This window comes from Mus musculus, chromosome 6 (genome assembly GCF_000001635.26).
Source record: "Mus musculus strain C57BL/6J chromosome 6, GRCm38.p6 C57BL/6J".
Taxonomy (NCBI): Eukaryota; Metazoa; Chordata; class Mammalia; order Rodentia; family Muridae; genus Mus; species Mus musculus.
In genome coordinates this window covers 123950961-124023049 of record NC_000072.6, presented here as the reverse complement: position 1 = coordinate 124023049, position 72089 = coordinate 123950961, and the positions used below count along the sequence as shown (strand labels likewise).

The following is a 72089-nucleotide window of genomic DNA, read 5'->3' as shown; positions in this document are numbered from 1 at the left end:
ACCTCATTCAAGATGATATTTTCTACTTACATCTATTTGCGCACAAATTTTGGGCCATTCTTTTTAGCAGATGAGTAATATTCCATTGTGTAAATGTACCATATTTGTTTTATCCATTCTTCAGCTGAGGGACATTTATGTTGTTGTTTCTTTGACCAATGTAATCAATTTCTGTCATATCTTCTATATTTCAGATTCCCTCTTCTGCTTCTTGAACTCTATTAGTGATGCTTACATCTGTAATTCTTGTTCACTTATGTATTATTTCCATTTTCAGGATTACTTCAGTTTGGGGTTTTCTTTATTGGTTTTATTTCCATTTCACATTTTGAACAGATTTATTAATTTCCTTCACCCATTTGTTTGTATTTTGCTGGATATATTTAAGCGATTTAATATTTTCCTGTTAAGGGGAATAAGAAAAATCGTGTGTGGGGACGGCCGAGGGAGAATGTAAAAGGAAGAGTAAAAGGAAATAGGAGGGCTATCTCTGAGAGAAACTAGAAATCAAGGACACTAGAAAATCACCAGATTCAATGAGGATACTCCTAGCTAAGATTCCCAGCAATGAGAGATATGGAGCCTGAACTGGACATCTCCTGGAACTAGGCATGACTTCCAGGGGAAGGGATTGGGACACCAACATAGCCACAAGTCTTTCAGATTTTGTAGAGGAAGCCATGGACCCAGATGGTAATGAATTAATCAAAAGTAAGGCTTTTCCACATCTCAGACTTCACTTTCCTACCTCTGGAGCAGTGTCTTGGCATTTCCCTGTGGCCCAGAAGCCTCCTCAGGAGGCAACATGGTATATGCACAGTCAAACTCCCAGAATTCTGCCTTCCCAAGTGAACTTATCCAGTGGCTGAGCAGATGCAGCCCAATAATTCTACAGGAGCACCCTCTCAGAAGCAAAGGGGAGGAGGGAGGAGCTGAAGGAATCTTGGAGGAGGTGCCTGGAAGGGGGTTAACATACAGTTGGAATATAAATAAATAGAACAATTAAGAAAATAATGCTATGAATTTTATAAACTACGCTAAATAACTAAAAGAAGACAACAATTTACTCCAAAACAATAAAAACAAAAAAGCTAAAAAGAGTAAGGAAGTCAATAAAAATGTGAAAATAGAGTTCAATAAAGAAATACAATTGCTGGAAAAAAAGTCAAGCTGAAATGAGGCTGGAAAAAATATACTCTGTATATCTTGTATAAAACTTCATTGAAATAATGGATTGTGTTGAAGGGAGAATATCAGGACTGGAAGACAAGGTAGAGAAATTTGATAATTCAATAATGGTCAAATATATATATATATATATATATATATATATATATATATATATATATGTATATATATATATGCATATATATACATATCTATCTATCTATATATCTATATCTATATCTATATCTATATCTATATCTATATCTATATCTATATCTATATCTATATCTATATCTATATATATATATATGGCAGGAAATATAAAAAAGCAATAAATGTTATCACTGGCAAGGCACCAGCCTCTTCTCATCTCCAGGAGACTCTGATCTGGAGCTACAAAATCTCTCCACCCAGCTTGCTAAATTCCCACTGTTGGGTTGCTACCACACCAGCCCTACACTTAAAATTTCCCACTACCTTTTGGGGTACACTTTATCTCTGTACCTTTCTGTCTGGAACTCAGTCCAGTCTTTACATGTAGGAAAACACCACACAAACTTAGCTCAGAATCAACAAGTAACTCAATCAACTTGGGCACAGCAACAAACATTCTAATTTATAAGCCATTCTAAGTTAAATCCACCAGTAAAGGATCCAAACAGATCTGTCACCCGAAATGGGAGCCTCAGCTACCAACATTTTCACCTCCTGGCTCCTATCCAAAAGCATACTCTCTTCTTTTCTTCCCCTGTCCTTCAGTCCCAACCTGGAAATCTCACCTACTTACCCAAAGATTGCTTTCCTTCAAATCCTTATTCATTAGAAGGGTCACAAGAAGTCAACAGGATTCTCTCCTCCTCCCACTCCTCTTGGGGAAGCTGAATTAGCATCAGAATACAAACAGCAGCAGGGCTATCCACAACAAGTGTAGAAAGGGGAGAGCTTTGTAACACCAAAAAAATACCCAATCCTCACATTTTACTCACAAAGAAGAATATTCCATAACAAAAGCATAGAAAATATTTACAATAAAGTCATAGTAGAAAAGCCCCCAAATCTACACAAAGAGATGATCAATTGGGTACAAAAGCCCTACAGAAAACGAATAGACAGGAACAGAAAAGAAATTTCACATGACATACCACAGTTAAAATACTGGAAATACAAAATAAAGGGCAATAAAAGCTGTGACAGACACAGGCAAAGTCACTTACAAAGACATGCTCCTCAGAAAAGCAGTGTTACACACATTAAGTAGAAATATTTAAAACAGAAGAGTTGGGAAGGATGCATTCCAAATTCTAAGAGACCATACCTGCCAACCTGAATATTATGCATAGTAATCTTATGCCCTATATTTGAAGGAGAAATATAAACTTTCCATGATAAAAATGCACAGGAATTGATGACATCTAAGCATCTCTGTAGAGGATTCTAGAAGTAATGCTTAAGTCTGAAAAGAATGATTAGCACACACACTTGGCTCCCCGAGATAAATAAACACTATCAGGAAAGTTAATAAAAAGAAGATAAATAAACACTATCAGGAAAGTTAATAAAAAGAGGTCTAAGAAAACAATACAAAAATCATCAAATTACAGGAATATAAACACATCATCAACAAATTCCATTGATTATTAATGAACTCAAAAACGAACAAAACCAAAGATAGTTACTACCTTACAATAAAAGGATGGAAAATTCTTTTCTAAGAAAATGGAATTAGCCTTCCGGCCCACTGCATCACCAGGGTCCCTGGCCCAGGAAGTCTCTGAACACCCGCAAGGACCCACACAGGATCCGCCACGGGATCCTAAGACCTCTGGTGAGTGGAACACAGCACCTACTCCAATCCACACGTAGGACCTGAGACTGCATTAATTAAGGAAGTAGATAACCTGGCCTGATCCGGGGCACAAGTCCCTTCCGGCCCACTGCAGCACCAGGGTCCCTGTCCCAAGGACCCACACAGGATCCGCCTATGGTGAGTGGAACACAACTTCTGCCAGGAGGCAGGTTCAAACACCAGATATCTGGGCACCTTCCCTGCAAGAGGAGAGCGTGCCTGCAGAGAATACTCTGACCACTGAAACTAAGGATAGATCTAGTCTCCCAGGTCTGCTGATAGAGGCTAACATAATCACCTGAGGAACAAGCTCTAACCAGAGACAACTATAACAACTAGCTCCAGAGAATACCAGATGGCGAAAGGCAAATGTAAGAATCCTACTAACAGAAATCAAGACCACTCACCATCATCAAAACGCAGCACTCCCACCCCACCTAGTCCTGAGCACCCCAACACAACCGAAAAGCTAGACCCGGATTTAAAAGCATATCTCATGATGATTGTAGAGGACATCAAGAAGAACTTTAATAACTCACTTAAAGAAATACAGGAGAACACTGCTAAAGAGTTACAAGTCCTTAAAGACAAACAGGAAAACACAACCAAACAGGTAGAAGTCCTTATAGAAAAACAGAAAAACACATCCAAACAGGTGATGGAAATGAACAAAATCATACTAGACCTAAAAAGAGAAGTAAACACAATAAAGAAAACCCAAAGTAAGGCAACGCTAGAGATAGAAACCCTAGGAAAGACATCTGGAACCATAGATGTGAGCATCAGCAACAGAATACAAGAGATGGAAGAGAGAATCTCAGGTGCAGAAGATTCCATAGAGAACATCGGCACAACAATTAAAGAAAATACAAAACGCAAAAAGATCCTGACTCAAAACATCCAGGAAATACAGACACAATGAGAAGACCAAACCTACAGATAAGATAATAGGAGTTGATGAGAATGAAGATTTTCAACTTAAAGGGCCAGCAAATATCTTCAACAAAATTATAGAAGAAAACTTCCCAAACCTAAAGAAAGAGATGCCCATGAACATACAAGAAGCCTACAGAACTCCAAATAGACTGGACCAGAAAAGAAATTCCTCCTGACACATAATAATCAGAACAACAAATGCACTAAATAAAGAGAGAATATTAAAATCAGTAAGGGAGAAAGGTCAAGTAACCTATAAAGCAGGCCTTTCAGAATTACACCAGACTTTTCACCAGAGACTATGAAAGCCAGAAGATCCTGGACAGATGTTATACAGACACTAAGAGAACACAAATGCTAGCCCAGGCTACTATACCCGGCCAAACAATCAATCACCATAGATGGAGAAACCAAAGTATTTCTCAACAAAACCAAATTCACACATTATCTTTCCACGAATTCAGCCCTTCAAAGGATAATAACAGAAAAAAACCAATACAAGGATGGAAATCACGCCATAGAAAAAGCAAGAAAGTAATCCCTCATCAAACCAAAAAGATGACAGCCATAAGAAGAGAATGCCAATTCTAACAACAAAAATAAAAGGAAGCAACAATTACTTTTCCTTAATATCTCTTATATCAATGGACTCAATTCCCCAATAAAAAGACATAGACTAACAGACTGGCTACACAAAAAGGACCCAACATTCTGCTGCTTACAGGAAACCCATCTCAGGGAAAAAGACAGACACTACCTCAGAGTGAAAGGATGGAAAACAATTTTCCAAGCAAATGGTCTGAAGAAACAAGGTGGAGTAGCCATTCTAATATCGGATAAAATCGACTTCCAACCCAAAGTTATCAAAAAAGACAAGGAGGGACACTTCATACTCATCAAAGGTAAAATCCTCCAAGAGGAACTCTCAATTCTGAATATCTACGCTCCAAATGCAAGGGCAGCCACATTCATTAAAGACACTTTAGTAAAGCTCAAAGCACACATTGCACCTCACACAATAATAGTGGGAGACTTCAACACACCACTTTCATCAATGGATAGATCGTGGAAACAGAAACTAAACAGGGACACAGTGAAACTAACAGAAATTATGAAACAAATGGATTTAACAGATATCTACAGAACATTTTATCCTAAAACAAAAGGATATACCTTCTTCTCAGCACCTCACTAAATTTACTATATAATTGGTTACAAAACAGGCCTCAACAGATACAAAAATATTGAAATTGTCCCATGCATCCTATCAGACCATCATGGCCTAAGGCTGAACTTCATAACAACTTAAATAATGGAAGGAAACATTCATATGGAAGTTGAACAACACTCTTCTCAATGATACCTCAGTCAAGGAAGGAATAAAGAAAGAAATTAAAGACTTTTTAGAGTTTTATAACAATGAAGCCACAACATACCCAAACCTATGTGACACAATGAAAGCATTTCTAAGAGGGAAACTCATAGCTCTGAGTGCCTCCAAGAAGAAACTGGAGAGAGCACACATTAGCAGCTTGACAACACATCTAAAAGCTCTAGAAAAAAAGGAAAAAATTCACCCAAGAGGAGTAGACGGCAGGAAATAATCAAACTCAGTGGTGAAATCAACTAAGTGGAAACAGGAAGAACTATTCAAAGAATTAACCTAAGCAGGAGTTGGTTCTTTGAGAAAATCAAAAAGATAGATAAACCCTTAGCTAGACACACTAGAGGGCACAAGAAAAACCTCCTAATTAACAAAATCCGAAATGAAAAGGGAGACATAACAACAGATCCTGAAGAAATCCAAAATACCATCAGATACTTCTACAAAAGGCTATACTCAAAAAAACTGGAAAACCTGGACGAAATAGACAAATTTCTAGACAGATACCAGGTACCAAAGTTAAATCAGGATCAAGTTAAAGATCTAAACAGTCCCATATCCCCTAAAGAAATAGAAGCAGTCATTAATAGTCTCCCACCCAAAAAACCAAGGACCCGATGGGTTTAGTGCAGAGTTCTATCAGACCTTCAAAGAAGATCTAATTCCAGTTCTGCACAAACTCTTCTACAAAATAGAAGTAGAGCAAACTCTACCCAACTCATTCTATGAAGCCACAATTACTCTAATACCTAAACCACAGAAAGATCCAACAAAGATAGAGAACTTCAGACCAATTTCCCTTATGAATATCGATGCAAAAATACTCAATAAAATTCTCGCTAACCGAATCCAAGAATACATTAAAGCAATCATCCATCCTGACCAAGTATGTTTTATTCCAAGGATGCAGGGATGGTTTAATATACGAAAATCCATCAATGTAATCCGTTATATAAACAAACTCAAAGACAAAAACCACATGATCATTTAGCAAGATTTGGAAAAAGCATTCGACAAGATCCAACACCCATTCATGATAAAAGTCTTGGAAAGATCAGGAATTCAAGGCCCATATCTAAACATGATAAAAGCAATCTACAGCAAACCAGTAGTCAACATCAAAGTAAATGGTAAGAAGCTTGAAGCAATCCCACTAAAATCAGGGACTAGAAAAGGCTACCCACTTTCTCCCTACCCATTCAACATAGTACTTGAAGTCCTAGCCAGAGCAATTCAACAACAAAAGGAGATCAAGGGGATACAAATTGGAACAGATGAAATCAAAATATCACTTTTTGCAGATGATATGATAGTATATATAAGTGACCCTAAAAATTCCACCAGAGAACTCCTAAACCTGATAAACAGCTTCGGTGAAGTAGCTGGATATAAAATTAACTCAAACGAGTCAATGGCCTTTCTCTACACAAAGAATAAACAGGCTGAGAAAGAAATTAGGGAAACAACACCCTGCTCAATAGTCACAAATAATATAAAATATCTTGGCATGACTCTAACTAAGGAAGTGAAAGATCTGTATGACAAAAACTTCAAGTCTCTGAAGAAAGAAATTAAAGAAGGTCTCTGAAGATGGAAAGATCTCCCATGCTCATGGATTGGCAGGATCAATATAGTAAAAATGGCTATCTTGCCAAAAGCAATCTACAGATTCAATGCAATCCCCACAAAATTCCAACTCAATTCTTCAATAAATTAGAAAGGGCAATCTGCAAATTCATCTGGATTAACAAAAAAACTAGGATAGCAAAAACTCTTCTCAAGGATAAAAGAACCTCTGGTGGAATCACCATGCCTGACCTAAAGCTTTACTACAGAGCAATTGTGATAAAAACTGCATGGTACTGGTATAGTGACAGGCAAGAGACCAATGGAATAGAATTGAAGACCCAGAAATGAACCCACTCACCTACGGTCACTTGATCTTTGACAAGGGAGCTAAACCATCCAGTGGAAGAAAGACAGCATTTTCAACAAATGGTGCTGGCACAACTGGTTGTTATCATGTAGAATAATGTGAATCTATCCATTCCTATGTCCTTGTATTAAGGTCAAATCTAAGTGGATTAAGGAACTTCAAATAAAAGCAGAGACACTGAAACTTATAGAGGAGAAAATGGGGAAAATCCTCGAAGATATGGGCACAGGGGAAAAATTCCTGAATAGAACAGCAATGGCTTGTGCTGTAAGATTGAAGATTGACAAATGGGACCTCATGAAACTGCAAAGCAAGCCGAAAGACACCGTCAATAAGACAAAAAGACCACCAACAGATTGGGAAAGGACCTTTACCTATCTTAAATCAGATAGGGGACTAATATCCAATATATATAAAGAACTCAAGAGGGTGGACTCCAGAAAATCAAATAACCCCATTAAAAGATGGGGCTCAGAGCTAAACAAAGATTTCTCACCCGAGGAATACTGAATGGCTGAGAAACACCTGAAAAAATGTTCAACATCCTTAATCTGAGAGAAATGCAAATCAAAACAACCCTGAGATTCCATCTCATACCAGTCAGAATGGCTAAGATCAAAAATTCAGGTGACAGCAGATGCTGGCAAGGATGTGGAGAAAGATGAACACTCCTCCATTGTTGGTGGAATTGCAAGCTTGTACATCCACTCTGGAAATCAGTCTGGCAGTTCCTCAGAAAATTGGACATTGTACTACCAGAGGATCCCGCAATACCTCTCCTGGGGATATATCCAGAAGATGTTCCAACTGGTAAAAGACACATGCTCTACTATGTTCATAGCAGCCTTATTTATAATAGCCAGAAGGTGGAAAAAACCCAGATGCCCCTCAACAGAGGAATGGATACAAAAAATTGTGGTACATTTACACAATGGAGTACTACTCAGCTATTAAAAAGAATGAATTTATGAAATTCCTAGGCAAATGGTTGGACCTGAAGGGCATCATCCTGATTGGGGTAACACAATCACAAAAGAACTCAAGTGACATGTACTTACTGATAAGTGGATATTAGCTCAGAAACTTAGTATAGTGAGATATAAGGTACAATTTGCAAAACACATGAAACTGAAGAAGAACGAAGACCAAAGTGTGGACACTTTGCCCCTTCTTAGAATTGGTAACAATCACCCATGGAAGGAGTTACAGAGACAAAGTTTGGAGCTGAGACTAAAGGATGGACCATCTAGAGACTGCCATATCCACGGATCCATCACATAATTAGCCTCCAAACGATGACACCATTGCATACACTAGCAAGTGTTTGTTGTAAGGAGTGTGATATAGCTGTCTCTTGTGAGACTAGGCCGGGGCCTAGCCAACACAGAAGTGGATGCTCACAGTCAACTATTGGATTGATCACAGGGCCCCAAAAGGAGGAGCTAGAGAAAGTATCCAAGCAGCTAAAGAGATCTGCAACCCTGTAGGTGCAACATTATGAACTAACCAGTACCCCGGAGCTGTTGACTCTAGCTGCATATGTATCAAAAGATGGCCTAGTCGGCCATCACTGGAAAGAGAGGCCCATTGGACAGGCAAAGTTTATATGCCCCAGTACAGGGGAACGCCAGGGCCAAAATATGGGAATGGGTGGGTAGGGGAGTGGTGGGGGGGAGGATGTGGGGGACTTTTGGGATAGCATTGGAAATGTAATTGAGGAAAATACATAATAAAAAAAAGAAAATGGAATTAAGAATTAATCAAGCATGGCTAATAAAATATCCAATAATACAGACTTTAAACCAAACTTCTCAGAACAGGTAAGAATGGCCTCTTCATATTCCTTAAAGGAAGAGTCCATGATGAGGCTATTACAAGTTTAGGACATTTCCACCAAGCACAAGTACTGCCAATTTCATAAAATAACAACCATACAACCACAGATTAATCATAATTCAACAATAGTAGATAAATTTAAAACCCTACTCTAAACAATAGATCACTTATCTAGAAAAAAACTGTAAACAAGGAAACATAGAAGTTAAATTATACCAGAATAACATGAATTTAGCAGAAATCTACAGAACATCTCTCCAAATGTTAAAGAGCATAGGATCTCAGCAGCTCACTGAATGTTCTCCAAAAATGATCACATATTAGAAGATAAAGCAGGCCTCAATAAATACATGAAAATTGAACTTGCATCTTGTCATTTATCAGACAAAAATATGTAGGCATAAAGTTATTGTGCCCTGTACAAAAATTATCCTTGTATTATTCAAATACTGATTTCTGTGTCCCCATATCTGCTTTCAATACTTATTCTGAGACTATTCTGTCTCAATGTTCTGTAAATATTGCTCCCCAATTATTTGCTAATTTGTCAATAAGTCTAGTTGATCAATCAGCCAGTGATTGATCATGGGAGAGAATAGGGCTGGAATTCCTCTTAGCCAGGGTAGGTGGAAGACAGTGAGGTGGGGGGTGGGGGGAACTGGAGATTTACCACAGCTAGAAAATACAGGAGACACCATGAGAAAACACCTAGACCCTGGAAGACCAGATCAGTACTAAAATGTAAGTAACACTGGGATTTTGACTTGGAGATAACCATAGTAGCTTCTAGGATTAAAATAGAATAATGCTGCACAGTTGTGAACTTACAGCTTGTTAAATAAATACAATAATTTAGTCCCAATTAACTGGGAGCTAGCAGGGCTAATAAGACAACTGATACACACTTATAAAATCCACTAACAACAATATAATCATGCTAGATAACGAGAGCAATAGAAACTGAGACTATAAAAACTCAAGAGTGATAAATGGCAAAACTTTGAATACAGGATGGGCCACTGATGAAACTAGAAGGAAATAATAAAATTTCTAGAACTGGGGCTGAAGAGAGGACTCAGCAGTTAATAGCACTTTTTGCTCTTTCAGAGGACCTGGATGTGCTTCCTGGCACCCAGAGATTGGCTCACCGTCATTCAGTTCCGGGCTATCTGAAACCCTTTCTGACTCCTGCGGACAACAGGCATAAAAATAGTGAATAGATATACATGAAGTTGAAACACTCATACATGTAAAATAAAGAAAATTAATGTTTAAAAACTCCCAGAATGGATTAAAACAGAACACATATCAAAATTCTGTGAGAAACAAAGAGGGCAGTACAAAAGGAAGCTTGTACCACAAAACATTCATATCAAGATATTTGAGAGAACTCAATGAACAAATTAATGAAAATCATTAAGTCCTTGGAAAAGCAACAACAAACATGAGTCCAAATAATTAGGTTGGATAATAATTAGTGAAAAATAAGTAAAAATAGTTATCATAGAAAAAAAGTGTTCATTGAAGAGAAAATTAGGATTGACAAAGGAGTCTCAAATGAACAACATTAGTGAGAAGAAGGTAGACATTGTGATAGACACCAATGAAATTCAGAAAACCAAAACTTTATGCCACTAAATTGAATAACCAAAAAGAAATAGATAAATTTTGAGATGTATATGACATATTCAAATTAAACCAAGAAGTAGATAAACAACTCTTTAATCAGAAGCAAAATTGAAACAATAATAACAATGGCTGCTATTTCCTTAGGGGTTTTGGGACTGCTAAAATGGTTTATCTGATCCTGATTTAACATTGGTAGCTGGTATCTGTCTAGAAATTGTCCATTTCACCCAGACTTTCCAGTTTTGTTGAGTATAGGCTTTTGTGGTAGGATCTAATGATTTTTTTTTTTTTTAAATTTACTGAGTTTCTGTTTTTATGTCTCCCTTTTCCTTTCTGATTTTGTTAATTTGGATACTGTCTCTGTGCCTTCTGGTTAGTCTGGCTAAGAGTTTATCTATCTTGTTCATATTCTCAAAGCACCAGCTCCTGGTTGTGTTGATTCTTTGTATAGTTCTTTTTGTTTCTGCGTTGTTGATTTCAGCCAAAGTTTGATCATTTCCAGCCTTCTATTCCTCTTGTTTCTTTTTGTTCTAGAGCTTTCATGTGTGCTGTCAAACTGCTAGTGTATGCCCTCTCCAGTTTCATTTTAAATGCACTTAGAGCAATGAGTTTTCCTTTTAGCACTTCTTTCATTGTGTCCCATAAGTTTGGGGATGTGATGTGTTCATTTTCATTAAATTCTAAAAAGTCTTTAATTTCTTTCTTTATTTCTTCCTTAACCAAGTTATCATTGAGTCGAGTGTTGTTCAGCTTCCATGTATATGAGGGCTTTCTATTGTTATTGTTGTTATTAAAGACCAATAGTCAGTGGTGATCTTATTGGATGTATGTGATTATTTCAATCTTGTATCTGTTGAGGGCTGTTTTTTGACCAATTATACTATCAGTTTTGGAGAAGGTACCATGAAATGCTGAGAAGAAGGTATATTCTTTTGTTTTAGGATGAAATATTCTGTAGATATCTGTTAAATCCACTTGGTTCATTACTTCTGTTTGTCTCATTGTGTCTGTTTAGTTTCTGTTTCCATGATCTGTCCATTGATGAGAGTGGGGTATTAAAGTCTTCCACTATTACTGTGTGAGATATAATGTGTGCTTTACTAAAATTGCTTTTTATGAATATGGCTGCCCATTTTTTAATTTGGAGCATAGATTTTCATAGTTGAGAATTCATCTTGGTAGACTTTTCCTGTGACAAGTGTGAAGTGTCCTTCCTTATCATTTTAATGATTTATGGTTGAAAGTCGATTTTATTTGATATTAGAAAGGCTACTCCACCTTGTTTCTTGGGCCCATCTGCTTGGAAATTTTTTTCCACCATTTACTCTGAGGTAGTAAATGTCTTTGTCACTGAGGCACCTTTCCTGTATCCAGCAAAATGCTGAGTCCTGCTTAAGTATCCAGTCTGTTAGTCTATGTCTTTTTATTGAGGAATTGAGTCCATTGATGTTAAGAGATATGGAAAAATGATTGTTGCTTCCTGGGTTTTTGTAGTTAGAGATGGGATTATGTTTGTGTGGCTGTCTTCTTATCAGTTTGTTGAAAGAAGATTACTTTCTTGCTTTTTCTAGGGTGTAGTTTCCCTACTTGGAGTTTTCCTTGTATTTCCCTTTGTAAGGCTAGATTTGTAGAAAAATTTTGTGTATTTTTTTGTCATGGAATATCGTTTTCTCCCTCTATGTTAATTGAGAGTTTTGCTGGGTATAGTAGCCAGGGCTGGAGTTTGTATTCTCTTAGGGTCTGTATGATATCTACCCAGGATCTTCTGGCTTTTAGAGTCTCTGTTTAGGAAGTCTGGTGTTATTCTGAAAGGTCTGCCTTTATATTTTATTTGACATTTTTTGCATACTGCTTTTAATATTCTTTTTTTTTCCAATTTTATTATGTATTTAGCTCATTTACATTTCCAATGCTATACCAAAAGTCCCCCATACCCACCCACCCCCACTCCCCTACCCACCCACTCCCCCTATTTGGCCCTGGCGTTCCCCTGTACTGGGGCATATAAAGTTTGCGTGTCCCATGGGCCTCTCTTTCCAGTGATGGCCGACTAGGCCATCTTTTGATACATATGCAGCTAGAGTCAAGAGCTCCGGGGTACTGGTTAGTTCATAATGTTGTTCCACCTATAGGGTTGCAGATCCCTTTAGCTCCTCGGGTACTTTCTCTAGCTCCTCCATTGGGAGCCCTGTGATCCATCCATTAGCTGACTGTGAGCTTCCACTTCTGTGTTTGCTAGGCCCCGGCATAGTCTCACAAGAGACAGCTACATCTGGGTCCTTTCGATAAAATCTTGCTAGCTCACACCAGTCAGAATGGCTAAGATCAAAAATTCAGGTGACAGCAGATGCTGGCGTGGATGTGGAGAAAGAGGAACACTCCTCCATTGTTGGTGGGATTGCAGGCTTGTACAACCACTCTGGAAATCAGTCTGGCGGTTCCTCAGAAAATTGGACATAGTACTACCGGAGGATCCAGCAATACCTCTCCTGGGCATATATCCAGAAGATGCCCCAACTGGTAAGAAGGACACATGCTCCACTATGTTCATAGCAGCCTTATTTATAATAGCCAGAAGCTGGAAAGAACCCAGATGCCCCTCAACAGAGGAATGGATACAGAAAATGTGGTACATCTACACAATGGAGTACTACTCAGCTATTAAAAAGAATGAATTTATGAAATTCCTAGGCAAATGGATGGACCTGGAGGGCATCATCCTGAGTGAGGTAACACATTCACAAAGGAACTCACACAATATGTACTCACTGATAAGTGGATATTAGCCCCAAACCTAGGAACCCAAGTTATAAGATACAATTTGCTAAACATATGAAACTCAAGAAGAATGAAGACTGAAGTGTGGACACTATGCCCCTCCTTAGAATTGGGAACAAAACACCCATGGAAGGAGTTACAAAGACAAAATTTGGAGCTGAGATGAAAGGACGGACCATGTAGAGACTGCCATTTCCAGGGATCCACCCCATAATCAGCATCCAAACGCTGACACCATTGCATATACTTGCATTTAATATTCTTTCTTTTTTTGTGCATGTGGTATTTTGATTATTATTCGATGGGAGGAATTTCTTTTCTGGTCCAATCTTTTTGGGTTTCTGCAGGTTTCTTGTATATTCATGGGCATCTCTTTCTTTAAGGTTAGGGAAGTTTTCTTCTATGATTTTGTTGAAGATATTTACTGGCCTGTTAAGTTGAAAATCCCCATTCTCATCTATACCTATTATCCTTAGGTTTGATCTTCTCACTGTGTCCTGGATTTCCTGGATGTTTTTGCTTAGGATATTTTTGCATTTTCTTGGAATGCTGTGTCAATGTTTTCTATGGTATCTTCTATACCTGATATTCTTTCTTCTATCACTTGTCCTGTATTGGTGATGTTTGCATCTATGACTCCTATTCTCTTTCCTAGGTTTTCTATTTCCAGGGTCGTCTCCCCTTTTGATTTATTTACTGTTTCTATTTCCATTTTTATATCCTGGATGGCTTTGCTCAATTCCTTTGTCTGTTTGGTTGTGTTTTCCTGTAATTCTTTAAGGGAGTTTTGTGTTTCCTCTTTAAGGGCTTCTAGCTGTTTACCTGAGTTCTCCTATATTTCTCTAAGGGAGTTATTTATTTCCTTCTTAAAGTCCTCTATCATAATGATGAGAAGTGATTTTAAAACTGAATCTTATTTACCTGGTGTGATGGGGTCTCTAGGACTTGTTGTGGGAAAACTGGGTTCTGATGATGCAAAGTAGGCCTGGTTTCTGTTGGTTATATCTTTGCACTTGCCTCTTCCCATCTGGTTATCTCTCTTGCTACCTGCCCTTGCTGTATCTGATTGGAGCCTGTCCCTCTTGTAATCCTGGTCGTGTCAGAAATCTGCAGAGTCTAGCTGTCTCTGTGATGCTGTGAATCTGGGATCCTGTGATCCTGAGGTCCTGGGTGTCAAGCTGCCTCTGGGATCCTGAAATCCTGATGTGACAAAACACATAAGAAAGAGTAGAAGTCCTTAAAACACTCCCAAATAAATAAATAAGTAAATAAATAAATCCCAGGACCAGATGTGTTTAATGCAGAATTCTATTAGACCTTCAAAAGAGACATAATACCAATACTCTTCAAATGATTCCACAAAAAAGAAACAGAAGGATCACTACCCAATTTATTCTATGAAGCAACAATTAAACTTGCAACTAAACAACACAAAGACCAAACAAAGAAAGAGAACTTCAGACTAATTTGCCTAATGAATATCGATGCAAACATATTCAATAAAATTCTCACAAACCCAATCCAAGACCACATCAAAACAATGATCCATCATGATCAAGTAGGTTTCATCCCAGAGATGCAAGGATGGTTCAATATACAGAAATTCATCAACATAGTCCTCTATATAAACAAACTAAAAAACAAAACCACCCAATCATCTTGTTAGATGCTGAGAAAACATTTGATAAAATTTAGCACCCCTTCATGATGAAGGACTTGGAGAGATCAGGAATTCAAGGCCCATACCTAAACACAGTAAAAGCAATATACAGCAAATGAGTAGCCAGTATTAAATTAAATGGAGAGACATTTGAAGCAATCCAACTAATATCAGGGACTAGACAAGGCTGCCCACTCTCTCCCTACCTATGCAATATAGTACTCAAAAATCCTATCCAGAGCTATTAGACAGCAAAGGAGGTCAAAGGGATACAAATTGGAAAAGAAAAAGTCAAAATATCACTATTTGCAGATGATATGATGGTATACTTAAATAACCCCAAAAATTCCACCAGAGAACTTTACATCTCATAAAAATTCAGCAAATTGACTGGATATAAAATTAACTCAAACAAATCAGTAGCCTTTCTCTTCTCAAAGGATAAGTAGGCTGAGAAAAAAATTAGGGAAATGACAGTCTTCACAATAGTCATAAATAATATAAATGCCTTGGTGTGACTCTAACCAAGCAAGTGAAAGATCTGTATGACAAGAACTTCAAGTCTTTGAAGAAAGAAGTTGAATAAGTTCTTAAAAGTTGGAAAGATCTCTGATGCTCAGGGATTGGCAGTATTAATTATAGTAAAAAATGGCTGTCTTTCCAAAAGCAATCTACAGATTCAATGTGATCTCCATCAAAATTCCAACTCAATTCTTCATAGAATTAGAAAGAGCAATTCTTAAATTTATTTGGAATAAAAAAAAAAACCATGATAGTGAAAACTTTTCAACTAAAGAAGAACTGGAAGAAATCACCATCCATAACCTCAAGCTGTATTACAGAGCAATAGTGATAAAAACTGCATAGTATTGGTACAGAGATAGGCAGGTAGATCAAAGGAACAGAATTGAAGGCCCAGAAATGAACCCACAAACCTATGGTTACTTGATCTTTGATAAAGGAACTATAACCATCTAGTGGATAAAAGAGAGCATTTTCAACAAATGGTGCTGGTTCAACTGGAGGTCAGCATGTAGAAGAATGCAATTCAGTATGTTCTTATCTACTTGAACAAAACTAAAGTCGAAGTTGATCAAGGAGCTCAACATAAACCAGATACACTGAAACTAATAGAAGAGAAAGTGGGGAAGAGCCTAGAAAACATGGGCACAGTGTGAAATTTCCTGAACAAAACACAAATGGCTTATGCTGTAAAAACCAAGAATTGAGAAATGGGACCTTATAAAATTGCAAAGCTCCTGTAAGGCAAAGGTCAATATCAATAGGACAAAATGGCAACCAACAGATTGGGAAAAAATCTTGACCAACCTTCCATCGGATAGAGGGCTAATATCCAATATATATAAAGAACTCGAGAAACTAGACAATCAAATAACCCTATTATAAAATTTTATACAGAGCTAACTAAAGAATTTTCAAATGAGGAATATCAAATGGCCAAGAAGCACCTAAAGAAATGTTCAATATTGTTAGTCATCATGGAAATGCAAATCAAAACATCCCTGAGATTCTACCTCACACCAGTCAGAATGCATAAGGCCAAAACTCAGGTACCAGCAGATGCTGACAAGGCTGTGTAGAAAGAGATACACTCTTCCATTGTTGGTGGGAGTGCAAGCTGGTACAACCACTCTGGAAATCAATCTAACATATCCTTATTAAATTGGCCATAGTATTACCTGAGGACCCAGCAATACCATTCCTGGGCATATACCCAAAAGATGCTCCAACATCAAGAACACATGGGGCAAGGAGAGAGGGCACATCCTTATAGAAGCAGAAGCAGGAGGAAGCTTGAGAAAGGGGATAACATTTGAAATGTAAATAAAGAAAATATCCAATTAAAAAAAAGAACAACAACAAATTTCTCAAGCAAAAGCAATCCTCAGAACACATAGATCATTGGTGAATTCTACCAGATTTTCAAGGTGCAGCTCATACCGAATACTACACAAATTATTTCAAATGAGAACGAATCCCGAGCCTTTTATGAAGACCACATTATCCTGGTAACAACCTACATAAAGACAAAAGAAAATAGAAAGTTAGAGTCTGATCTACTTGGTGAATGCAGATAAAAGCATTGCCAATAAAATATTTGCAAACAGAATTTAAGAACATATCAAAAAGATGATTCACAGTGATCAAGTTGGCCATGATGCAGTGATTCAGAGATGAATCAACACACATAAATCAATAAATGAAATTTGTCAGCTAAATGGACTCAAAAACAGAAATTACATGATCATTTCATTACATGCAGGAAATGCTTCTGTCAAAACCCAATATTTCTTCATATTAAAGACCCAAATGAGTATAAGAATGGAAGGTATACACCTAAACATAATAAAGGTTATGCCAAAGCTATAGCCTACAATCAAAAGATGAAGCATTCTCATTGAGACCGGAAGCAAAGAAAAATTTTTACTCTTTCCAATCTCATTCAACATTAGCATTTGAAATCTTACCTAGAGTAGTAATGAAAAAATATATATGAAAAGAGGTCAGAGTGTGTTTATTTGTAACTGATATAACTTAACTCATAAACCCTAAAGACTCAAACAAAGACTCATAGAGATGATAAACATTTTCAACAAAATGGGAGGCACACAAGAATTTCAAATCACTAAGGACAAAACTCAAAATTAGTCATAGAATTAACCACACATGTAAGAATATAAGATACAGAGAGAGAGAGAGAGAGAGAGAGAGAGAGAGAGAGAGAGAGAGAGAGAAGGAGAAAACACACACACACACACACACACACACACACACACACACACACACACACACATTCTAGAAATAAATCCAACCAAGGAAACTATCATAAAACCCTACAGTGAAAACTTTTAGACTCTGAAGGAAAAAATTTAAGAAAAAAAAAAAAGCTCAAACCTTACTGGTTACAAAGTTTAATGTAACCAAAATGTTCATGCTATTATAAGAAATCTGAGCTGGAACACCTGGGGGAGCCATCTTAGTTCCCAGATCCTGCTGAGATAGTCTGCGCTGGTGAGAGTGTGGACTACATAAGCTAACAGCTTCTGGGACAGGTGGAAGCCACACAGCTTCTGAGGCAGACCCCGTTTCAGGCTCCAGACATCCGGACACCTTCCCTGCCAGAGGAGAGCTGTCCACCCTATCCTGGAGGGATTTGCTGGAGCACCTGGGGAAGCCATCTTGATTCCCGGATCCCGCCGAGACAAGTCTGCACAGGTGAGAGTGTGGACTACAGAAGCTAACAGCTTCTGGGACAGGTCCTGTTTTGGGCCTTCATCTTCTGTCAGGAGGAAGGTCCGAACGCCAGATATCTGTGCACCTTCACTGCAAGAGGAGAGCTTGCCTGCAGAGACTTCTCTAACCACTAAAACTCAAGAGAGAGCTAGTCTCCCAGGTCTGATGATAGAGGTTAACAGGTCCCGAGAGAAACAAGCTCTAACAAGAGACAATTATAACAAGTAACTCCAGAGATTACCAGATGGTGAAAGGCAAACATAAGATTCATACTAAGAGAAACCAAGACCACTCACCATCATCAGAACCCAGCACTCCCACCTCAGTCAGTCCTGGATACCCCAACACACCGGAAAACCTAGACCCGGATTTAAAAGCATATCTCATGATGATAGTAGGAGGACATCAGGAAGGACTTTAATAATTCACTTAAAGAAATATAGGAGAACACTGCTAAAGTGTTACAAGGCCTTAAAGAAAAACAGGAAGACACAACCAAACAGGTAGAAGTCCTTGAAGAATAACAGGAAAACTCATCGAAACAGGTGATGGAAATAAACAAAACCATAATAGACCTAAATAGGGAAGTAGACACAATAAAGAAAACCCAAAGTGAGGCAATGCTGGAGAAAGAAACCTTGGGAAAGAAATCTGGAACCATAGATGTGAGCATTAGCAACAGAATACAAGAGCTAGAAGAGAGAATCTCAGGTACAGAAGATTCCATAGAGAACATCTGCACAACAATCAAAGAAAATACAACATGCAAAAAGATCCTAACTCAAAACATTCAGGAAATCCAGGACACAATGAGAAGACCAAACCTACAGATAATAGGAGTAGATGAGAATGAAGATTTTCAACATAAGGGGCCAGCAATTATCTTCAACAAAATTATAAAAGAAAACTACCAAACCTAAAGAAAGAGATGCCCATGAACTTACAAGAAGCCTACAGAATTCCAAATAGACTGGACCAGAAAAGAAATTCCTCCCGATACATAATAATCAGAACAACAAATGCACTAAATAAAGAGAGAATATTAAAAGCAGTAAGGGAAAAAGGTCAAGTAACATATGAAGGCAGGCCTATCAGAATTACACCAGACTTTTCACCAGAGACTATGAAAGCCAGAAGATCCTGGACAGATGTTATAAAGAAACTAAGAGAACACAAATGCCAGCCCAGGCTACTATACCCAGCCAAACTTTCAATTACCATAGTTGGAGAAACCAAAGTATTCCATGACAAAACCAAATTCACACATTATCTTTCCATGAATTCATCCCTTCAAAGGATAATATCAGAAAAAAACCAATACAAGGACAGAAACCAAGTCCTAGAAAAAGCAAGAAAGTAATCCTTCAACAAACCTAAAAGAAGGCAGCCAGAAGAACAGAATGACAACTCTAACCATAAAAATAATAGGAGCAACAATTACTTTTCCTTAATATCTCTTATATCAATGGACTCAATTCCCCAATAAAAAGACATAGACTAACAGACTGGCTACACAAAGAGGACCCAACATTCTGCTGCTTACAGGAAACTTATCTCAGGGAAAAAGACAGACACTACCTCAGAGTGAAAGGATGGAAAACAATTTTCCAAGCAAATGGTCTGAAGAAACAAGCTGGAGTAGCCATTCTAATATCGGATAAAATCGAATTCCAACCCAAAGTTATCAAAAAAGACAAGGAGGGACACTTCATACTCATCTAAGGTAAAATCCTCCAAGAGGAACTATCAATTCTGAATATCTATGCTCCAAATGCAAAGGCAGCCACATTCATTAAGGACACTTTAGTAAAGCTCAAAGCACACATTCCACCTCACACAACAATAGTAGGAGACTTCAACACACCACTTTCACCAATGGACAGATCATGGAAACAGAAACTAAACAGGGACACAGTGAAACTAACAGAAATTATGAAACAAATGGATTTAACAGATATCTACAAAACATTTTATCCTATACCTTCTTCTCAGCACCTCATGGTACCTTCTCCAAAATTGACTAAATAATTGGTCACAAAACAGTCCTCAACAGATACAAAAATATTGAAATTGTCCCATGCATCCTATCTGATTACCATGGACTAAGGCTGATCTTCAATAACATAAATAATAGAAAGCCAACATTCACGTGGAAACTGAACAACACTCTTCTCAATGATACCGTGTTCAAGGAAGGAATAAAGAAAGAAGTTAAAGACTTTATAGATTTTAATGAAAATAAAGCCACAGCATACCCAAACTTATGGGACACAATGAAAGCATTTCTAAGAGGAGAACTCATAGCTCTGAGTGCTTCCAAAAAGAAACGAGAGAAGGCACACACTAGCAGCTTGACAACACACCTAAAAGCTCTATAACAAAAGGAAGCATATTCACCCAAGAGGAGTAGACAACAGGAAATAATCAAACTCAGGGGCGAAATTAACCAAGTGAAAACAAGAACTATTCAAAGAATCAATTAAAAGAGCAGCTGGTTCTTTGAGAAAATCAAGAAGATAGATAAACCCTTAGCCAGACTCACTAGAGTGCACAGGGAAAGCATCCTAATTAACAAAATCAGGAATGAAAAGGGAGACACAACAACAGATCCTGAAGAAATCCAAAATACCTTCAGATCCTTCTATAAAAGGCTATACTCAACAAACCTGGAAAACCTGGATGAAATGAACAAATTTTTAGACAGATACCAGGTACCAAAGTTAAATTAGGATCAGGTTAATGATCTACACAGTCCTGTATCCCTTAAAGAAATAGAAACAGTCATTAATAGTCTCCCAACCAAAAAAAAAAAAAAAGCCCAGAACCAGATGGGTTTAGTACAGAGTTCTATCAGACCTTCAAAGAAGATATAATTCCAGTTCTTCACAAACTATTCCACAAAATGGAAGCAGAAGGTACTGTACCCAATTCATTCTATGAAGCCATAATTACTCTGATACCTAAACCACAGAAAGACCCAACAAACATAGAGGACTACATACCAATTTCCCTTATGAATATTGATGCAAAAATACTCAATAAACGTCTCGCTAACCGAATCCAAGAACACATCAAAATAATCATCCATCCTGACCAAGTAGGTTTTATTCCAGGGATGCAGGGATGGCTTAATCCATCAACATAATCCACTATATAACAAACTCAAAGAAAAAAAAAACCACATGATCATCTCTTTAGATGCAGAGAAAGCATTTGACAAAATCCAACACCCGTTCATGATAAAAGTCTTGGAAAGATCAGGGATTCAAGGCGCATACCTAAACATGATAAAAGCAATCTACACCAAACCAGTAGCCAACATCAAAATAAATGGTGAGAAGCTGGAAGCAATCCCACTAAAATCAGGGACTAGACAAGGCTGCCCACTTTCTCCCTACCTATTCAACATTGTACTTGAAGTCCTATCAGAGCAATTAGACAACAAAAGGAGATTAAGTGGATACAAATTGGAAAGGAAGAAGTCAAAATATCACTTTTTTGCAGATGATATGATAGTATGTATAAGTGACCCTAAAAATTCCACCAGAGAACTCCTAAACCTGAAAAACAGCTTCAATGAAGTAGCTGGATATAAAATTTAATCAAAGAAGTCAATGGCCTTTCTCTACACAAAGGATAAAGAGGCTGAGAAAGAAATTAGTGAAACAACACCCTTCTCAATAGTCACAAATAATATAAAATACCTTGGCGTGACTCTAACTAAGGAAGTGAAAGATCTTTATGATAAGGGCTTCAAGTCTCTGAAGAAAGAATTAAAGAAGATCTCAGAAGATGGAAAGATCTCCCATGCTCATGGATTGGCAGGATCAATATAGTCAAAATGGCTATCTTGCTAAAAGCAATGTACAGATTCAATGCAATCCCCATCACAATTCCAACTCAATTCTTCAACGAATTAGAAAGGGCAATTGGCAGATTCATCTGGAATAACAAAAAAACCTAGGATAGCAAAAACTCTTCTCAAGGATAAAAGAACCTCTAGTGGAATCACCATGCCTCTTCTAAAGCTGTACTACAGAGCAATTGTGGTAAAAACTGCATGGTACTGGTATAGCAACAGAGAAGTAGACCAATGGAACAGAATTGAAGACCCAGAGATGAACCCACACACCTATGGTCACTTGATCTTTGACAAGGGAGCTAAAACCATCCAGTGGAAAAAAGACAGCATTTTCAACAATTGGTGCTGGCACAACTGGTGGTTATCATGTAGAAGAATGCGAATTGATCCATTCCTATCTCCTCATACTAAGGTGAAATCTAAGTGGATCAAGGAACTCCTCATAAAGAAAGGGCAAGAGACACAGAAACTTACAGAAGAGTACGTAGGGAAAAGCCTCAAAGATATGGGTACAGGGGAAACATTCCTGAATAGAACAGCAATGGCTTGTGCTGTAAGATCAAGAATTGGTAAATGGGACCTCATGAAACTGCAAAACTTCTGTAAGGCAAAAGACACCGTCAATAACACAAAAAGGCCACCAACATATTGGGAAAGGATCTTTACCTATCTTAAATCAGATAGGGTACTAATATACAATATATATAAAGAACTCAAGAAGGTGGACTCTAGAAAATCAAATAACCCCATTAAAATATTGGGCTCAGAGCTGAACAAAGAATTCTCACCTGAGGAATACCGAATGGCAGAGAAGCACCTGAAAAAATGTTCAACATCCTTAATCATCAGGGAAATGCAAATCAAAACAACCCTGAGATTCCACCTCACACCGGTCAGAATGGCTAAGATCAAAAATTCAGGTGACAGCAGATGCTGGCGTGGATGTGGAGAAAGAGGAACACTCTTCCATTGTTGGTGGGATTGCAAGCTTGTACAACCACTCTGGAAATCAGTTTGGCGGTTCCTCAGAAAATTGAATATAGTACTACAGGAGGATCCTGCAATACCTCTCCTGGGCATATATCCAGAAGATGTTCCAACCTGTAAGAAGGACACATGCTCCACTATGTTCATAGCAGCCTTATTTATAATAGGCAGAAGCTGGAAGGAACCCAGATGCCCCTCAACAGAGGAATGGATACATAAAATGTGGTACATTTACACAATGGAGTACTACTAAGCTATTAAAAAATGAATTTATGAAGTTCCTAGGCTAATGGATGGACCTGGAGGGCATCATCCTGGGTGAGGTAACCCAATCACAAAGGAACTCACACAATATGTATTCACTGATAAGTGGATATTAGCCCAGAATCTTAGGATACCCAAGGTATTCAATTTGCTAAATGCAGGAAACTCAAGAAGAACAAACACCGAAGTGTGGACATTTTGCCCCTTCTTAGAATTGGGAACAAAATACTCATGGAAGGAGTTACAGAGACAATGTTTGGAGCTGTGACGAAAGGATGGACCATCTAGAGACTTCATCTGATCTAGTCCCATGGGTCTCTCAGATATTGACCGACCAACCAAAGAATATACATGGATGCATCTAGGCCTCACTACACATATGTAGCAGATGTGCACCTTGGTCTTCATGTTAGTACTAAACAACTAGAAATTGGCTATCCCAGAAGCTGTTGCTTATCTGTGAGATATGTTCTAGCTAAGCTTCTTTGTCTAAAGAAGAAGAAGTGACTAGCCTCACAAAGATGTGAAGAACCAGAGTAGGTCAGGGGATACATAGAGGAGCTCCCACCTGCAATAAAGAGAAAGGAAGGAGGGAAGTGGAAAAGGGTAGCAGTAAGGGGTAACTGGAAGTGGGGCAACAAATAATAAATAAGTAAACACATACATAAACAAACAAACAAACAAACAAATAAGAATACTTCCATGAAGTTGTACTTCATTTCTGTAAAACCATCCTCCACAATACAAGTAATCAGCTAAACTGATGTAGAGCCCATAGTTAGATTTCAAGCATGAAGTCAAATGTCAATACTTTCAATCACTATATGTTTATACATAACTTTCATGAGCTTTCCTACCGTTAGAAATTATTGTTTATTTTCCATAATTTAAATACTAGCAAAAAATGTTATTTTACTTCTATATTAAGCCAGATGACCTTACTGAGATAACAAGAACACCATTTGTAGATGTCAAATCTTCCCCAAGTGATCATCCAGTCATAAATGTAAAAGAAGGCTTTTTTTTTTCTGGCCTGTAATTTTTGAATTAGTTTTCCTGCCTGCATCAGTGTGTAAGAACCAGAAAATCTAAAGTTCATGGTTGAAATTAATTCTCAATTTTGGTCCATTGTTTCAGTCTTCATAATTTTCAATCCAGTGTAATTACTGAGTCAGGATTTAGTGAGTGCATATAATGACCAGGCAATGTTTTCACAATTATGGAAAACATGTAACTGAACAAAATAAATACAGTGAGGAAAAGACAACACTTCAAATACAGGGAAAAAAAAACTTCTTCCTGTTCATGATGTCAATGTTTGTTCTTGAAGCAATGGTGTCCTCCATTGGCAGAAGACAATACATAGTCAACAACGGAGTCACACAAGTTGTATGTGACTTCCCAAATTGTGGGTCATTGGTGTTTAATTAAATTCTGTCTCTTTCTCTGTCTATCCCTCCCTCTCTCCTCTACTGTTTCCCACCCCCCCTTCTTTGTGTAGTGCTGGACTAACTGGAAATTGAATTTAGAAGAATGAAAATTGAACCACTTTTATCTCCTTGTACAAAACTCAAGCCCAAGTGGATCAAAAACCCACACATAAACCAAATATACTGAAGCTAATGGAAGAGCAAGTGGGAAATAGCCTCAAACACACTGCCACAGAGGAAAATTTCCTGAACAGAACACCAGTGGCTCAGGTTCTAAGGTCAACAATTGACAAAGGGAACCTCATAAAACTGAAAAGCATCTGTGAGGCAAAGAACAGAACAAAAAGGAAACCTACAGAGTGGGAAAAGATCTTTGCTAACTTCTCTGATAGAGGGCTCAAATCCAAACATAAAATGAACTGAAGACATTAGACTTCAGAAAACCAAATAACCCAATTAAAAATGGGGTATAGAGCTAAACAGGATTCTCAACTGATGAATATCAAATGCCTAAGAAGCACCTAAGGAAATGGTCAACCTCCTTTATTTATCAGGGAAATGATCCTGAGATTTCACCTTCCACTAAGCAGACTTGCTAAGATCAAAACCTTAGCTGGCAGCAGATGCTGGCAAGGATGTGGAGTAAGAGGAACACTATTTCATTGCTGATATGTTTGAAAACTGATAGAACCACTTTGTAAATCAATCTGGCAGTCCCTCAGAAAGTTGAAAATATTCTACCTGAAGACTGAGATATACCACATGTGGGCATACACTCAAAAGATGCTCCAAAATATATTGAGGGCACATGCTCCACTATGTTCATGGAAGCTGTTTATATAATAGCCGGATGCTGGACACAATCCAGATGTCCCTCAACATAAGACTGGAGACAGAAAATGAGGTCCATAGACACAATGAATTACTACTTGTCTATTAAAAATGAATACATCACAAATTTTGCAAGGAAATAGATGGAACTAGAAAATATCATCCTGAGTGAGGTAACCCATCCCCAAAATGACATTCATGGTATGCACTCACTGATAAGTGGGTATGAGCCAAAATGTATAGAGAAACTATGATACAACTCAAAGACCATATGAAGGTTAACAAGAAAGAAAGGCCAGGTGTGGACACCTCAATCCTAGGTAGAAGAGGAACAAAATAATCACAGAAGGCAGAGAAAGAGGGACCTGGGCTGGTCAGTTATGGTGGAAGAGAGGAGAGAAGCCCAGATTGCCAGGAGATTGTGTAGTAATATGTAGCAGTATGGGGTAGGGAATGGGGGAACCACTAGAATATTCCAAACAAGAGAATGAGGGAGGATCCCAGGACCCAGTGGAAATGGCACTCACTGAAATGCCCAACAACAAGGAGAAAGAACCTGTGGAGAACACCTCCAGTTCATAGACATGAGTACCAGTTGAGACATGGAGCCACCCACCAATCTTCAAAATTTTTAACTCAGATTGTTCTTGCCAAAAGAAAAAGCAGGGACTAAAGTTGGTTCAGAAACTGAAAGAAAGGCCAACCAATGAAATTCCTACCTTGGGATACATCCCAGGCACAAACACCAAACCCAGAAACTACTGCTGATGCCAAGATGTGCTTACATACAGGAGCCTGGCATAGCTGTCCTATGTGAAGCTCTGCCAGCACCCACCTGAGGCAGATGCAGACACTTACAGTGAACCATTGGACTGAGCCCTGGAACTCCAATGGAAGAGTTAGTGGAAGGACTGAAGAGGCTGAAGGGGGTTTCAACACCATAGGAAGATGTTGGATGTTACAGGGAGGAGGTGGGAATGGATGGGCTGAGGAAAACCCTCTTAGAGGCAAATGGAAGGGGGGAAACTGGAAGGGGGACAGCATTTGAAATGTAAATAAAAAATAAATAATAAAAAGAATCTTTATTTGTGTACACATCAGAACTGTCTTCTCTTAAGGAAGAATTCATTAGACCAACCTCGAGCCATTTTCTGTTCCCATATTATAGGGCAAAACCACAAGGTGGGTAATCCTTTCAAGCAAGCCTGGTTACAGAAGCTAGACCAGGAAGTTAGGATTTTACAAATCACTTAAGGAGTATTTCTAGAGTGTTTGCTATCGAACATTTCATGGTTAAAAAGTGGGGTGCAGCTCAACTTCCTAAACAACCTAGTTTATTGTCCAGACAATAGGTTGCTCTCCACAAACTTTGAGAGCAAGGCCTCTGTGTGAGCAATACACACAACTCACTGATAGTGGAGAAGTTAAGCAGGTACCTGCATGAAGCAGGATTGTACTTAGCACATTCTCAAAAGTGAAATGAAACTGGCCACAAACTCATTTGCGCTACAGTGATATCTTACCTGTAAGGTATGTTAGGGTAATACTGGTACAAAACTTGTGGGAGTAACCAAGTAATAACTGATTTGATTTAACATCCACTCCCCAAGATGGAACCCACACCGGACATTGCTTTTGTTACCAAGATCCTAAGACTAGATGGCCCATGGGCCTAAGGGGAAAAAATACTTGTCTAAACAAACAAATCTTACTAATAAATGACTCCTCATTATATTCTGTTATACATGTATATCAATTCCTTTTTTCAGCCATCATCAGAAATGCTTCTGCAGCAGATTGGAACATACACAGAGACCCATAGCCATACACATAAAGGAGAATGAGAGTCCTTGGAGCACTCAACTCTACATGATATGTCTCCATAAAATTGCTTCTCTTGGAGCTCAGGAAACACTTTAGAATAGGAGGCAGAAAGAATGTAAGATCCAGAGAGGATAAAAAACAAAGCAAAGCAAAGCAAAGCAAAGCAAAGCAAAGCAAAGCAAAGCAAAGCAAAGCAAAGCAAAGCAAAGCAAAGCAAAGCAAAGCAAAACAAAACAAAACAAAACAAAACAAAACAAAACAAAACAAAACAAGAAAACTTGGCCCTCTAAAGCAACTGAGAAAAGCTCATATGAACTCACAGAAACTGTTGCAGCATGCACAGGCCATGCATGGGTTAAAACCACATCCTTTTATGTACATCGTGGTTTCTAGTTTAATGTTTTCATGGGATTCGTGAGTATGCAAACTTGTCCTTTGAATGTTATGCCCTCTCTTGGGCTCTTTTCTTCTGTTGGTTAATCTCCTCCAAATTTGATATTTTTATTTCATTATATTATATTTTATTATAAAAATAAAAGCAAAAAAGTCATGTATGTGAGAGTGAAGACTAGAAATAAGAAATAAAGGTCAAGAATGACCAAAGAGATAAATAAACATTATAGCACCTGTCAGCATATTTTTCATACTGAGATGGTTTCAGATTCCTTATCACATTGTGATGTCTTATGGAACAAGTAGTTCTGATGGGAATGTGTTTGCTGCTCCAGTTTCAATCTGGAAGGTACTAGTGATGTTTGTGCAGTGTCCCAGAGAAGGTAAACAAATAGCTGCTCAGTCACCAGCAGGTGTCAGTCCTTCCTCCAGTTTGCCCAGCCCTCTCATGGAATGTTTCTTTTGAAAATTTCCATCCATCCTTGTTTTGAGTGTGCAGGAATTCATGAGTCTGCCCCCTGCTTGGGTTTCGAAGACTGAATACAGGTGTGACCTCACCCATGTCCATGCCTATCCATGCCTGTGACCATGCCTATATTTTACCTTCTTCTGGAAAGTTTCTCTTATAAGAACTCTGCCTACTTTTGTAGGAGTCCATTTCAACAGTTTCCACAAGGTCTTTGGCATCATTACACTTTATGAATTGGCCTTTTTTCCCTTGAAGCTCAGGGATTTATGCAGGGCAGAAGCAGAATGATTGTGATAGCCAAGGCGAGGGATGATTCTGAGTAAAAACAGTGTTTACCAGATACTAGGGACTGGTGCCAACACACAACTTACCGAGACTCTGGTAACATTCCCCCCTGCCCCCAAATACAAGATCAAGCCAGAGAGGACCCTAGCACTAACAGGAGGAAGTAAACACTCAGTCCTACCCCCTAATTGAGAAGCCATTTACAACTGATACCTGAAGGCGAAGGGAAATTCAGTTTTATCCAATGGAGCATCTAAAACCACAGAGCTCCATAAGTGTACAGTTTGGCTGCTATGTGACCTCTGATAGGCAATACATGTAGATATGAGGCTGAGTGTGGCTTTGGGTGAGTCTGGTGGGTTTGTGTCCTCGTGTGCCTGACCTTGAAGTGGGGTATGATGACTGGAAGCTCCCTCTGTATGTCCTGAAAATCCTGCCAAGGGGCAGGCCTTCTGAAGAGAGTACACCCAGGGTCTGTCTGTCTTTTCCTATTCTGAGATAGAACGAGAATTCAGATTCCTATCACCTTACCTTTTTTTCTGATACACTTTACTCACTATATTCCACTATAGAGCCTACAATCCTTAGAGTCCACCTAGGGCAAGAAGAGTTAACATCCCCACACAGCTGTAGAATAAGACTACTGTCTGACCACTTAACATCACTTTGAAAAGAGCTTGCAGAGCTGCTGGGATAGGTTGATGGTTGAGTGTGTGCCTGGGTTGTACAGGACCAGGATCCTATCTCCAGTGCTGAAGACACAAAATGAAACAAAAAGTAACTAACTGTCTAAAAGTTATTCAACTTCTTTTTTGCCCTGCTGAGAGTAATATAAATTATAAGGAACAAAAATTGGATCTTGGTAGGTGATGAAAGAAAATAAACATTTAAGGATGTGGTACAAACACAGATGTGCAGGGAAAGAGATGGAACAGAGATGAGGGAAATGGACAACCAATGAGTGCCTCTAATTGAGACCCATCCTTTGGGCAATAACCAATCGCTAACACTATTAATAGTAGTCTTTTTCTTTTCTTTTCTTTTTTAAAGATATTTTCTTTATTTATATTTCAAATATCCCCTTTCCTGATTTTCCCTCTGAAAATCCCCTATCCCTTCCCCCCCTGCCCCTGTTACCCAACACACACACTCCTGATTCCTAGCCCTGGTGTTCCCCTATACTAGGGCATAGAACCTTCACAAGACCAAGGGCCTCTCCTCCCATTGATGAGTGACTAGGCCATACTCAACTACATGTGCAGCTAGAGCCATGAGTCTCTCCATATTTTTTCTTTGATTGTTGGTTTAGTCTTAGGGAACTCAGGGGGTACTGATTAGTTAATATTGGTGGTCTTTCTATAGGGTTGTAAACCTCTTCAGCTCCTTGGGTACTTTCTCTAGCTCCTGCATTGGGGACCCTGTGCTCCGTGTAATGAATGGCTGAGCACATCCACTTTTGTATTTGCCAGGCACTGGCAGAGTCTCTCAGGAGACTACTATATCAGGCTCCTGTTAGCAAAATCTTGTTGGAATCTGCAATAGTGTCTGGGTTTGGTGGTTGTTTATGGGATGGTTCGACAGGAACTTTATACTCATCAATGGTAAAATTTACCAAGATGAACTCTCAGTTCTGAACATCTGTGCTCCAAATGCAAAGGCATCCACATTTATTAAAGAAACTTTACTAAAGCTCAAGTACACATTTCACCACACATAATAATAGTGGGAGACTTCAACACCCCACTCTTATCAGTGGACAGATCCTAGAAACAGAAACTAAACAGAGACACATTGAAACTAACAGAAGTTATAAAACAAATGGGTTTAACTGATATCTATAGAACATTTTATCCTTAAACATTTTTCTCAGCACCTCATGCTACCTTCTCCAAAATTGATCACATAATAGGTCACAAAACAGGCCTCAACAAATGCAAAAATATTGAAATAATCCCATGCTTCTCATCAGAACACCACGGACTAAAGCTGATCTTCAATAACAACATAAATAATGGAAAGCCCAAATACACATGGAAGCTGAACAACACTCTACTCAATGATAACTTGGTCAAGGAAGAAAGAAACAAAGAAATCAAAGACCTTTTAGAGTTTAATGAAAATGAAGGCACAACATATCCACTTATGGGACACAATGAAAGTAGTCCTAAGAGGAAAACTCATAGATCTGAATGCCTCCAAAAAGAATCAGGACAGAGCATACACTAGCAGCTTAACAGCACACCTAAAAACTCTAGAACAAAAGGAAGCAAATTCACCCAAGAGGAGTAGACTGCAGGAAATAATCAAACTCAGGGCTGAAATCAACCAAGTGGAAACAAAAAGAACTATATAAAGAATCAACCAAACGAGGAGCTGGTTCTTTGAGAAAATAAAAAAGATAGATAAACCCTTATCCATACTAACTAGAGGGCACAAGGACAGTATCCTAACTAACAAAATCAGAAATGAAAAGTTAGACATAACAACTGAATCTGAGGAAATCCAAAAAATCATCAAATCCTACTACAAAAGCCTATATTCAACAAAACTGTAAAACCTGGATGAAATGAACAATTATCTAGACAGATACCAGGTAACAAAGTTAGATCTCGATCAGATAAATGATCTAAACATTCCCATCTCCCCTAAAGAAATAGAAAATTCATCAATAATCTCCTAATCAAAGAAAGCCCAGGACCAATTGGGTTTAGTACAGAGTTTTATCAGACCTACAAAGAAGACCTAATTCCAATTCTGCTCAAAAGATGCCAGAAAATAGAAACAGAATGTACTCTACCCAACTTGTTTTATTTATCTTTTTTGGCATTGATTTCTTTTTTTTTTAATTAGGTATTTATTTCATTTACATTTCCAATGCTATCCCAAAAGTCCCCCACCCTCTCCCCCACCCACTTCCCTACCTACCCACTCCCTCTTCTTGGATATTCATGGGTGTGATGGTTTGTATATCCTTGGACTAGGGAGTGGCATCATCTGGAGGTGTGGCCTTGTTGGAAAAGGTGTGACCTGGTTGGATTGGATGTGTCACTGTGGGTATGGGCATACGATCCTCACCCTAGTTGCCTGGAAGTCAGTCTTCCACTAGCAGCCTTTGGATGAAGACATAGAACTCTCAGCTCTTCCTGCGCCATGCCTGCCTGGATAGTGCCATGCACCCACCTTGATGATAATGGACTGAACCTCTGAACCTGTAAGCCAGCCCCAATTAAATGTTGTTTTATTAAGACTTGCCTTGGTCATGGTGTCTGTTCACAGCAGTAAAGCCCTAACTAATACAGTAACTTTGGGGCCTTTCATTTTTAACAAAATTACTGGTTTTATAAAATAGCAGATTGATTCCTTGGCATCAAGACCTTTGCAAATTCATTATCATAGACTTGATTTGGCTGACAGAGGCCTTGCTGAACCTGAGGTTGATAATTCTCCTTCAGGAGATGCATAGGATTCAGACCTGTGCATACTGGTTCTTGAATAAATGAATCCAGTATGGGCACCAGCATGGGTTGCCAGGCTAAGCATTGCAGGGGAAGGTCTCACAGACCATCTTTGAATTCTCCCTGAGACAAACCTGATTTACAATGAGGTTGGTATCTGTTTTCAGCCTTATCCTAAGGATTTTTATAAGGCTCTGCCTCCCCTCCCCAAAAGACACCAAGAGCCATGACTGTGGGTCGTGATGGTACCTATGGGAGGAATCAGGTTAATGCTCCCCCAATGGTTAATGCCCACTCATCCAAAGATGAGATGACTATTGATCACCCCAGTTCCGTGGGGCCTTAGTGAAAAGAATTAAAATGGTGGAAATGCCAGGAGCCAGGCCTCAGCCATGGACTTGTGGAAATTTTCTAGCTTACGTAAACAATCCTGAGAGAACATTTGTGGTCATAACAGTAAGAATGTTTGTGGGTAAAGAGAACATGTGACCGCTGGTTCCATGAGCTGAAAATTGCTACCTGACCTTTGGAGAGTCCCCGCCCCCTTCCCCCAAGCCTCCTCTTGCTTATGCTTATATTGCCACTCCTGAATAAAGTTTTTCAGAGCTTGCTCAGTATAATTGACTTGTTCTCATTCTTTGTGTTTCTTGTCCCTCCCATTCTCTCACTCCCTTGCCCTAGATCCCCTCTGATCATCCCTGCAGATCAGGGCACTCTTCAGGTAGTCTCATCCCACAATCCTTCCCCTATCCCTTCTACTGTGAAGGAGTAGGCCGTCAGGATTCTTCAAATCTCTGAGATGCTAGGCTTTTCCTCTCCCACTGAGGCCATAGGAGGCAGCATAGCTAGAAGAACATATTCCAGAGACAGGCAATAGCTTTGGGGATAGCTCCCATTCTGTTTGGAACCTACATGAAGCCCAAGCACTACATCAGTTAAATATTTTTGGAGATCTTTAGGTCCATCCCCTGTATGTTTGTTGATTGTGGTTCAGATACTGAGAGCCCCAAGGGTCCAGGTGACTTAATGTTGTTGGTCTTCCTGTGAAGTTCTTATCCTGTAGAGGTCCCAATCTTTCATTCTATTCTTCCATAAGAGTCCCAAAGCTCCATCTTCTGTTTGTCTGTGGGTGTCTGCCTCTATCTGAGTCAGTGGGTGGGGCCACTCCTAGGACACCCATGCTAGACTCCTATCTGCAAACATTAGAGTATCATTAATATTATCAGGGATTAGTGCTTGTCCATGGGATGGATATCAAGTTGTGCCAGTTAATGGTTGGCCATTTCCTCAGTCTCTGCTCCATCAAGAATCCCTGAAGTTCTTGTTGACTAGATAAATTTTGGGGTCGATGTTTGTGGGTGGGTTGTTGTACCTATCACTCCATCATGGTTCCTGATTGACCACAGGAGGCAGCCTCCCCAGGATCTATATACATAATGCTATGAGTAACAGCTATAGACACTAACCAGTTATTCTTTGATGGCTTCCCTAAGTCAGTTCACTTTTTCTTCCTGAAGATGCAATCTTTGTCCACCTCCATTTTCTTCTAGAATTCTATTCATTTTCACAGCCATCATTACAACCATTCCATCCCTTCTCACACCTGCCTCCAAATCCCTTCATATCCCCTCTCCCACCCAGTTCCCTTCTGCCCTTTGCCTTCTACTATTATTCCATTCCAGGTTCCAAGGGAGTCATAAGCATCCTTGCTTGGTCCCTCCTTCCTGTCCATTTCCTTGGGTTTGTTGTGTGTAGCATGAACATCATTATTTTATGGCTAATATCCACTAAAAAGTGAATACATAACATTCATGTCATTTTGGGACTGGGTTATCTCACTCTATATGACATTTTCAATATACATCCATCTGCCTGCAGAATTCATGATGTCTTTCTTTTCCTTTTTCTATTTCTTAATTGGATATTTTATTTATTTATATTTCAAATGTTATCCCTTTTCCTTGTTTCCCCTCTGCAACCCCCCTATCCCATCACCCCTTACCCTATATCTATGAGGATGCTCCCCCCAACCTACCCACTCCAGTCACACTGCCCTAAATTTCTTCTACACTGAGACATCAGGCCTTCATAGGACCAAGGACCTCCCCTCCAATTAATGCCAGATAACTCCTTCCAGCTCCCTTAGTACTTCCCCTATCTCTTCCAATGAGTTACCAATGCTCAGTCTGATAGTTGGCTGTGATCATCTGCATCTGTATTGGTCAGGATCTGGTAGAGCCTTAAAGGAGACAGCTGTATCAGGCTCCTGTCAGCAAACAGTTCTTGGCATCAGCAATAGTGTTTGGGTTTGGTGTCTGCTTGTGGGATAGAACCCCAGGTGGGACAGTTTCTTGATGTCCTTTCTTTCAGACTCTGCTCTACTCTTTGTGACTATTTTCCTTTAGACAGGAGCAATTCTGGGTTCAAATTTTGAAGATATGTGGGTAGCCCCCTCCCTCAACTGGGGGGGGCATGCCTAACCTCTGGATATGGTCTCTACAGGATCTCCCTTCCCTTTGTGGGGTATTTCAGCTAATTTCATCTCCTTGGGTTCCTCTTGCTTTCCTGGCATTGGGGGCTTTCTGGTTGCTACCACCAGTTCTCTATGCCCCATTTTTACATTCCTCTGTTCAATTTCCTGAGCCTTTATACATCTTCTCAATCCCCTTCCACACTTGATTCTTCCCCTCTTTCCCCTCTCCCTCTTTTCCTCACAAGTCCCTCTCACCATCTACCTCCATTGATTATTTTGTGCCTTTCTAAGTAGGACTGAAACATCCACTCTTTGGTTTTCCTCCCCAAATTCATGTGGTCTGTGAGTTGTATCATGAGTACTCCATCCTCTTTGCCTAATATTCACTTCTCAGTGAGTATATACCATGTATGTGCATTTGTGACAGAGTTATCTTACTCAGGATGAAATTTTCCAGATTCACCCATTCGCCTTTCATGAATTCATTGTTTTTAATAGCTGAGTTGTACTCCTCTGTGTAAGTGTACCACATTTTCTGTATCCATTCCTGTGTTGAGGGTTGTTTCCAGCTGCTGCCTATTATAAATAGGGCTTCTATGAACAAAATGGAGCATGTGTTCTTAATATCTTGGAGCATATTCTGCGTATATGCCCAGAATTGGTATAGCTGGGTCCCCAGACAGTACTTTGTCCAATTTTCTGAGCAACCCACAGACTGTTTTCCAGAGTGGTTGCACCAGCTTACAATCCCACCAGCAATGGAGGAATGTTCCTTTATCTCCACATCTTTGTCAACATCTGCTTTCACCTGTGTATTTGATCTTAGTAGTGGTGTGAGATAATAGATATTAAGGATTTGTGATTTTTGCTTCCTTTTGTTGTTGTTAGAGGTGGAATATGTTTGTGTTGCTATCTTTTGGGGGATTTGTTGAAAGATTTATTTCTTACTTTTTCTAGGGTGTAGTTTCCTTTCTTGTGTTGGAGTTTTCCATCCATTATTCTTTGTAGGACTGAATTATCAGAAAGACATTATGCAATTTTGTTTCATCATAAATTATCTTGGTTTCTCCTTCTATGTAATTGAGAGTTTTGCTTGGTATAGTAGCCTGTGCTGTCATTTGTGTTTTCTTAGGGTCTGTATAACTTGCCAGGATTTTCTGGCTTTCATAGCCAATGTTAAAAGTTTTATAGAACTCTGGGATGTCTTCCCTTATATGTTACTAGACATTTTTCCTCACTGCTTTTAATATTCTTTCTCTGTCTTGTGCATTTAGAGTTTTGACCATTATGTGATGGGAGGAATTTCTTTTTTGACCCAACCTAGTGGGAGTTCCATAGACTGTTATTAAGTTTATGGACATCTATTTCTTTAGGTTAGAGAAGTTTCTTCTATAACTTTGTTGAAGATATTTACTGGCTTTTTAAGTTGGAAATCTTCACACTCTTCTATACCTATTTTCCTTAGGTTTGGTCTTCTCATTGTGTCCTGCACTTCGTGGATGTTTTGGCTTAGGAGCCTTTTGCATTTTGCATTTTCTTTGACTGTTGTGTCAATGTTTCCTATGGTATCTTCTGCACCTGAAATTCTTTCTTCTCTTTTATTCTGTTTGTGTTGCTTGTGCCTATCATTCTTTTTGATTTTTAATTAGGTATTTTTTTTTCATTTCCATTTCCAATGCTACCCCAAAAGTCCCACAAACCCTCCCCCCCAATTTCCCCCCACTCCCACTTCTTGGCCCTGGCATTCCCCTGTTCTGAGGCGTTTAAAGTTTGCAAGACCAATGGGTCTCTCTTTTCACTGATGGCTGACTAGGTCATCTTCTGATACATATGCAGCTAGAGACACGAGCTCTGGGGGTACTGGTTAGTTTATATTGTTGTTACACCTATAGGGTTGCAGACCCCTTAGCTCCTTGGGTACTTTCTCTAGCTCATCCACTGGGGGCCCTGTGATCCATCTAATAACTGACTGTGAGCATCGACTTCTGTGTTTGCTAGGACCCAGCATAGCCTCACAAGAGACAGCTATATCAGGGTTCTTTCAGCAACATCTTGCTAGTGTGTGCAATGGTGTCAGCTTTTGGGGGCTGATTATGGGATGGATTCCTGGGTATGGCAATCTCTAGATGGTCCATCCTTTCATCTCAGCTCCAAATCTTTGTCTCTGTAACTCCTTCCATGGGTGTTTTGTTCCCAATTCTAAGAAGGGGACACAGTATCCACACTTTAGTCTTCGTTCTTCTTGAGTTTCATGTGTTTTGCTAATTGTATCTTGTATCTTGGGTATTCTAAGTTTCTGGGCTAATATCCACTTATCAGTGAGTATATATCATGTGAGTTCTTTTGTGATTGGGTTATCTCACTCAGGATGATGCCCTCCAGGTCCATCCATTTGCCTAGGAATTTCATAAATCCATTCTTTTTAATAGCTGAGTAGTAATCCATTGTGTAAATGTACCACATTTTCTGTATCCATTCTTCTGTTGAGGGGATTACAAATAAGGCTGCTATGAACATATTTGAGCATGTATCCTTCTTACCGTTTGGAACATCTTTTGGATATAAGCCCAGGAGAGGTATTGCAGGATTGTCCAGTAGTACTATGTCCAATTTTCTGAGGAACCGCCAGACTGATTTCCAGAGTGGTTGTACAAGCTTGCAATTCCACCAACAATAGATGAGTGTACTTCTTTCTCCACATCCTTGCCAGCATCTGCTGTCACCTGAATTTTTGATCTTAGCCATTCTGGCTGGTGTGAGGTGAAATCTCGGGGTTGTTTTGATTTGCATTTCCCTGATGATTAAGGATGCTGAACATTTTTTTCAGGTGCTTCTCTGCCATTAGTTATTCCTCAGGTGAGAATTCTTTGTTTAACTCTGAGCCCAATTTTTTAATTTGGTTATTTGATTTTCTGGAGTCCACCTTCTTGAGTTCTTCATATATATTGGATATTAGTACCCTATCAGATTTAGGATAGGTAAAGATCCTTTCCCAATCTGTTGGTGGCCTTTTTGTGTTATTGACAGTGTCTTTTGCCTTACAGAAGCTTTGCAATTTTATGAGGTCGCATTTGTTGATTCTCGATCTTACAGCACAAGCCATTGCTGTTCTATTCAGGAATTTTTTCCCCTGTACTCATATCTTTGAGGCTTTTCCCTACTTTCTCTTCTATAAGTTTCACTTTCTCTGGTTTTATGTGCAGTTCCTTGTTCCACTTAGATTTGACCTTAGTACAAGGAAATAGGAATGGATCAATTCACATTCTTCTACATGATAACCACCAGTCTAAACATGATAAAAGCAATCTACAGCAAACCAGTAGCCAACATCAAAGTAAATGGTGAGAAGCTGGAAGCAATCCCACTAAAATCAGGGACTAGACAAGGCTGTCCACTCTCTCCCTTCTTATTCAACATTGTACTTGAAGTCCTAGCTAGAGCAATTAGACAACAAAAGGAGATCAAGGGAATACAAATTGGAAAGGAAGAAGTCAAAATATCACTTTTTGCAGATGATATGATAGTATATATAAGTGACCCTAAAAATTCCACCAGAAAACTCCTAAACCTGATAAACAACTTCAATGAAGTAGCCGGATATAAAATTAACTCAAACAAGTCAATGGCCTTTCTGTACACAAAGGATGAACAGGGTGAGGGAGAAATTAGGGAAACAACACCCTTCTCAATAATCACAAATAATATAAAATACCTTGGTGTGACTCTAACTAAGGAAGTGAAAAATCTGTATGATAAAAACTTCATGTCTCTGAAGAAAGAAATTAAAATCTCTGAGCTGTACTACAGAGCAATAGTTATAAAAACTGCATGGTACTGGTATAGCCACAGACAAGTAGACCAATGGAATAGAATTGAAAACCCAGAAATGAACCCACACACCTATGGTCACTTGATCTTTGACAAGGGAGCTAAAACCATCCAGTGGAAAAAAGACAGCATTTTCAACAAATTGTGCCTATCATTCTTGATCTTTTTCCTAGGTTTTCTCTCTGCATGCTTGTCTTCCTTTGTTATTTCTTTATTGTTTCTATTTCCATTTTTAGACCCTGTCTGATTTTGTTCAATTCCTTCACTTGTTTGGTTGTTTTTTTTTTTTTTTGTTTTTTTTTTTGTTTTTTTTTTTTTTTTTTTTTTTTTTTTTTTTATAATTCTTTAGGGACTGTTTATTTTCCTCCTAAGGGTTTCTACCTGTTTACCTGTATTCTGTTGCATTTCTTTAAGGGAGTTATTTATGACCTTTTTAAAGTCCTGTATCATCATCATGAGATGTAATTTTAAATCAGAGTGTTGCTTTTCCATTTTGTTTTGGTGTTCAGGGCTTGCTGTGGTGAGAGAACTGCGTTTTGATGATGCCAAATTACGTTGCTTTCTGTTGCTTATGTTCTTGCCCTTTCTTTTTGCCATCTGGTTAACTCTGGTGTTAGCTGGTCTTGTGTCTCTGAATGTGGTTGGCCCCTCTTGCAAGACCATGTGTCACTACTCCTGGGAGGCCAGTTCTATCTGGAGGAATTTGTGTATGGAGAGCTGTGGCACATGATTGTCTCTGGCACACAGAGAGAAAGTGGAAAGATCCTGTCTGTGGCTGTTTCTTGGTCCTCTGTCCTGATGGCTCTGGGCAGGTCTCTTGTGGGCCAGGAATTTGACCAAAAGTGATTGTCTCACCTGTGTTCTCAGGTATGTCAGCACTCTTGGCAGAACAGTTCTCTATGGGATTTGGATATGGAGAACTGTGGCAAAGGTTTACCTCTGGGGCGCAGAACAAAACAGGATGGATCTTTGATTTTTTTGTAGCTGAATAGTATTCTATTGTATAGATGTACCACAATTTCTTTATCCATTCTTCAGTTGAGGAACATTTAGATTGCTTCCAGTTTCTGACTATTATGAATATAGTTAAGCAAGTGTCTTAGTGGGATTATGGGGAATATTTTCAGTATATGCCCAGGAGTGATATAGATGGGTCATGAGGTAGGACTATTCCAAGTTTTTTGAGAAATTTCCAAATTGATTTTCAAAGTGTTTGCACAAGTTGGCACTCCTGCCAGTAGCAAATGAGTACTCTTGATCTACATCTTTGTCAGCATGTGTTATCATTTAAATATTCAATGTTAGCCATTCTGTCCAGTGTAAGATAGAACCTCAAAGTTGTTTTGATTTGCATTTCTCTGATGACTAAGGATTCTGAAGGTTTCTTTAAGTTTTTCTTGGCCATTTGAGATTCTTTGAAATTTTAGATTCTTCTGTTGAGGATTTTTTTTTCAATGGATTTTTGGGCTGTTTAATGTCTTGAGTTCTTTGTAAATTTTGGACATTAGCTCTTTGTCAAATGTAGGGGTGGTGAATATACTTTCCTAATCTGTAGGCTACCATTTTGTGCTACTAACAGTGTTCTTTGCCGTACAGAAACTTTGCAATTTCATTAGTTTCCATTTATCAATTTGTGATCTTAGAGCCTGAGACATTGATGTTCTGTTCAGGAAACTGTCTCTTGTACCAATTCATTCAATAGTACTTCCCAATTTCTCCTCTATGAGATTTAGAATATCTGGTTTTATTTTGAGGTCCTTCATCCACTTAGATATGGGTTGTTTTGCATGGTGATAAGTATGCATCTACCATCATTCTACATGCAGACATACTCTTAGACCAGCACGATTTACTGAATATGCTTTCTATTATCCATTGAGTTGGGCTTCTTCATCAAAAATGAAGTGTGGTAGGTACATGGGTACATTTTTGGGTCTTTTATTTGATTACATTTTATCAGTGTGTCTGTTTTTGTAACAATACTAGGCAGGTTTTTTCCTTTGATTTGTTCTTTTAAAATTTGTATTTTTTTTTTATCTCTTTCAGTTGTTTTGTTGCTTTGGCTAGAATTTTAATATATTTCATAGATAGGATGACAGTGGGAAGTCTTGTCTTCTTCCTGACTTCAGGAGAATTGCATTAAGTTTCTCTCCATTTTGCTTGATGTTGGCTATTGGCTTGCACATTACTTTCATTATGGTTCAGTGTGTGCCTTATATCCCTGATGTCTCTGATGCTTTTTGCCAAAGGCTCTTTCAGCACCTAATGAGATGACCATGTAAAATTTCCTTTCTCTTTGTTTATGTGGTGGATTAATCATCAATTTTCACTCACTGAATAATCCCAGCATCCATGGAATGAAGCTTATTTTATCATGATGCACGATGTTGATTTTACGAATTCCTGGATTTGGTTTGCTAGTATTTTATTGAGTATTTTTCCATCAATGTTCATAGGTAAAATTGGTCTAATATTTTCTTTTCTTTTTGAGTATTTGTGTGGTTATTTCTATGATTAATTTTGAGTATTTTTCCTTAGTAATTAGGAATTCTTGTGTGCTTATCTCTTTGTTGAATATATTTGTCATCTCTATTAGTCTTTGATAGTCTTTTGGGTTTATGTGTAAAGTTATATCATTTACAAATAAACATACTTTGACCATATATATATGTAGCCTCCCCTCCCCAGCCTGAAACCTGCTTGCTCAGGGGTGGAGCTTGCTGCTCAATTTTTCTGCCAAGCCCACTGCTGGAGCCTGCTGCTTTCCTGTTCTGGAGCCATCATGTGTTCACCTGCAACCTTACCCCAGGATTATTTGGCAGGAATCAGGCACCTCCCCCTCCTTCATAACTGAGTGTTGGAATAGTAAAATTGAGCTTTGATCAGGATGACTGTCTTAGCTGCATCTTTCTCTCGCGCTGCCTAGTCCCTCTTCTCTTCCACGATGCCTTTCCAGACTAGAACCCAGACATGTGATCCACTGGCCGGACACAACATATATATGGTGGATTGTTATTATTATTACTGTGTAATATATTATTATTATTATTACTGTAGATAAAACTTCAAATGCTATATGCTATATTGAATAGGAGTGGAAGAGTACAATTTCTTACTTGTTCCTGATCACAGCGAGAATACTTCATTGTTATAATATTGACTATAACTTTGTTGTGACCCTTATCATGCTTAGATATACAGCTTCCATTCTTATACTCTTTTGGGTCTTTAACATGAAAAAATGAGTTTTGTCAGCACCCTTTCCTTCATGTCATGAAATGATCATGTAATTTTTTGTCTTTGAGTTCATTTAACAGACAAAATTTCAGTTATTGATTTATGCCTGTTGATCCATCCCTGTATCTCTACGTCATGGCCAACTTGATCACTGTGAATGATTTTTTGATATGATCTTAAACTCTGTTTCCAACTATGTTATTGGCAATGATTTTGACTGTGTTTACCAAGGAGATCAGACTCAAATTGTCTCTTTTCTGTTGTCTTTATGTAGGCTTGTTACAAGGGTAATGTGGTCTTCATAAAAGGCTCAGGAAGGATTCTTTCTCATTTGAAGTAATTTGAATAGTTGTTGGTATCAGCTACTCCTGAAAATTCTGGTAGAGTTCACCAATGCTTTATGTGTTCTGAGAGTTGCTTTTGCTTGAGAAATTTGTTGTTGTTTTTATTATTATTGCTTCAATTTTGTTTCTGATTATAGTTTGTTTTTTTTTTACCTACTTCTTGTTTAATTTGAGTAGGTTATCTACATCTCAAAATTTATCCATTTTTTTTCTTTTTTCTAATTTAGTGCCATAAAAGTTTGGAGGTATGTGCTTATGGGTTTCTGAATTTCATTGGAGTCTGTTGCAATGACGACCTTCTCATCTCTCATGTTATTCATTTGAGTTTCCTTTATCTTTCTTTCTGTTAAATTGGCTAGTTATTTCTCAAAACTAATTTTCATTTCACTGAACCATTTTTTTTCTACGATAATGATTGTTCCTTATTTTTCACTAATTATCTCCCAACCAAATGCATTGGGTTCTTGTTTTCTGTTGCTTTTCCAAGGACCTATTGATTTTCAGTAATTTATTCATTGAGTTCTCTCAAATATTTTGATATGGATATTTAGTGGTAAAAGCTTTTAAAATTTTTGTCCTCATTATATCTCAAAGAATTTTGATGTATGTTCTGTTTTAATCAGTCTGTGCATTTTTGAACATGTATTTATTTTATTTTGCATATATAAGTGTTTTGACTGCATGTATGTCTACTGACCATTTTTGTGCCTGCTGTTTATAGAAGTCAGAAAGAGTGTCAGATACCCTGGAACTGAATGATTTTGAAGCAACCTCTGGGTGCCAGGAACCAAGTCCAGGACCTATGAAGGAGCAAAATATGCTATTAACTGCCGAGTTGTCTCTTCATCCCCAATTCCAGAAAATTCATAATTTCCTTCTATTTTCCTCAGTGGCTCATCCTGTATTCAAAGTTTTCTTTGTCTTCAGTTTCTATTGTTCCTGTAATATAGCTTTAGTATATTGTTGTTAGTGGCCTTTTATAAGTGTGTATCAGTTTTCTTCTTATCCATGCTAGCTCCTATTTAATTGAGTCTCTAGACTATTATATTATTTAACACACTGTAAGTTCACAACTGTGCAATATTGCAATGTTTTAAACCTCTTACCTACTATGGCTATCTCCAAGTCAAAATTACAATGATAGCTGCATTTTAGTACTGATCTGGCCTTCTGGTCTCCAGGTGTTTTCTCATGGTGTCTCCTGGATTCTCTAGCTTTGGTTAATCTCCAGTACCCCCTACCTTCTCTCTTCCTTCTCCCATTTGGCTAGGAGGAATTCCACCACTATGCTCCTTAATGTTCTATCATTGGTTGGTCAACTAGCTTTATTGACTAATCAGGAAATAGTTGGGGAGCAATATTTACAGAACATTGAGATAGAAGATTCTCAGAGTAAGGATTAAAAGCAGATTTAGGGACACAGAATTTGGTATTTGGATGATATAAGGATAATCTTTACACAGGGTACAATAACATCATACTTACATACTTTTGTCAGATTAAGAACAGGATGCAAGTTCTATTTTCCTGTCATTTATTCATGTTTGCTTTATTTTTGAATATGTGATCATTTTGGGGGAACATTCAGTGAGCTGCTGAGATCCCATGTTTTTTACCATTTAGTAAGATATTCTGCAGATGTCAGCTTGGTCCATTTTATTCTAACATAATTTAACTTCTTTGTTTCCTTGTTTACAATTTTTTTCTAGACTACATATATTTGTGACAGTAGGGTATTGAAGTCATCCACTCTTCTTGTGGTAGGATTAATCTTTTATTGTATAATCATTATTTAATGAAATTGGCTGCGCTTGTGCTTGGTTGAGATGTTCTAAACTTGTAACAGCCTCATCCTGGACTCTTCGTATTAGGAGTATGAATCACTGACTGACTGAATGAGTGAAATAAATAAATAATTAAGGAAACAAAGAAAGGAAGGAAGGAAGGAAGGAAGGAAGGAAGGAAGGAAGGCAGGGAGAAAGAAACAGGACAAAGATTAACAGGATGGAAAAGGGGGCAGGAGGTATGAGATGAGAAGCACTCTTGAGGCAGACCAGGAGGGGGATGAAGTATGGACTGTAAAATAAAATCAATAGTTAAAAAAAAAAAACCTACACATTGGACCTCACACACAAATGACATCTATTTAAACCTAATAATATCATTTGATTTACATTCTTTGAAGTAAATAAATTTGAAATAAAACCAGTGCTTGAAAAAACTATATGTGAATTTAAAAATTATATTTAATTTTCACAATGTATATGTATTGCAAAAATATGTCTTCATAAGCATATTCATTGAAAGATGTTTAAAATACACAAGTTGATAATTGACCCTATAAATTGTCAGAAATAATGTTTTCTAATATAAGGGTTTGCCTTACCAAAAAAACCTCTAAAATATCAGTGATGTTAAATGATTCAACACTTTCCCCTTCGATGCTTCCTTCAGATGACCCTTCATGACTTAATTGTGCTTCCACTGTTTAGACTCCCTTTACCTTGGGACCTTGAGAAATCTCAGCCCAGTGAGTGTACACACCCCACAGGTGTTTTGGAGGACTTCACACTTGTTCTGAATTGTGTGTTTTCCTGCTGAGAATCAGAATTCCCACGTGCCAAGTGAGAGGCTTCTGAGCCCTTGAGGACTCAGTGACTCTGTGAAGGGGACATGATCTAGGGCTAAGTAGGTGCAAAGCAGATTATACTCCAGGGAACTGAGTGTTTGGATACTTGTGGGCATGTATCAGGACAAAACAATGCTTTATAACCTTGATCTACACTGAAAAGACTGGCACATGTTTTATTTGTTTGCTGATGTGCTAGCAGAGTCAATTATCCTAAGATTCTCAACTGAACATATATTTGGGTCTTATCAATTATTTATCAATTTTAGTATGAAATTACTCATAGCTTTCTCTCCCCTGATTTTTCTCATTTTACTCCAGGAACAAATTTGTTATTTCTACATGATTAAACATGATTCTTCTGGCTACTATCAAGATGCAGATTTTGTTATTGGAGGACTCTTTTCACTTAGACTGGCTTTTGGTCAAGACTTTAAAGCTAAATTTGGCAGTGAAGATAAATTGGATACACTGGATATTGTTTCTTTGTAAGTGCTTTGCTTCTGTCTTTAAAAATATTGTTTCACAATTTTATACATGTATAAAATATATGTTGATCACACCCACCTCTACTACTTCCCTTCCAATGTCTCCTGTCTTGAAATTCATGGGGTCTCTGTCTGTCTCTGTATCTGTCTGACTCTGTCTCTCTGTCTTTTTGTATATCTCTATGTCTCTTTTTCTCTCTATCTCTCTATGCTCCCCCCCCCCTCTCTCTCTCACACTCACACACACACACACACACACACACACACACACACACACACACACACACATTTTAATCTACAGAGCTCATTTAGGCATGCCAGTTCTGCAGGCGTGTAAGACATTTAGAGTATAGGCAAGCTCCTATGACAAACCTCCTGAGGAAACTGACTCTCCCCTCCCTAGTAGCCACCAAATGCCATTGGATACTCCGCCAGGGCTGGGTTTCTTTGTGTCTCATCCCCACTCATGATGAATTCTCTGAAATATGTAAGAAGGGGTTGAAAGCACTTTGCAATCAACAACAATTTTTCTTTGGTTTCATTTATTTTATTGTACTGAGAATATTTTATTTTTTTCTGTTTAAATTTATTTGACCATATTTTTGTTAACTGCTATGTTTGATCAAACACTGTGTATTTTTCTGAGGTTTATCCTATTTTTGAAGACCACCAGAAATACTGAGATTTAATGTTTGTTATTTCCCACATGCTTTGCTCCTCCATTTTACTTTCCCAGACACAATTTACACAGTAAGAAGTGAAAGCTGGACATATGAAAGTATGTGGTGCTGCAAACCTTTAATCCCAGAACTTGAGAAATAGAGGCAGGTAGATATTTCTGAGCCTGAGGTTTACCTATTCTACATAGTGAGTTCAAATTCAGCCAGGGCTGAATAAGAGAGACTCTGTCTAAAAAAAATTCAAAAGCAATAATTGTGAATTTGATAAGTTGTACTATGAATCTTCTTTTTTATGACTGTTTTCTCCACATATTGAATACAGAATATCATGCTTGTTTCCTGGGAAATCATGTATACATTTTGTATGGCTTCAATTGTTATAAATAAAAATCCAGAATTTGAGGGACAGTAAGGGACGAGCTGCATATAGACAAAAGATGGAGGTAAAGGATGTAATTATATTTTAATTAAAAAATTAATATAGAAACAGAACACAAAAATCATTTTTCTAATTTTTCCTCCTAGGGATATCACTAAATATTATCAGCACATGTTGGCAATGGTTTTTGCTATAGAAAAAATCAACAAGGACACCGATATTCTATTCAATATGTCCTTGGGATTCAATCTTTTCAATGTTGACTTTATTGAGATGAAGGCCATGGAAAGTTCTATGGCTTTGCTCTTAGGAGAGAGCCCCCCAATTCCTAACTACAGCTGCTGGCCTGAGAAGACTGACAAGCTGGTTGCAGTGATAGGAGGCATTTCAACGGCAATATCCACTCAGATCTCCCGAGTTTTAAGTCTCTACAATATCCCACAGGTACACAAAGATTAATAGTTCTTTAGGTTAAAACCATAGCAATAATAATAACTGTATTAAATAGCAAATGCTATTTAATACAGTTATTATTTATTGATGAGGTATGGGACTGCTTAATAATTGACATTTGGTTATCATTTTAACTATGAATTATAATTTATTCATAAGATGAAATAATGTTTGTAAAATAAATTTAATTTCAAAACCTTTAAAATTGAAAAAAGTATATAAATAGAATGACAGCCTGTATTCTTACCACTCCAATAAAATGTCTTTTGCTCTTTACTATTGGTAATACCATCTTTATTTTTTTATGTAGTTTTAGAGAATCACATAGCATGAAGATTATAATAATTGTACTCATGTCTCTTCACTTTAATGACTGTGGACATATCTTTGATTCTTTTACTGTGATATCATCTCAGATGGCCACAGAATATTTATTTTTGCAGAACACTATGGGTCAGACTCTGGCTGGCCATTTTTCCTGTTTGTGATTTTCCTCTGTTGAGAGGGTAGTTTTTATTTTTCTCTTTGTTTAAAAATCTTTCTGTTGATCAGCAATGATTTCTTATAAACAATGCTAGAAAGTTAGCACTTATAAATCAATGCATCTTAATTAGTAATAAACTTGAAAAGGGTTTCTTAGAAATATGTTAGTTTGCAAATAACAGTGATCAAGCGTTTAATGTTTTCTACTGTCCTCAGTGAAGTAACTTAAATCTTAGTAAAATGAATTAGACTGCCATGTTGGTTATTTTTGAGATAGGGTCTCACTCTGCCATCTAGCCTGATCTTTGAACTTCCTATGTAGCCTAGGATAGCCTCACAGAGATCCTCCTTCCTTTGCTTTCCCAGGGATTGGATTAAAGGCATGCATCATCATGGCCAAACAAATTTCTACATTTATGAGATTTTTTGAGTGTATTTTTAAAATTTGAATACTTTAATTATTTACATTTCAAATGATGTTCCCCTTCACAATCTCACTTCCCCAAATCCTCAATCTCTCCTGACTCCCTCAACTTTGACTCTAAGAGGTCCTTCCCCTATCACCCACCAAGTCTTCCTTCACCCCTCAAGCATCTCCCTCTGCTAAGGCAACAAACATCCACTGAACTAAGCACATCGCCTCCCTTTGGTGCCAGATGTATCAGGATTCATAAACATATCCATGAATACTCTTTGGTTGGTATTGTAGTCCATAGGATCTCTTAGGGTCCCAGGTAGTTGATATTGTTCTTCCTATGGGGTTGCAATCACTTTTAGCTTCTTCAGTCCTTCCCTTAACTCTTCTACTGGGGTTCCTGGGTGAGTTCAGCCCAGTCATTGGCTGTGAGTATCTGCATCTGTCTTAGTCAGGTGCTGGCAGTGGCTCTCAGAGGATAGCCATACCAGGTCTTGTCTGCAAGATATTGTGGTATCAGCAACAGTGTCAAGCTATGGTGTCTTTGATTTGGATGGATCCCAAGGTGGGACAGTCTCTGGTTGGCCTTTCTTTCAGTCTCTGCTGCATTTCTGTCCCTGTGTTTCCTTTAGACAAGAACAATTCTGTGTTAAAATTTTTGAGATGGGTGAGTGGACACATCCCTCAACTGGTGACCATGCAAATTTTCTGGAGGTGGTCTCTTCAGGTTGTGTCTCCCCCCTGCCCCCTGTTGGGTATTGTAGCTAAAGTCATCCCAGTTTTATCCTTGGAGCCTCTCATATCCCAGGTATCTGGGACTTTCTGGTGGCTCCTCTTACCCTGCATTTCTGTACCAGAGGATATTCTAATTTTCAGGGTAATATACACTTATCAGTGAGTATATACTGTGTATATCTTTTTGGGTCTGAGTTATGACACTCAGGATGACATTTTCTAGTTGTTCTCATTTGCCTGCAAAATTTGTGAAGTCATCATTTTTAATAGCTGAGTAGTATTCCATTGCCTAATTGTATCACATTTTCTGTATCTGTTCTTCCACTGAGAGATTTCAGGGTTCTTTCCAGCTTCTGTCTATTATAAATAAGGCTTCATTCAACATAGTGGAGCACATGCTCTTGTTATATGTTGGAGCATCTTTTCAGTATGTGCCCAGTAATAGCTGCATCTTCAGGAATTTTATTTCTTATTTTAAATATGTTACTTCTGACTTATGCTTATGATGATATTTATAATGAATACATTTACAAAAAATGTGTGTATAATTGTACTTGGCTCATTTTTATCACAGATTTATTTACATTCCAAATATTTCAATCCTTCTCAGCCTCCCACTGTATTGTTCTTAATGCAGTTCCCACATCCTTTTCTTCTGAGGGTGCTCTGCCACCACCAACACTCAAAATATACTCCCAACATCTCACTTTCCTGTGGCTTCCTGTTTCTACAGGATTAGGCACAACATCTTCTCCTGAGGAAAGACAAGGCATTTCTCTGCTACAAATGTCTTTGGGGGGGGGGCATGGCCTAGCCCATGTATGCTCTTTGGTTGGTAACTTAGTCTGGGAGCTCCCAGGGATCTAGATTAGCTGATATTGTTGGTCTTCCTACGGGTTGGCCATTCCCTTCAGCTCTTTCAGTCTTTTGCCTAACTCCTCCATAGTGTTTCCTGACGTCAGTTCAACGATTGCTTTAAGTATGTGCATATGTCTCAGTCAGCTGCTGGTAGAGCTTTTAAGTGGACAACCATACTAGATTCCTGTCTGAAAGCACAGCATGGAATTATTAATAGTGTTATGCTCTGGTTCCCAACCATGGGATGGATTCCAAATTGGGCCAATCACTGGGTGGCCTTTTCTTTACTCTCTGCTACATTTTTGCCCTTGTATTTCTTTTAGGCAAGAACAATTCTGGTTCAAAAATTTTGAAAGTAGTTAAGTGACCCCATCCCTCACTGGGTACCCTGTCTTTTTGGCTAGTTCTAGTTAAAAGTAATTCTGTACTTTTTGGCTAATATCCACTTCTCAGTGAGTATATATCTTTTGAGTATGTCCTCTTTGGTCTGGGTTACCTCACTCAGGGTGATGTTTTCTAGTTCTATTAATTTGCCTGCAAAATTCAAGATATCCTCATTTTAATAGCTGAAATTCAAATTTTGCTTTCAAACCTGTGGACAGCTGGCTGCCTGTGGACAGTGATTGTTTTGCACGTGGCCTAACACTACAACTTCAACATACTCATAATGTCCTGAGACATTTTTATCATTTCCTTAGTAATCCAACCACACACTTCTTAAGCATGAACTGTGGTGCAGGCATCTCTGTACTGGAGATCATAGTTTATACATGTTTGCTTTTCTCTAACATGTTGGCAGTTTTGTTTGAGTTTTTCTGTGTAGAATAAGTAAAATACCCAACGTATGTAAATCATTCCAATTTTACATATGACACTTCTTCTCTTTGCCAGCTTGAGTACTAGATGTCTGTCTCAACCAGTTCTCTGTGTTAAGTCCTATGCTTTCAAAGTCACGCATTTTTCTTTCATGATTCACTGTCATACTTTTCAGAGAACATCCTTGAGGTGAAGAAAATTTACAAAGGCTGTTCAGTGGTGGTTTTTCTTCTGACTAACTTGGATTTAATTTTCAGCAAGTTTCTTTGGTTATCTTTTTTTTTTTTTTCAGATTTTATTCCTCCACATTTTAAAATTTCTCCAACAAATGCCTGTTTGCCAAGTTTTATTTAGATTCAGAATTGATTCTTATTGCATCTGCCTGTGTATGTGAGCTCTGTGATTATTAATAATTAGTCGTCACTCTACACAACAGAGCAACTCTGACATTTGTTCTCATGCCATTTGTCTTATTCTCTTTGATTTGTAGTACTGAGGAATTATGACCTCATGGGTGTGCCACAGTAGTTTGTTCTTTCTCTCTGAGTCTCTCTCTGAGTCTCTTTCTCTCTGAGTCTCTCTTCTCTCTCTCACTCTTTCAATGTGTGTGCACGCATGTGTGTGTGTCTTTGTGTGTACATGAGAGTATGCTTATGTTTGACCATGTTTGTATGTGTGCATATGTGTGTACATGTGTATGTGTGTGTTTGTGTGGTATGTGTTGCAAGTGTGGTGTGTGTTAGGACTGTACAAGTAGGCATGTCAGAACACCTAGAGGCCAGACATTCTTTCTTCATCACTTTCTACAGTGCTGCCTTGAACCAGGGTCTTTCACTGAACTGGAAACTTGTGATCGCCAGCTGACTGAGCAGGCTCCAGTGATTTATCTGCCTCTACCCTGCTATGTCAGGTTACAGGCACACACAGCCATGTCTGACTTGTTATGGGAATGCTGAGAATTCTATCAGTGATTTATCTGTCTCTACCCTGCTATGTCAGGTTACAGGCACGCACAGCCATGTCTGACTTGTTATGGGAATGCTGAGAATTCTATCAGTGATTTATCTGCCTCTACCCTGCTATGTCAGGTTACAGGCACACACAGCCATGTCTGACTTGTTATGGCAATGCTGAGAATTCTATCAGTGATTTATCTGTCTCTACCCTGCTATGTCAGGTTACAGGCTCACACAACCATGTCTGACTTGTTATGGGACTGCTGAGAATTCTATCAGTGATTTATCTGTCTCTACCCTGCTATGTTAGGTTACAGGCACACACAACCATGTCTGACTTGTTATGGGAATGCTGAGAATTCTAATGCAGGCCCTTATGCTTGCAGAGCAAGCACTTCCAACCCACAGAGCTACTACCTCAGCCTCATGATTAAATATATATCAGACTCCACAGTTATCATCTAATGTTGAGATCAACCCCTAGACAGCAAGACAGTGAACTAAATCCTCCCTCCATAAACTCCCTGAGCCAAACCTCCTCCTACCTAATTTCAGTTTTTTGCCACTGTGACCTTCCATTGTGATGCCTTCCTCCTGAGGCAGCCTCAAGCAGGCCTGTTGACTTCTCTGCAGACTCTGTGAGGAGCTGTGACTCCCCATTCTCAGCCCCCCACAGGAAGTCAGTGTTAGATGATCACTTCTCTCCTGAAATGGCAGCCTGCCACAGCCCTCTGAGTGACAAAGTATAGCTCTTCTGCTTTGCCAGCCCATCTCCAGCTGACACCTGGATTGGAGGCCAGAAAGAAGCCTGGATTTGTCCTGTCAGCAGGACAACAGGTCTCTCTAAGTCAGACTCTTGCTTATCTTTTGGATGTAATTTGACACACTTCAAATATATAAATATATATATATATATTTTAAAATAATGGTTTAAAAGTAGTTCATTCAGATTTTTAGGTACATGTAGAATTAATATTAATTTTAAATAAAACATTATTTAAATTATGTTTTATTAATTAGTTTCATGGGATTCATGAACCCATTATCAGAATTTACTGATATAAAAAATTGTACTGTCATGTGTCATGCTTTAAATTGCTTACTTTTTTGCATTTAATAAATATTGAATATTTCATTATGCTACTGTTTCCTTCCTCAAAGTATTCATGTTTACTTCATTTTGTGATTCCTTCTTTTCTATTCCTTTTCCTTCTCTCTAACCACTACTATCTTCCAAATATGTAACATGTATTGAGGGTCAGTATTCAATTATCATGATTTTGGATCCAATAAGTGAAATGTTCACTAGACATCTAAACTGAGATGCTTGTGGGGTGGGGGTGGGGAAGTCAGTGCATAGAGCCATGATGTGAGCTGTGGATTAGGGCATGACCTAGTGGGAATATGATTTCAGCAAATTATTATTTAGGGAATTTGTGTTGAAAGGGGATCAATCTCAATCTGAACCATGGGACACCAGGGTATTCTGAGACCATCAGTGTAGAAAGAGATAGAAGATTCAGCAAGGCAGACTGATATTGTTGGCCAAATCTTGGAAATGTTTTGTTGGCATAGACTCCTGGACTCATAAAAATCACATATTAAGAAAAAAGATTGTTTCATACCAATATTAGATTAAGGAATTGAATTTGATAATTGATCATTTAATAAAGCAGATTAGGAAATTAATTATCTAGTCCTCCCTCCACCCCAAAGGAGATGACCTGAAGAACATAGAAATCATTGTGTAGACAACTCAACTGAAACTTTTTGGTAAGAAGGATAGCAATGTGATGAGAGTGACCAGAAGTTTCTGCTAAAGGGGAGAATTTACAATAAGCATTGAGTTAGGTAGTCATCCTTCTATCCTATGCAAGCTTATTTTAGGATTATTGACTATGAACTAAGCATTATAGAAGGACACAAGACATATGAACTTTTACATAAACATAGACTTCACCTGTGGATTTTACAATGATTTATAGACTCCTTTTTATTGGTTAATTAGTTATTGATTTGTGACTTCAAGTAAAAGGCCTATAGTGTTAGCGTTTCTACACTTCTATTACCAGGAAGATGAAAGTTTTGGTATGGGAAGTGACAGATTTGCAAATGCTCTTGTTTAGCTGGTATTACCTGAACTGAGATCAGGAGATAGATACTGTGTGTCCCTGTTTGGTATTCTCTATAAAAGTACAAAGAAAAAGATACATTTCCTGTACACAGTGAGAAGTAAGTGACACATGAAAGAAATTGGTATTTCTTAGCAAAGTTATTTAACTATTCCATATCTCCTAGAGTGAGTGCATAAACAGAAAATATAAACCAAATCGTTTGAGAATAAACATAATTGTCTTGTCTAAAGTAGTAACTTTCTTTCTTTATAGATCAGCTATGCTCCTTTTGACCAGAGTCTTGGTTCCAGAGTCCAGGTCCAGTCTCCTTACCAGTTTCCCATGCACACTGCAGCACTGTCTCAGGGAATTATACAACTGCTGCTATACTTCACTTGGGTCTGGGTTAGGCTGGTGGTTCCAGATACTATGAGGGGTGAACTCTTCCTTAGTGACATAACAGAGGAGATGACAAATCATGGACTCTGTGTTGAATTTGCAGAAAAGATTATAGACTTTCTTTCTCCATACCGAATAAGGTGGTATTATTTTATGCAGAGAGTCACATTGTCACGTGTTATTGTTGCATTTGGTGATACTGATGAATTTCTGATTACTATCCATCTCTTCATATCCTTTGTTTCTCTTGGTAATGTCTGGATCACAACTTCTGATTGGTATACCACATTACCCATTGTACCAAATCGAGTTTATAGACTATTTGGTGGAGGATTATTATTTTCGGTTCACAAGGATGAAATTCTCGGATTTAAGGATTTTCTCAGAAATGTTCAACCTAGAAATTATCCTCATGATATCTTTATCCAGGATGTGTGGTCTATCTTATTTGAATGTCCATATTTTGATCAGGGTGGAGTTAGGGAATGAAGTCTATGTGAGCCAAATGGCAGCCTGAGCACACGACCTCTGCATGTTTGGGATATGAATACCTCACCCTATAGCACCAAAGTCCATGCTGCTGTGTATGCCATTGCCCAGGCACTCCATGAGGAGCTGTCACTCAGAGTGGAAGGAGGCTCACTGGATAAAAGTGTACTCCGGGCTCCTTTCCCATGGAAGGTAACAATAGCTGTTTTTATACATTCTGCATTTTGATTGATGGTCCTTCATAGTGTTAGAAAAATATTTCTTATGCTAGCATATTTATTTATGCTACTATCTCCTACTCAAAGTATTCATGTTTATTTCATTAGCATAAATATCATAAAGGCTCATGAGCTTTAGGCCAGCTTGGGCTATACCTGTTCCCATCAGTTGCAAGATGAAGTCTCTCTCATGAAACCTGGACTAGGCACTGCTCTACGTCCTTAGAAATCTGTTCTTTGACTTGTTGCTGTTTTGGTGGTCTATTGTATTTGGTTCGACCTTAGGTCTCTCAGCCATACAGCTTCAGGTTCCTGGCTATCCAGGCAGTGTCTTTCCTGGGTTGCCTGTCATGGCTTAAAGCCTCAAGTTAGACCAATCATTGCTTGGTCACTCCCACAAATTCTGAGCCATTGTTGCCCAAGCACATCTTGCAGTCAGGATAGAATGTGGGTTAAGTTTTGTGAATGGATTGGTGTTCCAGGTGCACCCTTGGGAGCCTTGCCTCGTTACAGAAGATGGGCAGTTCAATTCCATATCCTCCATTACGGTGTCCTTACTAAAGTCACCCTCATGGGTCTCAGGACATTCCAGTTCAGTAGGTTTTGACATCACCCCTAGATACTCAACTATTCAATCTCTTTCATTGTTTCTCTGACCATACCCTCTCCTTCTTTATTTCCCTCCCTAAACTTTTTCCTTCTTGTTCCCATCTCCACCCACCCTCTAGTCTACCCACAAAAATCTATTCTATTTTCCATTCCCAGGGAGTTTCTTGTGACCCATCTACGCCCCACTCCCACAACCCTCCTTGTTACTAAGGATCTCTGGAGTAGTACTCCATCGCATAAATGTTCTATATTTTTGTTGTCTATTCTTCATTTGAGAGACATCAGTTTCTCGCTATTTTAAATAAAGACGCTATGATCTAATTGAGCAAGTTTCCTTGTGTTAAGATGGAGTGTCCTTTGAGTATATGCTCAAGAGTGGCATAGAGGGGTCATGAGCTAGATCAATTCCCAATTTTCTGAGGACCCATCATCCTGATTTCTATAGTGACTTTACAATTTACACTCCCCCCATCTATGCAAGAGTGTTGTTCCCTTGCTCTACATCCTTGCCATCAGGAGCTGTTACTTGTATTGTTGACGTTAGCTGTTCTGACATGTGTAAGATTGAATCTCCTGTGTTTTGATTTGCATTTCCATAATGGATAACGGTGGTGAATATTATTTTTAGATTTTTCTTATCACTTTGACATTCCTCTATTAAAAATTCTGTTTAGCTCTGTATTTAATTTTGAAAATTAGATAGGTGGTTTGCTGATGCCTAGTGTTTTCAGTGTTTTATATGTTTTGGATATTAGCTTCCTGTCAGATGCAGAGTTATTAAAAATCCTTTCCCAGTCTGTTGACTGTCCGAAGTTTTCCTTTGCCTTGCAGAAGCTTTTTGGTTTCATGAGATCCCATTTATTCATTGCCCTGTCAATGTTCTGTTTATGAAGTTGTCTCCTGGGCTAATATGTGTAGAATTCAAATAATTAAATAAAATTTTGCAGCATATTCCACACCGCATTCCGCAAAGTTCTGGGTTCTCAAATGAAAGACAGAAACTCAGCCTTCATATTTTAATATTCCTTAAACAGCTCAATGTTTGGGTCACATTCTAACCTCCATTTGGCTAATCCACCTCCCTCCAATAATCCTGAGTTTTCATTTACTACATTTTGTATTTACCTTGGCTGCTCTAGACTCAGTTGGTCTGCCCTGTTGGGCTTCATTCTCTAGGTTCCTACATGACACCTGTTTCTCCCTGTCCTGCACCAATTTAGTCATGGAATCTCTTCTTTCCCACGTTTCCTGCCATGGTGGATGTCCTCCTTCTCCTTCCTCCTTGTCTCTATCCAGGGAATCCCAAAAGTCTCAACTCTGTCTGCTCTGTTCAAACTTTGTCAGCATCTTTATTTCCAATCAGACCCAACTTAGGGCAGGTTTTCAGAAGTTATTTGTGAGTAGATATTCTCATGTAAACCGGTTTTTGGGAAAAAGAATCAGCATTCACAATACAAGCAGTTATAAATATGTTCAAAGCTATTCTCTATTTTTCTTCCATCAAGTTCAGTGTTTCCATCAAGTCTGTTTTAATGTTGTGATTGTCAATTGGCCTTAAGTTTTGTACATTGGTAATATGGATCCAGTACTATTCTTCAACTTGAAAGGATCCAGTTAGACCAGCACCATTTTTGAAGATGCTTTCTTTTATCTATTGTGTATTTTTAGCTTCTTTTTAAAAGTAAGATCTCCATAGGTGTGTGTTGATTTATGTCTGGGTCTTCATTTCGATCCCATTGCTCAACGTGTATGTGTTTAGGAGAATACTTTGTGGCTTTTATTACTGTAGCACTATGGTATACATTAAAGTTAGGGATGGTGGTACCTCTGGAAGTTCTTTTATTCATGTATTCTACTGATCCATGAACATGGGAGAACTTTTCATCTCCTGATAACTTCTCCCTTTTTTCCTTCCTTCCTTCCTTCCTTCCTTCCTTCCTTCCTTCCTTCCTTCCTTCCTTCCTTCCTTCCTCTCTCTCTCTCTCTCTCTCTCTGTCTCTCTCTTGCTGTTGTGAAGGGTGTTGTTTCCCTGTTTTTTTTTTTTTTCTCAGTCTGTCATTTGTATATAGGAAGGCTATTTTGGTTAACCTCCAACCCAAATAAGCCTGGGCAATGAAAACACAACCAAATAATATGAATACATGCTATGTGCCTAGATTGGCACATAGTGTCTGGGTTTGTAGAAAGTTTATTTTATGAATGTAGGTATCCTTGCATTTGGAGCATAGATGTTCAGAATTGAGAGTTCGTTTTGGTAGATTTGTTCTTTGATGAGTATGAAGTGTCCTTCCTTATCTTTTTAAATAACTTTAGGTTGAAAGTCTATTTTACTCAATATTATAATGGCTACTCTAGCTTGCTTCTTGGGACCATTTTCTTGGAAAACTTTTTCCAACCTTTTGCTCTAAGAAGGTGACTGTCTTTTTCACTGTGGTATTTTTCCTGGATGCAGAAAAATGCTGATTGGGTCGTGTTTAAGTATCCGGTCTGTTAGTCTATGTGTTTTTATTGGGGAATAGAGTCCATTGATATTAAGATATATTAAATAATAGTGGTCATTGCTACCTGTTATTTTTAATGTTATTTTTATGATTGTGTGGCTATACTCTTTTGTGTTTGTTGAAAGAATATTACTTTCTTGCTTTTCCTTGAGTGAGAGTTTTCCATCTTTTATCTACATAAGGCAGGGTTTGTAGAAATATATTGTGTAAATTTGTTTTTGTCATGTAATATCTTGGTTTTTTCCATCTATATTAGTTGAGAGTTTTATTGGGTATAGTAGCCTTTGCTGGTACTTGTGTTCTTTTAGGGTTTGGGCATAGAGGAAAATTACCTGAACAGAACACCAACGGCTTCTGCTACAATATCAAAAAATAAAAAAAGGGGACCTCATTAAATTGCAAAGCTTATGTAAGGGAAAGGACAATGTCAATATGACAAAAAGGCAACCCACAATGTGCGGAATAACCCAACATCTGATAGAGGGGTAATGTCCAATATATACAAAGAACTTAAGAAGTTAGACTCCAGAGAACAAATAACCCTATTAATTAAAAGGGAGTTCAAAGCTAAACAAAGATTTCTTAAGTGAGGAATATTGAATGGCTGAGAATCATGTACAGAAATGTTCAACATCCCTGGTCAACAGGGAAATGCAAATGAAAACAACCCCGAAATTATACCTCCTACCAGTCAGAATGGCTCAGATCAAATACTTAGGTGACAGCAGATGCTGGCAAGGATAAGGAGAAAGGAGAACACTCTTTCATTATTGGTGGGATTACAAGCTTGAACAACCACTCTGGAAATCAGTATGACAGTTCCTCAGAAATTTGTAAATATTACTACCCCAGGACCCAGCTGTACCACTCCTGGGCATATACCCAAAAGATTCTCCAACATAGAACAAGAATACATGCTCCACTATGTTCATAACAGCTTATTTATAATAGCCGGGAGCTAGAAAGAACCAGGATGTCCTTCAACATAGGAATGAATATAGAAAATGTGGCAGAGTTATTTAATATAGTTCTACTCAGCTATTAAAAGCAATGACTTCATGACATTCTTACGCACATGGATGGAACTAGAAAATATCATCCTGGGTGCAATAACCTAGTCACAAAAGAAAACACATGGTATGAACTCGATGATAAGTAGATATCAACTCAAAACTTGGATTACCCAAGATAACAATTCACAGACCACATGAAGCTCAAGAATAAGGAAAACCAAAGTGTGGATGCTTCAGTTGTTCTTAGAAGGGGGAATAAAGATTCTTCCAATCCATCTGCCCCAGGGGCTGATTTTGTGCCATAGCACTCAGAGTTGATCCTGTGCCACAGCTCCCTATACCCAAATGCCACTAGGAGAGAGCTTGTCTCCCAGTAGTGGGGACAAGTCTGTGAGCAGAGGTAAGACCACCACTTCTGCTCAGAGGTACATACCTGAGCCCTCAGGGCAGAGGTATCAGGGAGGAGCCTGGGACAGGATCCTTCTGGTTTCTGTCTGCTCTGGGAGTTGATCCTGTGCTACCATGTTCAATATGCAAATACTGTCAGGAGAGAGCTAGTATCCAAGTAGTGCCAACACACATGTGAGCACAGGTAAGTTGACCAATTCTCCCCAATTATCTTGCCTAAGAGGGACCTGCCCAGAGCCATCAGGACAGAGGAATGAAGGAATAATCTTAAACTGATTATTGATCTTTGTAATAATGACTTTCAGGATCCTTCCAGTTTCCTTCTACACCCTGGAGCTGACCCTGTGCCACATCTCCATATCTAAATTCTTCCTGGAGAGAACTGATCTCCCAAGACAACTGACACATGGAATTGCAGGAGGGACAAGCCTGCAAGACCTGCTAACCTCATAAATAACCAGATGTCAAGAGGCAAGGGCAAAAACATAAGTAACAGAAACCAAGGTTATTTACAATCATCAGAACCCAGTCCTACCACCACAGCAAGCCCTGGATACACCAACACACCAGAAAAGCAAGACTGATTTAAAATCACATCTCATGATGATGATAGAGGGCTTTAAGAAGCACAAATGACTCCCTTAAAGGAGAACAGGAGAACACAGGTAAAAAGTAGAAGCCCTTAAAGAGGAAACACAAAAGTCAATTAAAGAATTACAGGATAACACACCCAAACAGGTGAAGCAATTGAATCAAACCACCCAGGATCTAAAAATGGAAATAGAAACAATAAAGAAATCAGAAAGGGAACACCTATGCTCCAAATGCAAGGAAACCCACATCCATAAAAGAAACTTTACTAAAGCTCAAACCACACACTACACCTCACACAATAATAGTGGGAGATCTCAAACCACACTCTCATAAATGGACGGATCATGTAAACAGAAACTAAAGAGACATAGTGAAACTAATAGAAGTTATGGACTAAATGGCTTTAACAGATGTCATTATAACATTTCATTCTAAAACAAAAGAATATACCTTCTTCTCAGAACTTCATGATTCCATCTCCAAAATTAACCATAAAATTAGTCACAAAACAAGCCTCAGTAGATACTTTTTGTATAAAAAGATTGAAAAACCCATGTATCTTAATAGAACATCACGGATTAAGGCTGTTCTTCAATAATAACAAAAATAACAGAAAGTCCACATAAACATGGAAGCTGAACAATGATATCCTCATTGATAACTTACTTGGTCAAGAAAGAAATAAAGAAATCAAAGACTTTTTAGAATTTAATGAAAATGAAGGCACAACCTACCAAAAATTATGTGACACAATGACAGCAGTGGGAAGAGGAAAACTCATAGCTCTATCTGCCTCCAAAAATAAACTGGAGAGAGCATACACTTGAAGCTTGACAACACACTTGAAAGTTCTTGAACAAAAAGAAGCAAATACACTGAAGAAGACATAGAAACAAAAAAGAACTATACAAAGAATGAACAAAACCAAATGTTGGGTCTTTGAGAAAATCAGCAAGATAGATAATCCGTGAGCCAGACTAGTTAGAGGACACAGAGACAGTATTCACATTAACAAAATCAGAAATGACAAGGCAGACATAGCAACAGAAACTGAGAAAATTCAAAAATTCATCAGATACTACTACAAAAACATATACTCAACAAAACTGCATACTCTGGATGAAATGAACAATTCCCTAGACAGATACCAGGTACCAAAGTTAAAACAGGATCAGCTAAACTATCCAAACAGTCCCATAAACCCTTAAAGAAATAGAAGCAGTCATTAAAAGTCTCCCAGCCAAATCAAGCCCATGACCAGATGGGTTTAGTGTAGAATTTTATCACATTTTCAAAGAAGATCTAATCCCAATACTTGTCAGATTATTCCACAAAATAGGAACAGAAGGAACACCACCCAATTCATTCTATGATCATTTTAAAGTTTTCTTGGTGTTTTTTATTGTTTTTGTTTTATTATTTATATTAATTATTGTTTTCATGTTTCTTTTAATGTCTAAGTTGTTCTGAAGGCTACTTTGCTCTCTTTAATATACTCAATCCAACTTTCTTTTGATTAGTGTTGACACAGTATGTTCCTGCATGCCTTCTCCCTCTATATTTGTCTCTTTCTTAATCCTTTTTATTGTTTAAGAATTTCATACATGCACACAATATGTTTATTTCTAATCTACCCCTTGTATATTCTCTATTATCCATACCATCTACCCTCCCAGCTAATGTGTTATATTTTTTAAGACCATTGAGTCCATGTAGGGCTACATGTATAAGCACAAAATTAGGACCATGTACTCTTGCAGTGGTAAGCTTGCATTTTCTGCATTGCTAAGGGACACTGACTCTCCTTGTGGATTTCATGTTAACTAGTCAAGTCATGGCAGCTTTTTGTTTGTCTGGTTGAGTATAGTGTTTTACTCCAATTTGTATCTGTTTTAAATTCATGCATTTAGTGAACTAACCTTAAACTGATTATTGAGCTTTATAATAATGACTTTCACATGAGCATTTTCTTTTTGGAGGCAGTTGACCCTTTTTGTTATCTTATCTTTAGCTGACTTCTTTAGATTTAATCGAATATTTTCCATTGTACCTTTTCTCATAGAATGTCAGTTATACTTAAAAAATTCTTGTGGTTTTCTAATATGTTCAAGACATACTTACAAGTACTGCTTAACAGCAATGATGACACATTTGGAAACCCTATGTTCCTCTTTCCTATTTGTTGTAGCAGTGCTGTCAAGCGTTTCCTTTATCTAAAAATGTAGCTATGTGGTATTGTATTCACTTTGTGGTTTTGAGGAGATTATACCCTACTAGAAAAATAAACTAAATACAATGCTCAAGTTTAATATGGTATTCTTCATTGTTATTATTGTCTCTATGTCAGTATAATTTTCTAGCTTATACAAATTTCCTTTTCTCTGCAAGTTTCCTTTAACATTGCTATAAGGCTGGAACAAAATTTTACTCCTGCATGTTTTTATCTCAGATCACACTCCTCTGCCCTTCAGTTTAATAGGAGAATTTTGCTAAGTCAATCTTAAAAGTAAATCATCTCACTCTCTAAGGAAAGGATATGTTTAACTTATTTCTTCAGAGAACTGTTTGCTTGCCTTTTTAAGTTCAAATTAAAAGGTTAGACATCATTGTTTTTATATCCATCGTATATGGTCTATTACAATAATTTATTTCCTTGACAATTATATTCAAGCATACAAGTACACAATACCTTCTGTTCACACACATTTTCCTCCCTCCCTCATCTCGCTCTGTCCTCACAGACCCTCCAGACTCCCACCATGTCCCTATCCTACATTTGTTTTTCATTTTGTTTTTTCCTTCATGATCCAATGGACTTATAATCCACCATGCTTTCCATGTGGGCATAAGTATGCAGCTATTCAATGGGGCAACAACAATGAAAACGTGCTTCTTATGTGTAACCAAGGGCAATGATCATAACCTGCATAGTCTTGACGTCTTTTGGGGGCTTCCTATCTGCCACAGAAATTTTTTATACATAATAATCTATAACAAATTTGTTTAAATACTTTTTAAATTATGTTTTCTTTCTAACTGGCTCAAAGTTATGCTTTATGCCTGACCTCTTCATATATCTTCAGGTTTGGTTAACTTACTCCATCTATTCTCTCTGACTCCCATATTTTTTTGGTGCTCTCTATCACATGATTCTCTACAATCCTATACCACATGTCTTCTGCTTTCCTCTCCCTTATTGACAACTTTCGTATTTTAAAATATGAATTTTTTATTCAAACTTTCACAAGTAATTAAGAGTTGTGAAAAAATTGTATTTATTCTGAAAAGCTATTATGCAAAACGTTTAAAACAACTCATTTTTATTGTTCCTATTTTTCACCAAAATGAGAATCTGGTGTCCAGAATCCTCCTTTCATCACCGAGTGACTGAGAAAATTCAGTTTTCAAATATAAATAGTGTGGATAGTATTGGTAAATAGCTTATGACTATACTAACCTCTACATATTGACATATTGCTAGCATGTATTAGCCTTATGATAAATGTTTGATAACAGAACAATAATGAAAGCCACAGGGACATAAAATTAGTGAAAGAGAGAGCAATTAAAGTAACCAGGTTTATTTGTATCTAAGTGAGTTGTACTGCAAATTCTGACAGTTATTTTCTGTTTTAGCTCCATCCATTCTTACAAAAGGACCAACTTGTGAGAAGCACCAATGAGGAGAACATTGTTAATAAGGAAGTTTCAGCAACCAAGCTTGACATCTTTAATTACCAGTCTCTGCAGAGTGGTACCAAAGCTCACGTGAAGGTTGGCGAGTTTGTCTTTGAATCTCACAGTGCTCAGCATCTTTCCCTAAATGACACACTTATAACTTGGGGTGAACACCACAATCAGGTGAGTGTCTTTGAAGTTAGCACTGTGCGTTGTTCACAGAGTGGAATTCTTCAGATTTCAGGGTTAAAGGGATTGCTGAGTGTTATCATGCTGAGAGTACTCTAACTTTGTCCTTTCCCATGCTAAACACCAGAACTTTCTGCCTGCAGAATCACTGTAAGAATTACAGTTTCATTTTTAATTAATTCTTCAGATAGTTTATTCCTTGTAATGATCATACACACCCATGGTCTACCTAGAAATAAAACCAAGAAAACATACTGGGCAGTTGTCTGGATGTATCGTAGAGGTTAAGGCTTAGTGAAAGTAACAGCCTTCAGTCAATATGTAAAGATGTGTGGTCAAAACCAGGCTCTGCAAACTAGTATTTATAAATACAACTTTAATTTTCATTAAGTTAATTGCCTCTTTCTGCTTCATCAATGTGTGTTGGTCTGTCAGTTCCTGACTTTCCTTTCCTTTCCTTTCCTTTCCTTTCCTTTCCTTTCCTTTCCTTTCCTTTCCTTTCCTTTCCTTTCCTTTCCTTTCCTTTCCTTTCCTTTCCTTTCCTTTCCTTCTTTCCTCCCCTTCCCTTCTTCCCCTTTTCCTTCTTTCCTTCCCCTTTTCTTCCCTTTTCCCTTCTTTCCTTCCCTTTCCTTCTTTCCTTCTTTCCTTCTTTCCTTCTTTCCTTCTTTCCTTCTTTCCTTCTTTCCTTCCTTCCTTCCTTCCTTCCTTCCTTCCTTCCTTCCTTCCTTCCTTCCTTCCTCATTCCCTAAATACCCCCTCCTTCCTTTCTTCTTTCTGGCTCAGGAAAAGTTAACTAACTTTGAGCCTCTTGTCTGACTAGCCTGAGACCCCTGAGTCAATTACTAAGGAGCCCAAGTAAATAAGTTTTTTTTAACCCCTTAATCCCCTGCTGCTATCAGCTGGAATCAATTTCAACAAATCTTCAGCTTTTGGCCTAGGAGTAGCAAAATCATTTTAATTGCCAAAAGTCATCAACTTCTACAGCCAGAATAGCAAGAATAAGTTAAATGGCTAGAAGCCACCAGTTTCTGGGTCCTAGAACAGTAATAAAGTGTTAATGGCCAGAGGTCTTCAACTTTGTCCTTCATCTGGCAATGAGTCCCACTTTAGTACCTTATTCTAGAAGACAGAACCCCAGCAAAGTTCATCTCTTATCTGTCTATTCTTATGAGCGTTGGGGTATCCTACCTCTGACTCATTCTGTCAAATCTTCCTCTGGTTTGTCACTTTGTCTGCCCCTCAATGAGAAGTTACTTTCAAACATGGGTGCTTTATTCTACAAACTTACTTTACTTCCTAATTTGGAATTAAGGATGAAATTCTAGGGCTGAGGCATACCACAACTAGAAACATATTTTTCAGTAAATAACACAATCTCATAGTTCACAATGGGATTTAATATCCTGTGACAAGTATTTCTGGATTTGAATGTAAAACTATATGTGCACTCATGTCCTTATTGTTGGAACTGTTCACCACAAATATCTCTGTGATGTGTTAAAAAGAGGTAACAGTTAGTTATGTGGATCATTATGGTCTTCCAGAGATCTGATGACTTTTTTCCAATGGAGAGCACTGGCTACATCAACCACCCAAAGGCAGATCTCATGTTCATGAGTGCTTAGGCACCTCAAGAAGGCGATCCACAATATATACATACTTTTATTTGGTTCAGCTTGGTGGATTTTGTTTTGCTTTCTTTTGCCTTTTGTGCTGTTATATTTTCTAGGTTTGGGATTTTTTTCTTTTTTTTTCTTAGGGATTTCAGTTTATTTTTTGAGAAAGAACTTTTCATGTTGAAAGGTGTATTGAAAAGGAGAGAACCTGGACAGACATGGGGGAGGGGAAGTACATGATATATGCAAACTTTAAAATGGTATTAAATATAATGAAATATTATATATACACATATCAGATCAGTGAAATAAAGCAAAAATTCAAAAGGTAGAAATCGCAAAACAGAAAGAAAAGGATAAACAGACACTTTGGCTTTATAATCTTTAAAAGCATGGTAGTTCTTGCTTGTTACAGTACACAGATGCCCTGCTGAAATTTACCATCTGGATGCTAATACTGAATGTCATGAATTGACTGCCTTCCCTCCTCCTATGTCTTCTATACAGACTCCTTTATCTGTTTGCAGTCAAAGTTGTCCACTTGGATTTAGGAAATCACCAGTTGAAGGGAAACCGTTCTGTTGTTATGATTGTGTCCCATGTCCAGATGGAGAGATTTCAAATGAAACAGGTATTTATAAAATGATTCTGAATGTGGAAATTTCTAGAAATGATTCTGAATGTGGAAATGATGCACCACAGGATAGGGATGAGTAACACAATACCTGAAGACACGGCTATATTTATTTAGCTAACTGTCAATACTTTAAATTAGTTCTTGCTGGGTGGACGTGGCAAGGGTTTTAATTCCAACTCTCAGTATGTGGATTTCTGAGTTCATGGCAATCCTGATCTACATAGTGAGTTCCAGGATAGCCAGGGCTGCACAGAGAAACCCTGTCTTGAAAAATAAAACATCGAACAAACAAAAAATCTTGATTTCAATCCAGTCATTTTTGTTACTGATGATTGTTTATCTGTTTTATTTGCTATGCTGTATGTAGTGGTCTCAAACTCCTGGGCTACAGCAATCCTCCAGGCTCAGACTCCTGGGTGACTAAGCCTACAGGAGTGTTCTGCATCTGGTCCAGCTTTGTCTTCTTCTCAACTACATTGAGTATAACAGGTATTTATAAAATGATTCTGAATGTGGAAATTTCTAGAAATGATTCTGAATGTGGAAATGATGCACCACAGGATAGGGATGAGTAACACAATACCTGAAGACACGGCTATATTTATTTAGCTAACTGTCAATACTTTAAATTAGTTCTTGCTGGGTGGACGTGGCAAGGGTTTTAATTCCAACTCTCAGTATGATAACTCTTTGTACCCCTGCTTTTCACTAATGGTTCTATTACAGCTGTAGCAGTGTTAATGCGTAAAGTTATTACTCTCTGTGTATTGTAAACAGTTTGTTATCCCTGTATACCCTAAACTATGAGATGCATTATAAAGCGTGACCAAGTCGGGTGGTGGTGGTGCATGCCTTTAATCCCAGCACTTGGGAGGCAGAGGCGGGCGGATTTCTGAGTTCGAGGCCAGCCTGGTCTACAAAGTGAGTTCCAGGACAGCCAGGGCTACACAGAGAAACCCTGTCTCGAAAAATAAGAAAGAAAGAAAGAAAGAAAGAAAGAAAGAAAGAAAGAAAGAAAGAAAGAAAGAAAGAAAGAAAGAAAGAAAGAAAGGAAGAGTGTGACCATATTTCATGCTTACATTAAATACTAATAACAATGAATATTTTTTAACATGGAAGTTAATCTTCAGAGAAACTATATAAATTGGTTTTATACATACAACCTAGAGACCCTGACACAAAATACAGACTTATCAAGTGAGAGGAATGGCATATACAGCACTACTTTCCAGCGACCCTGGGATTCTGAGATCCTGGGACTCAGGGTCTCTGGTATCACTTCCTATTGTTAATAGTAAAACTCCATAAATATATGTTCAAGACTAAATAAGTATTTCCTGTACGATTTAAGAGTTTCCTTTGGAATTACCTTGATTCTTGTGGGAGCTCTCATGATATATTCCTTGGTATGATAAACTAGCATGAGGTCACTGTACAACTAAGCACTGAGAGATCCCAGAGGATGAGTGATGTGTGGTACTGTGAGCAATGTGCAGGGCTGTGAGTGATATGCAGGATGCTCTGCCCACTGTCCTCTGAATGCCTTGCTCTCACTTCTTCCTAAAAGTGATTCTAATTGCCAAGCCTCCCCAGAGCACAGCAGCAATGTCCTATCATTTTTTGTATCTTTACTTTACATGTAACATCCATGTCAAAACACATGTTTTGTCATGAGCATTTTATTCTCCTGAATGAAATCTTTACTTACTAAAGGCTATTGAAAATAATGTCCTTTGCTTTTTTTTGGTAGCAAACTAGTGGTAACCCAGACTACTTCCTGAGTGCAGGGCTTGAAGACAAGCACTACCAAGTCCTTGTTCTTTATACCTTATTTTAAAAAGTAATTTTGTATTGATTCTTTGTGGATTTCACATCATAATCCCCAATCCCACTCATTTTTCTATCCCCTTGAGTCCACACTCTACCCTTGCAATCTCCTCATGCTCCAAACAAAAACAAAAACAAAACAAAAACAAAAACAAAAAAAAAACAAAAACAAAAACAAAAAAAACAAACAAACAAACAAAAAATACCACCTCCTGTTGTGGAAGTTGTAATGTGTCACAGTGAGTACCATAGTGCACCTTTATGTCCACACCTTTTTACTTGTCAGTGTTCATTGCACTGACTTGATGGTCTGCTCTGAGCCTCTGGCTGCTGCTACTCTATCAAAACTGGAACCTCATTGGGACTCCTCTCGATTTCCTGTTGTTGTCCAGTGTCATGAGATTCTGTAGTTTAGGATATGTAGGAACAGCTCCTTCATGTAATTCATGTAGTTCATGGTATGGTAGAGGTGGGAGTGAGCAAATTCTTCACTGAATCTGAGTGTGAAAATGATCTGAGATGTTCATCCTACCAGCTTTCTTGTTTCATGTCCTGTGGCCAGCTTAACAGCAACGCCCCAGGCTAGCTTCCTGTTCAGGCCCAGTGGCACCAGTCTGGTGATCATCTTTGTCTCCTTGCTTACCTGGATTATGTATTTCAGTCCTAGAAAGAGTTCTTCAAGTTGCTCTCTTACTTCTGGTCCTGAGAGATATTGCGATCTCTGTAGCACTGTACTTGTGGTCTCTCAACCTCTCCTTTTTTTGAGGAGTATTAGGCTACTAATCATTGGTCAGAACACTGAAGGTAGTCATTGCCTCTCCTCTCTGTCACCTACTGACACAACAGCCACACCTGCATCCCGTCTAGGAGCAATTCTTGCTCTGCACTCTGATAAACATCAAATACTACCATTTTCTCAGAGAAGCAATACATTGATAGATAATAAGACAAGAAAATATGTCTACCTCATACTCTCTAGGCATACCATCTCTTTAAAATGCCTTTAGTTTTATCTAATGTGCTTTGGGAATCCTTCCCTCTTCTCCTTAAAGCAGTAGTTTCTGTGCCATCAACAGAAGGCTTGGTGTTTCCAAGACTATGAGACTGAATCTCTTTTACTTCATAGTCTAACATCTACCATGTATTGAAGTACATTGTCTTAAACTTTGGTACTTATAAATTTCAAAATCTGGAACAACAATTTTGTGCTATGCCTTAAATATTAATTTTGAAAAATCAAGTTGCAATTATGCATGTTTATGTTTATTGAAAATCAGGATTTTAATTGGTTAATATAATTCCAGTTTACTAAATAATTCTGAGAAAAATATTTCTATCATCACCATGCATTTAACACATTTTTGTGTTGGGAATAGAAGATAAAGCCTTATATTTGCTAGGTATATGCTCTAGACTCAGCTGTATCCACAGATCATGCACTTATCACCATAAAAAGGTTTCATTGCATTTCTTACATGAACTAAATTTAATCATGCTTACCGTATACACTTTCAAATAGATTCAAGTCTCGGTTCTACAGACCACTGGCTTTCCAATTGCTGCTGTTACTTCGTTATACACTTCTTAGATCATTGTATCTATTCTCCTGTAGGAGTTCAACCAGTTGTATTCCCTGTGTATCATTTTTCTTTAAATTGCCAATGTCTAGCTACTTATATCAAATGGTATATTGTTCAAAAATCAAAGGGTAGAATGAGTAGTATAGATAACCAGACATGTAGACTTTGGAATATGACCATGAAGAAACCACTCTCCCTGAAAATAATTTGTGTATACCACTAGAAAATTCTGCTTTGAATTGTTCTTTGAAGGAAAAATTAATAGTATAGAATGATCAATACATTACTGGTACTTTTAGAAATATTTTTGTGACTTATAAACTGAAAATTGAATATGCAATTGTTTTCCTTCTCTTCTCTTCTCTTCTCTTCTCTTCTCTTCTCTTCTCTTCTCTTCTCTTCTCTTCTTTTCCTTTTCTTTCTTTCATTTTGAAAGAATGCCTTACTGTAAAATCTGTCTGGCCTGGACAGGAATGTATATAGATCATGTTGGCTGGTAACCCTCCTGAGTGCTAGAAATTAAAAGTGGCACTATGGTGCCTTGCTGTAATTATTTTTCCAATTAAAGATGGGTCCCACACAAGTGTCTTTCAGAGTGAATGAAGTATAAACTTAGTGAATAAGTCTTCCCATTCCACTGCCTTTGTCATAAATATTTAAAGACTTAACTTTACCTGTGTCTTTCTTTTTCTTTTAATATTTCCCCCACTAGGGTATTAGACGGTTTTATTTTATTATTTGTATTTTTTCTCTATTTGTCTTCATTTTTTGTCTTTTATTTGTTTGTTTATTTACACACCAGATTTTATTCCTACCATAGATCCACCCTCTGATTGTTCCACATCCCTTACCTCCTTCCCACCCTCCTGTCTCCAGAAGGATGTCCTCACAACTCATCCTAAACTCCCTAGGGCCTCCAGTCCTTTTAGGATTAGGTGCATCTTCTCTGACTGAACTCAGACTTGGCAGTCCTGTGCTGTATGTATCGGGGTCCTCATATCAGCTGGAACATGTTGCTTGGTGGGTGTTCTAGAGTTTAAGAGATATCATGGGTCAGGGTTTCTTACGCGCGTTCGCGACCGGCCAGGAAAGACACAACAAACCAGAATCTTCTGCGGCAAAGCTTTATTGCTTACTCAGGAGCAAGAGAGGAAGAGCGCGGCAGAGAGAGGCAGAGAGGAAGAGAGAGAAAGACGCAGAGAGAGAGGCAGAGAGGGGGCAGAGAGGGAGAGAGCAGAGGAAAAGACAAAGAGAAAGAGACGAAGAGAGGGAGAGATGAAGAGAGAAAGAGACAAAGAGACGAAGAGACGAAAAGACGAAGAAGAGGGAGTGCCAGAACCCCGTCCCTTTTAAGGAGAATTATCCTCCGCCTAGGACGTATCACTCCCTGATTGGCTGCAGCCCATCGGCCCAGTTGTCATCACGAGAAAGGCAGAGCACATGGCGGGAAAACTGCCCCTGCACATGTGCAGATTATTTACTACTTAGAAGACAGCTGTCAGCCCCATCTTATAATGGCAAATGTGAGTGCAGCTCCCCACATCTCCCCCTTTCCTTTTAATAAGAGCAATAGGCCACCCATATTAATGAGAGTGGAGATAGAGGTCAAATCCCCAGTGTGCAGGTAAAGGAGCCGTACACATAACCTCCTTCCAGGCTCATCACCCAGAGGGGTCCTGGTCTGGTCCCATGTTGTTTTTCCTGGGGGAAGGACACTTGAACACTCAACCTTCTTGAAAAACGACATGTCTCCCTAGAATAGGCTCATATATGCCCCAGAGCCCTTCTACTGCAGTGCTTAGTCGTGCAACTCTCTCGGGCTGCTGAAGCACACTCACTCTATCCCGTGCAATGAGACTAGCCTCGTGGGGTGCAAGAGCTGAGTGGCCAGCGACCTATTGCTTAAGCATAGATATATCAGGGGAAGCACCATGTTCTAGAGCTGCAAGTGCCTGGGCAATAACCACCTTGTCTCTCCTAGTTTGGGCCTTAAGCTTACAGACCAACCAAAAAAGCAACACTAATCCACAGCGAAGTGTATCTCCAAATAATCCCACCCCCACCCATTCTTTAAAGAAGGAAAATGCTGAGGAGATCCAATTGGGTAATCCTTTGGTCAGGGACAGGTCCAAGCGCGTGGAGTTGACCTGAATGATGGCAATTCCCGAAGGGTCTGTTCAAATTCAGCCGTCCAATTCTGTAACATATACTGAGAAAGACTTTTTAACAAATTAGCTGCCCTAGTAAATTTCTCATACTGAATGGAAGTATCGCACAATCCCGGAAACTTTTGTTCACATTCCAGCCACTTCTAAAAGATTTACTGCATTAACCACATAACAGGAATCTGACACAATATTAAGGGGTTCTAAAAAGGTTTTTAAAACTTCTAAAACTACTAAACATTCTACCACTTGAGGTGAATTTTCATTATATTGTTTGGATATTACTTTACCATTAGCCACATAGGCACCTATACCAGTTTTTGATCCATCAGTATATACCACAATCCCATTTTTAAGTGGGTTTCTTACTGTTATTTGTGGAAACACAACAGATTGATTTTGGACAAACTGTAAAATTGGATGTTTTGGATAATGGTTATCTATTTGTCCTGAAAAGGAGGTAACTAAAACTGCCCAATCATTAGATATTAGGTGATATGGGCTCTGTCCTTCCTTGCTCTTGACGTCCTAACCCTTTTCCTTCTTTATAACCCATCTTTGCCATGATATTTTTTGCTTTAGCTGAATACCCTCTCGATGGGGCATTCTCATTAGACAAAATAAGGCCCAAATGGTGCATAATATCCCTTCCCCAGAGGTTAACCGGGAGTGGGAGCACATAAGGTATGAATTTTCCTTGCTGCCCCTCAGAGGATTCCCATGTCAAGGCAACAGAGCTTGTAGTGGGACATGATTGATATCCTAGGCCCTGTAATGAATGAGATGACTCTGTGGTGGGCCATGCTTTGGGCCACCAATGTGTAGAGATTATACTTTTATCTGCTCCGGTATCAAGGATGCCTTTAAACTCTTTTCCGTTGATCTTAAGGCGGAGCTTAGGTCTATCATTCAAAGATACAACCAAATAGGCAGAATCATTTCTGGAGGAGCCCATTTTTTTTATCTTAGGTCCTGCAGATTTCTCCCTGGTATTATCAGGGAGGAGCAACAGGTGAGCTATCCTATCTCCTTTACTAATAGAAAAAAACGC

General features: G+C 38.3%; 2 pseudogenes; one reads left to right on the top strand and one right to left on the bottom strand.

The window, feature by feature from the left end:
• Gm21023 (predicted gene, 21023) lies at positions 45009 to 63267 on the top strand (annotated as a pseudogene).
• Gm22763 lies at positions 68061 to 68167 on the bottom strand (annotated as a pseudogene).
• Positions 68168 to 72089: the final 3922 nt, after the last annotated feature.